Source organism: Telopea speciosissima, chromosome 1, assembly GCF_018873765.1.
Source record: "Telopea speciosissima isolate NSW1024214 ecotype Mountain lineage chromosome 1, Tspe_v1, whole genome shotgun sequence".
In the NCBI taxonomy this organism is placed as follows: domain Eukaryota; kingdom Viridiplantae; phylum Streptophyta; class Magnoliopsida; order Proteales; family Proteaceae; genus Telopea; species Telopea speciosissima.
This window is the reverse complement of record NC_057916.1, coordinates 86,821,294-86,880,901: the sequence shown is the minus strand read 5'-3', so window position 1 is coordinate 86,880,901 and position 59,608 is coordinate 86,821,294. Positions and strand designations below refer to the sequence as shown.

General features: G+C 39.7%; 4 protein-coding genes across 6 annotated transcripts; 3 read left to right on the top strand and 1 right to left on the bottom strand.

The window, feature by feature from the left end:
- The first annotated feature begins 16,697 nt into the window (after window positions 1-16,697).
- LOC122656126 (protein IQ-DOMAIN 21-like) lies at window positions 16,698-23,206 on the top strand. The gene is made up of 4 exons (XM_043850578.1): window positions 16,698-16,790; window positions 19,219-19,533; window positions 19,937-20,356; window positions 22,512-23,206. Exons 1-4 carry the CDS (start codon window positions 16,698-16,700, stop codon window positions 23,133-23,135), a joined length of 1,452 nt encoding a protein of 483 aa, XP_043706513.1. The 3' UTR covers window positions 23,136-23,206.
- Window positions 23,207-24,118: 912 nt separating this feature from the next.
- On the top strand, window positions 24,119-25,282 carry LOC122644814 (uncharacterized protein At3g28850). The gene has a single exon (XM_043838197.1). The coding sequence runs from the start codon at window positions 24,138-24,140 to the stop codon at window positions 25,263-25,265; it is 1,128 nt and encodes a 375-aa protein (XP_043694132.1). The 5' UTR covers window positions 24,119-24,137; the 3' UTR covers window positions 25,266-25,282.
- Window positions 25,283-29,566: 4,284 nt separating this feature from the next.
- LOC122643284 (soluble starch synthase 1, chloroplastic/amyloplastic-like) lies at window positions 29,567-49,413 on the top strand. The gene is made up of 15 exons (XM_043836923.1): window positions 29,567-29,945; window positions 35,431-35,789; window positions 40,291-40,368; window positions 40,469-40,593; window positions 40,994-41,075; window positions 43,402-43,575; window positions 44,262-44,343; window positions 45,196-45,287; window positions 45,381-45,443; window positions 45,531-45,620; window positions 45,911-46,035; window positions 46,130-46,238; window positions 46,333-46,388; window positions 48,356-48,395; window positions 49,175-49,413. The coding sequence occupies exons 1-15, from the start codon at window positions 29,639-29,641 to the stop codon at window positions 49,331-49,333; spliced, it is 1,941 nt and encodes a 646-aa protein (XP_043692858.1). The 5' UTR covers window positions 29,567-29,638; the 3' UTR covers window positions 49,334-49,413.
- A 3,075-nt stretch (window positions 49,414-52,488) lies between these two features.
- Window positions 52,489-54,386, bottom strand: LOC122649046 (B2 protein-like). 3 transcript variants are annotated; one of them, XM_043842401.1, is made up of 6 exons: window positions 54,318-54,386; window positions 53,439-54,141; window positions 53,148-53,248; window positions 52,920-53,003; window positions 52,702-52,812; window positions 52,489-52,582 (listed from the first exon to the last, which is right to left on the bottom strand). In XM_043842401.1, the coding sequence occupies exons 2-6, from the start codon at window positions 54,103-54,105 to the stop codon at window positions 52,541-52,543; spliced, it is 1,005 nt and encodes a 334-aa protein (XP_043698336.1). In that variant the 5' UTR covers window positions 54,106-54,141; window positions 54,318-54,386; the 3' UTR covers window positions 52,489-52,540. The 3 variants fall into 3 exon arrangements, with proteins under 3 accessions (XP_043698336.1, XP_043698335.1, XP_043698337.1); XM_043842400.1 differs by having other exon boundaries at window positions 53,439-54,162; window positions 54,320-54,336; XM_043842402.1 differs by having other exon boundaries at window positions 52,920-53,007; window positions 53,152-53,248; window positions 53,439-54,162; window positions 54,320-54,336.
- Between the last annotated feature and the right edge of the window lie 5,222 nt (window positions 54,387-59,608).

Here is a 59,608-nt window from a genome sequence, read left to right as displayed (position 1 = left end):
GGCAAGAGGTTATTTCATGTGAAGAGGAAAGAAATAAACACATAATGAGATTCGAGGGTTATTACATGTGAAGAGAAAAGAAATAAACACATAATGAGATACGTGTTACTGACTCTTGCCCAGAAGGGTAGAGAACTTTTTGCTTCTCTTATAGATCTTTTCTACAAACTAAAAACCCAAAAACTAATCCCCTCAAGGGTGTCAATTGGTTCAATTTTGATTCGATTCAAGTTATAATATTTACAAATTATTTTGGTTCAAAATATGTACAAATTAATACCTATTTATTTTTTAGAACCTCAATTCATCAATGAATCGGATTGGATCGATTTTATTTGTCTTTTTTGTAATTTTGGTTTCATTTGGTTGATGTATAATCTCGATAATTTGGTTTAACATTAATCAATTTTGTTTGGTTCATAAAAGGACTGAAATATCTCGCAAGGCACAAAAGAGGAGATGGAATAGAATTACAAAAGAAAAGGACCTTTATCCGGTGCTGTAACTGGAGAGCTGCTGTGCGCATCATGTGGCGCAGCAGTGGCCATGTGCACACAATGGGGTCCGCTGTGCACATATGGCCGCTGTTGTACCGTACAATGCGCACAACAGCTCTCCAATTACAGCAGTGGAAAAAAAATTCAAAAGAGAAGTTAAAAGAAAATGGAGGCAGAAGAAACAAAGTGAAAGATGATATTATCAAACAAAATGAAGTTAGAATTTCGACAACCAAAACCAAAACCATTTTTTTTTTTCCGTTTGATTTTATATAATCAATTTCTAGTCGGGTTTTAAACTGACACCCTTCACCCTCCTTGTTTTTATCTTTTCCATCCCATTTGGTCATTTTTATCGCGAGGATTCTTCAATCTCTCTAGATATGATGTTCTTACCATCGTTAACTAGGTCCCTTATGTATAGTTCTTTTTGTATGCACATTGGACCCATCATGGACTCATGGTCAGGATTTTAGGTATTTGTATCACATCGAGTGTATTGGCTGATTTGTATTGGTATTGATCGTGATCAATATTGTTACCAATAATTCCATGCATTTAAACAGTATAAAAATACCTGCACTACCCCATTTTTAGATTATATTATATTTAGGGGGAAAAAAGCCTCTTGATCGTGTGGCCCCCGTGCCCAGACACAAGGGCACATTGAATTACCATCTTATCACCTTTCTTTTATTTTAATTTATAAAGTACGTTTATTTTTTTTTTGATAGATAGATCCCAAGGAGAGTTGAACTCATGACCTCTTATTTATGAGGTGTTGGTCCTTGCATTTATGGAGTAGATTAGTGCGATATGCCCTCTCATAGGGGTTTTTTTTTCTTTATATAAATGATATTATTCCCAGATTTAGATCCTCTATTGTCGAGTTGCCCGGCAGGATGGTACTGTCGAGACACAACAAGGCAAGGAATGACCGCCTTGCCTCTGCCTGAGTGCCTTGCCCGAGCAGGAGTAAGGCAGTCATTCACCGCCTCGCTGTGTCTCGACAGTACCATCTTACCGGGCAGCTCGACGTAGAGGATCCAAATTGACCGTTCCTTGTGCCCCTGTTTAGTAAGGTTTGGGAGATTCTCAGCACATGGGTTGACGTTGATCATCACTATCGCATCGTGGCTCTAGATTTTCCAAAGGTATAGTGAGAAGTGAGAACACGTGTGGGGACCAAACTAGGTCACCTAACAATATCATATTAGGAAAAGTATATCTAGGGTTATTTGATTATGTAGATAGAGTGGGTAAAAAGTTTAGCATAACCTCTGGTTATCTTATCTTCCCGTTAACATCACCATGTGAATCATCTGGGATGGAAGCAATTATTTTCAAATTAATTTTTTTTGTACAAAGCAACAAAGCACAGCTGGTTTGAGGCTAGTATAGTACAGCTTAGCCTCCGAGGTTTCCAGTTTGAGATCTCCTTTTCTTCTAGTTTTGGATTCCCATCATCACCCCCTACAAAAAAAAATGTCTCCAAGCTGTCAGCCTAGGCTATGCAATTTGACATTATTAATATAGCCTATGCGACTGTCAAGGGAGCATGGATAGAAGATTGAAGTCACGCTTGACCTATTTTGATAATTTTATAGATATTCAATGATCAGAATTATCACATCACTCTTTCATACGATAGAATGTATATATTTGTCCATTAATTTTATCCGTAGATTACCAACCACAAAAAATCTCACAGAATCTAAGGTTTACAATTCATTTCAACCAAAAGATACAACTTGAGAAATCTCAATTTTAAGTCAATTTCAGGATTGTAATACTAATTATATTTTCCAAAGTTGGCAAATAATATTTTGGGAGGCACAATAATAGCACTTTGGTTCTTCCTCTGATGTGGTTCACATTGCATGAGATGGCACGCGTGCCATTAGTACCACATTTGAAATGGCACCCACATAGACATTTCAATCTAAAAATAAATTCCTTCTTCAGTAACAATAAAAGTTTTTGTGGTCCGCAATTCATGACAAAACTAATGGTTGAGCTTAGCTGTTTTGCTATGTAAAAAAGTGATGTGGCAATTATTACCATTGGATATATATAAAAAATGGGGTGATGTTCTTTGTTCGGGAGTGCACGGGGGCTCAGGCTGCGCCCAAACACATGGGCGTGATACATCATTTCAGCCATTTAGAGAATGGGGGCGGTCATTTCACCCACCCCCATGTGTTTGGGCACATCAACATTTCCCCATAAAAAATAATCTAAATTTGAATACATGTCAACATTCATCCTTAAATTCAATCATTTATCGTTCTTTATGTTTATGTTTCCCTTATAGTCACCGGAACCCTTTTAGCAGTCATGAATTTTCTCATATTTTGTTTTGCCGCTTGATCAACTTCAATTGGACAGAAATTTGACATGTGAAGACGTTGGGATCTATTTTTCAAAAAAAAAAAATTCAGTTCCACTTGAACTACCACGTTGGATTACCATGACAAAAATCACTCTTTTCTGAGCTAAAGAATGGAAACCCGAATTTTTTCCTCATGCAAATTTACCTTAGGATTGAGGTATTTTTCACCATGGGCATTAATTTGGGGGAGGGGGGGACGAGAATCATAATGAGGGTAGGGGCATTTTCAATCTTTCTTCTTGTATATTGAGGGAGTATTAATGATTGTCAGATCGTGGGTTTTCCTTTACTGTATGTGGTGCTTTCAAAGTATTTTCCAACCCCATCGATGACCCCTTGCTCGGGTGGTTTGTGGTATTACATCGCAAGAGGCAAGTCTTGCATATTTCTTTTATTTTTTTCACCTGAAATGATATTATTGCCGTCCTATGTATGAAACAATACCATCGCACCTTTTCCTATATTACTTGCTTGGAGAACTTTTTCCCTAACAAAATATGTTGTTATGTCACATAATAATATTTAACTTGTAAAATAAAGCATAGTTCTAGGACATAAAACAATATATTTTGTTTGGGTAATGTGTCAAATAATTTGTAACTTTATTTTTTTACTCATTTAGTAAGAAACACATTTTTTTTCTTCTAAAAAGAGTAATAGTGTCATTTCACCGGGTATTAAAAAAATGGGCATGAAAATGACCTTTTTTTTGGTAATGATATATTGAATTGTCACTATCAACTTATCTTTGTAAAGTGTTTATACCTATATTTTAAAGAACTTTTGGGAATAGGATAAAAGGCAATTAAAAGGTGTCAAGTTCTAAATATATTTATAGATGTCATTCAGGTGTTCCCATAGATATATATTATTTGGGAAAAATGAACTTGTCTATGACGTACTGTGCCCCTGCACATGCGCCCTAGCCAATGGTAGGGTCACACAGGCATCGACCAGGGGGACCAAGGGGAGTGCACAATGGTCATTTCGTGTGCCATTGTGTCCACTTTCTCCGAGAGAGAACACTACCCATACTATTATTCACATCCCTCAAGGTGTAACCTTACCTTTTTGCCCTTAAAACTTAAAAATTTATGTATATATTCATCTACGTAACCTTACCTTTTCTAAAAAGAATAGTTTTTTTCTTTTTGGATAGGCTAAATCTTGTTCTTTCATTCATATAGCTAGGTCTAAAAATATAATTGTCTACTCAATTTCCAAATGAACAATGACTTACCCTCATCAGGGGTATTGAAGTCCTCTTATTCTGATTATTTTCTTTAAGATTGTACTTCAACTTTTGCCCAATGAAGCTTAATGATATATCTTACATCTTTCTCCATCATGGGTTTTCACCACAAAAAATAAAAATAAAAATAAAAATAAAGTGACTTTCGACTTTAAAATATACTTAGCTTTAACACTTTTGATCTTTCACCCCCTTTTTCGTTTTGCGCTTTGGACTTTAGATCACAACTTTGTTTTAACTAAAGCCTCAATAAATAAAAGAGAAAAAAGAACTTAAAACTTTGTCCGAAATGTGATTTACATCAGTTCTCACATGAGTCTATCTCTCTCCTCTGTATATGAAAAGACACCTCTGCTTCCTTGTTTTGAGGAAGAGAAAAATAGGCTCATGGGAGTACTGGCATAGGCCACACTCTCAGACAGAAAACTAATTCCCAAATAAAATATAGGGGGAGCATTCTCTCTTGGGAGTGTAGGGGCCAGAGGCGGGGCAGTCAATGAGAGTACACGTTGGCATCTCAGGGGCAGGATTTTCCCCTTTCATGGGGGTGAGGCAATCATTTCACCCCCTATTGTGTCAGGGCGTGGCCTGCCCTCCCCCCCCCCCACCCAAAAAGAACATTTTTCCTAAAAAATTATTAGAAAATTTTTCCATGCTTTCATCCCAAGTATCATTTTTTATTGGGAAAAGAACATTGTCAGGTTGCTTATTGTATGCTTACGCCTCCTTATGTCTATCTCTCTCCTCCCACAATAGAGGGTAGATATGTCATTTCATAAGAGAGAAAAGAGAGATAGACAAAAAGAGGAGCTAACGTATGTAAACGCAGTTGTACAAGAAATTCAATCCATTTTTTTTTTAATAACTTCAACTAGGGAGGATTTGGGAAATGATCCCTTAGTAATATTTCATTTGTTTTGCATTACTCAAATAAAAAAATCTAAGGAGGAAAGCTTTTTTTTTCTTTTTTTTGGTGAGATATCTAAGGAGGAAAGCTGCAATAAGAGAGCTTCTACAGTGAAGCATATGATAATTTACCAAAATTTTTTTCTTTTTTTGAAGCATGATGTAACTTTGCGTGGCCTAATAGATCTGGAATGTCTAGGGGCTTGTGCCCAAACTCTAACAAACTGTTGGGCCTCAGCCTGCTTCCCAGAGGATTAGGGATCCAATAGAATAGTTGTACCCAACTGCGGAGCACATCCCTGATTGAATAATTTAAGTCAGTAATATGATATAGGAAAAGGGGACAGGGTACGCTTGCAGCTCTGTGTCTATCTCTCTTCTCTTCTTCTCTTCACATGAAATGACCTCATTGCCCTTTAATATACGATATTGTTTTGCCGCATGCCATTGGTGCACTCCTCTATGACACTTGCTCAAAGAACCCTCTGCCGCTAATTTCTGTTTTGGAGAGAGTTTTATTTGAGCGAGCATATGGAGAACCCACCAATAGGGGATGGGTTATAATACTGGAAGCAATTTTCTGTCCGGGAGTGTGGCCTATGCCAGTGCACCCATGTTTCTATATCTCTCCTCCTCAAAACAAGGGGGCAGAGGTGTCTTTTCATATGAGGAAGAGAGAGATAGACTCATGGGAGTGCTGGCGTAGGCCACACTCTCGGACAGAGTTATTTTTCCCAAATCTTTAATAGGGGCAGGAGGAGAGAGAGAAGCTGTTAGCAACTCAAAAATAATTTTCCTTTTCAATTTTATCCTTAATTTGGCTAGCTTTTAGTTTGTAGGTTGATGTGTCATAAAATCCCCCAACCAACCAAAAGCTACCACGTAAACGTACTGGAACTGAATACGAGGCCGAGGTCGAGGCCAAGACCGAGCACTGAGGCCGTGATAGGGCATAAAATCACCTCACCAATTAGAAACTGCCACGTGGCCGACCTGAGGTCAGTCCAAGAACCGAACTGAGCTGAGCAGGAAACCGGGCAGACCTGGTCTCCGATAGGTCACCTGACAGAGCCGAGCTCACACAAGGCAGCCATAAACTCCTGACCGAGCATACACAGGACATCCTAGGCCGAGCTGACTGCCAAGACCGACCTAACAGGCCGACCTCCCAGGCCAAGGTGACTGCCAAGATCGACCTACCAGGCAGACCTCCTAGGCCGACCTCCGAGGCCGAGCCCTCCTCCACAGAGGTTACCATAGCGCCCCACCAGGGATCGCAGGGCCACGTCAGCACATCCCGAGAATCACAGGATAAGGATCGAGCCACGATCCCAGCGCAATACGAAATCACACTTTACATGGACTCTTACCTTAATAAGAGCCCGACCCCAAACATAGCTCTCCACTCCGCTCTACGCGAGAGAGCCTTCCAAAAGAAGGACTCCTACCATACTAGGACTCTCCCAACTGCCTCATCTCATCCTCACTCTATAAATACCCGGTATGGAGCACCATTCCTCATCTCACTTTTACTAGCGATTCTGTTGTTGCCGGTGATCTAACTTTAGCATCGAGAGTCTTAGGCCGGAGCCACACCGGCTCTCTTGTGCTCCTCACTTGGTCTTTGCAGGCTCATCCGTGGGCGAACCAAGCATCGAAGATTTTCACACGCAACAGATTTGGCGCCGTCTGTGGGAACGACATCAGCAAGTCATTGTCGTTTCTACCAACCTCAAGAGTAGCAACAATGGTGCACACGAGATCAGGTCAACATGGCTCAACCTCTCGAGGAGATGAGTTGCAACCTAATAGGCAGGCGAGACAATCGCCACCCCCGGAGACGTCGCGGCAAGGGGCGGCAGGAAGACCCCCACGAGGGGGAGGTGCTTCGCGCAATGCCGGTACCACTGTCAATTCCACTCCACCAGTGAACGGGGGCAATGGGGAAAGTGTACTAGACGCGGCGGCGATAGACCAAACTCAGGCCGAGCCGAATGGCTGAACTTGTCGCTGCCACCACTTTTGCCAGAGAGTTTGGATCCTGAAGGGCCGGCGAATAATCGACAGGTTATGGATTTGTAATTGCAGATGCTTCAAACTAACGAGATGTTGCGCACCTTCATGACCTAGATGGCTCAGGGCGGGCTAATGGGTCAACCATCGATCGCGCCCCCGCAGGCACATGCGCATGAAATAGAAGATCCACGATAGCACGGTGATCGACAGAGGGCCGAGCTTAGTCGAGCCGCGTCATCCCATCCCCGAGGCCGAAGAACTCCACCTCCACTACTAAGTGGGAGTAATCGGCGAGATGAGCAAGGACATCGTCGAAGCCCGAGGGCCACAGAGGCCATCGAGCCAGCAAGGTTAGCTACGCAGAGATTGATCTTTTCTGGATGACTTGGTGACGGTGAAGGACTGAGGAGACACCAAGACCGGCGTGAAGAGCCACGAGTGCGACGCTCTACAAGGGAAGAAGAGGATTCTCGCCATAGCCCTTGCCGACGAAGCCCACTTCCCCGAAGAGATGGACAAAGGAGCCCATATGAGTCTGACTACAGAGATGACGGGCACACTAGGAGAAGTGATGTTGGCAGAGCCGACCATAATGGCCGACCTCGTCAACACGAGCGAGAGGATCAGGTTGGCCGACCTCATCAGGATGAGCTGGCCGACCATAACGACAGACTTCAGCAGGAAAAAGCGCAAGACCCCATCCGAGCTGAGGAATAAAATGGCCGAGCTCCAGAGTCTGAAATAGAGAAAAAGCTAAGGGAGCTGACCGAGCAAGTTGAAGGGCTTAAGAAACAAGCAACTCCGGATGCCTACTCACTGGTCGGGCGTCACCCCTATCCGCCTGAGATCATGACAGCACCGCTTCCTATAGGGTTCAAACCACCTCCCTTTGACCGGTATGATGGGACTACCAACCCGACCGACCACATTAACTACTTCAACGCAATGATGACCATGTACGGCGGGACTGAGATTATTTCTTGCCGAGCTTTCCCCTCGTCCCTAAAGGGTACGACAACTTCTTGGTTCTCATGGCTATCGCCGAACTCTATTACAAGCTTTGCCCAACTTTGTTCGAGCCTTCGTCACGTGTTTCCAAAGTAGCATGAAGCATAAGAAGACGACGGTGAACCTCCTCAGCGTGAAACAGAGGTCGAACGAGTCGATCTGGTCGTACGTCTCCCGGTTCAATAAAGAATCCCTGGATGTTAGAGACCTGGATGAGGCCACAGCTCACACCGCAATGAGCAATGGACTTACACATGAAGACCTGATCAAGGACTTGGCTCGAAAGCCGACCAAAAGTATGGCCGAGCTCCTCGACAGGTGTAACGAGTTTGCGAAAATGGAAGACGTTCTCCAAGCACGCAAGGGGAATGAAAACGAGGGAGAGAATAAAAGGTCAACGACTGATGACTGAAGGGATGAAAAGCGGACCAAGACTGATCGCAGAGCTGAGAGCTCAGAGTCCCGAGTACACTCCCTTAAACAAGTCGCGGAAGGAAATTTTGATGCAAATTCAAGACGACGGGTACATACGCCGACCTCGACCGATGCAAGCCAGGTCATCCCGAAACCCCAACAAGTACTGCCTATTCCACAATGACGAAGGCCACGACACCGAGGAGTGCTATCAGCTGAAATGAGAAATCAAAGAGCTGATCAAAGCTGGGCACTTGAAGCGATACATCAAGGGGAGCCGAGAAGAACATGGAAGTCGACGACCCAAAGACCACGATCAAAGGAAGCCCGAGCCGAGGTCTGAGAGCCGGAGGACCGAGCGCGACGAGGACAAGGTCTGACCCGAAAAGAAGGATGATGGATCCGGACAGAGCAATGAGAAAGGAGCTCCCATATACACCATCCTCGGAGGGCCCAGACATGAATCCACCCGAAAAGCCAAGGCGAATGTACGATTCGTCGGAGTCGCGGAGATGCTGAGCAAAAGGCCGAAGGCGACGATCTCCTTCTCTGAGGCCGACCTCCAAGGTATAAGTTTACCTCACGATGATGCTTTGGTGGTACAAGTAGAAATAGTGAGGAGACCCGTTCAACGGGTATTGATCGATACTGGAGCATCCGTGGATCTTATGCCGCTGGACGTGTATCGACAGTTCAGCTTCGGGGATGAGGCGCTCAAACCAGAAGCTACCTCACTCCATGGATTCTCGAGGGCCGCTGCCACGATCAAGGGGTCGATAGACCTCTTGGTCACGTTCGGGCAAGCTCCATACCAAGCGACAATCCAAGTCAAGTTCATGGTGGTACGGTCAGTGGTGGCCTTCAACGCCATACTTGGTCGCCCATCGGTCATCGCCCTCCAAGCTATCATCTCGCCAATACACTTGAAGATGAAATTTCCCACAGAGAACGGCATCAGAGAAATCCAAGGTGATCAAAAGAGAGCTCAAGAGTGCTACGCCACCTTTGTAAAGCAAAACAAAGAAAATGTCCGAGGAATGGCTATGTGCGTTGGGCACCTCCCTGAAGACTAGCGGGATGAGCTCACCAAAAGGCACGAAAGGCCCGTGGAAGACCTCATCCCGTTCTCGCTCAGTGACGAAGACCCAACAAAGACGGTACCGGGGCCTTAGAACTCAGAAAATTTGAAGAAAATTTTTCAGTAATTTTGTTAAGTATTCTGCTCGGCACAGCTCATGACAAGCATTTATGTATTCGGCTTTGGCCTCGACATTCTTGATTCAATGAAATAAAGTCTTTTCTCCACTTGCTTAGCGCACTTGCAACACGTCGGGCGGACCAAGTCGTAAGACCGATCCTCATAGACCTGGCTGACCTCAAAGACCGACACTCAAAGGACGGACGACAACCAAGTCATCGGCAACCAAGTCGTAATACCGGTCCTCATAGACCTGGCCGACCTCAAATACCGACCCTCATAGGTCGGCAACCAAGTCGTAAGACTGGTCCTCATAGACCTGGCCGACCTCTAAGACCGACCCTCATAGGTCGACAACCAAGTCGTAAGACCGGTCCTCATAGACCTGGCCGACCTCAAAGACCGACCCTCATAGATCGGCAATCAGAGCATAAGACCAGTCCACAAAGACTGGCCGACGTCTGAACCAACAAGAGCAAACTCTCCCCATGGCCGAGCTGAACAAAGTCTAAAACTAAGCTATGGCATTACGCTCAGCTATGGAGGCTGCTCGGCCACAACATCAAATGGAACAACATACACAAGGAAAAGAAGGCTAAAATTGCCGAGCTAAAACAGTTAGACAAATTTTGAGAAACAAAATTTTCATTGATTAAAGAGCCGACTGCTCGGCACAGTACATAGAGAGGCAGCTCGGCCCGGTAAATACCAAAAAAAAAAAAAAAAAAAAGAGGAAGAGTTCAGCGTGATTCAACGATCCAAATCAAAAGACGGTTCAAAATCCCAAGCATCATCATTACGCCGAGTACTGTGGCACAGACACCCCAACTGACAGACAGTACAACGTCAAATCACCGAAGGAAAAGAGCTCGGACTTAGCCTCGGAACAGAATCGTTAAGCGGACCGAAAGATGACACTCATCAAGGACTAGCCGAGCCTTGATGAGTGGGGGGGCCTGTGATGTGTCATAAAATCCCCCAACCAACCAAAAGCTACCACGTAAACGTACTGGAACTGAATCCGAGGCCGAGGCCGAGCACTGAAGGTGAGGCCGAGACCGAGCACCAAGGCCGAGACCGAGCACCAAGGCCGAGACAGAGCACTGAAGCCGAGGCCGAGGCCAAGGCCAAGCACTGAGGCCGTGATAGGGCATAAAATCACCTCACCAATTATAAACTGCCACGTGGCCGACCTGAGGTCAGTCCAAGAACAGAACTGAGCTGAGCAGGAAACCGGGCCAACCCGGTCTCCGATAGGTCACCTGACAGAGCCGAGCTCACACAAGTCAGCCGGGGCTGAGGCCGAGCTCACACAAGTCAACCATAAACTCCTGACCGAGCATACACAGGACATCCTAGGCCGAGCTGACTGCCGAGACCGACCTAACAGGCCGACCTCCCAGGCCGAGGTGACTACCAAGACCGACCTACCAGGCCGACCTCCTAGGCCGACCTCCGAGGCCGAGCCCTCCTCCACAGAGGCTACCATAGCGCCCCACCGGGGATCGCGGGGCCACGTCAGCACATCCCGAGAATCACGGGATAAGGATCGAGCCACGATCCCAGCGCAATACGAAATCACACTTTACATGGACTCTTACCTTAATAAGAGTCCGACCCCAAAAATAGCTCTCCACTCCGCTCTACTCGAGAGAGCCTTCCAAAAGACGGACTCCTACCATACTAGGACTCTCCCAACCGCCTCATCTCATCCTCACTCTATAAATACCCAGGTATGGAGCACCATTCCTCATCTCACTTTTACTAGCAGTTACGCTGTTGCACTGGTGATCTAACTTTAGCATCAGAGAGTCCTAGGCCGGAGCCACACTGGCTCTCTTGTGCTCGTCACTTGGTCTCTGCAGACTCATCCGTGGGCGAACCAAGCATCGAAGATTTTCACACACAACACAGGTCATTCAACTGTTGGATTTGCAATGGAAGTTGAGGATGGTCTGCCAATATTGCTCGTGGATGAATATGTAGGTTGTGTTTGGTTTGCATTCTTAGAGTATATTCTGATTTCTGAGTCTGGAATCCTTTTGAAGCGACAAAGTAGAAAATAATCAAGTTTCAGAGTAGGTCCTAGACCTAGAATCTATTTTTGAAAATGCATATAAAACACAACTATAGAATAAAATGGATGGTTACGATCATTAGCATCTCATTGGTATCAAGATGAAGGTTACAAACAAATAGGTGTCAAGTCTTCTAACTCTAATTGAAAGCATAAGAAGTGTAACATAAAGATGGGGAAAATAGACAGAAACCATATAGATCCAATTTTTCCAAGATTCATGGTGAAGAGAGAATCTCCTCATCATGGAGATTTGACCCTTTGATTACAAGGGTACGATCATGTACAATAGTTTTTTTTTTTTGGTTGGATGAAAATGTAATCACACAAACCAGACACCAATCCCAAAAGGTTAACCGACTTTTAGAACCATGGAATGGCAGATATGCACATTACACACCACACTCACACACCCGATGTGGGACTAAACCCACACACCTTTTCTTTTTTTTTTGATGAAAGTGTAATCACCCAAACCACACACCAATCCCAAAAAGTTAACCAACTTTTAGGATTGATGGGAGTTAAAGATGACACTTGTCTCACCAAAAAAAAATAGATGACACTTGAGATCAATCACGAGGTCGCATCACCAGTGGTGAAGGAATTCCTCCTCCCCTGGTGAAGGAAAAACTTAATTCAAACCATCTATTATGATTTAGGGGCACTGTTCTCTGTGCCGCAGCGCAGCTGCGCCCAGGCACATGGGGGTGGGCACAATGACCACCCTGCCCCCCTGCACAAGTTGCCCATGTGCCTGGGCGTAGGCTGCGCTGCGGCAGTGAGAACATTCTCCCTGTGATTTATGACACTAGATGACATATTAGATCAAATAGTAAAAAAAAAAAAATTGTTTCAAATCACTTAAGAACTTTTGACTAAATGGATCCATTGGCTAAAAAAAGTGGGGTTGGCACCCATGGGCAGGAATAGTTTTGGATGTAATTGGTATTTGGGTGAAATGAGATGGCTAAACGTCACCCAACTTAACCCTTCCCTATCACCTACCTACACGTGGGCTATTAAAAAATAGTGAAATTAAAGTAAAAACTTGTAAGACCGATGTAATTGGCGAAGGTATTTCCTTAGTCCTAACACCACCCCTGTTCTTTAGAGTTGACATTCTCTTAAGTAGTTAATTTAAATTAAATTAAATTAATGATACTAGTTAGTGATCTTGGATAGTCATTTAGGTTTTCCCTTTTCAAATCTCATCAAGGTTATTAAACTAGGAATTGGGATCTGGAATCTGGATTGGGTTCGTCAGCCAATTTCGGTTCTGATTTAGCCGGAATTGGTCTAAACCCTAGACACCTGGAATAGATCTGTCATTCTGGATTGACTAGAATTGGGATCAAGCTCCAAATCAGCCAATTAGAATTGAACTACACCATGAAAGGGTGGAAGATAGATTCGTTCAGCAAGAAAGCTCACATTTGTTCGAGGATAGACCATGATTCATTATGTGAGAGGGTGTGAGAAGAAATCCTCATTCTGACATCATGAAGAGAAAGATATACTATATGTCTATATTTAGTACTCTCTTAAAGCCCCCCAACTAAGGGTGTTTTAACAGGTGGTTTCAGTTTTCGGTCTAAGTCCAAGATTGACACCTTTACTATCAACTATATCAGCTGGCACCTTCGATAATCGTAATACTTCTCTTTGGTTCATAATTTGAAACCATGGGTTGGCCGGTGAATTCAGGTTCATACATTTGATGGAGATTCTGTTGAAAAAACAACACCTAGAATGCGATTTTGCAGAAGAAAAAAGTAGAGAAAGAGAAGAACAAGCATACAAGACAATATTTACGTGGTTCACCCCCAAGAAGGAATGCTACATCCACAACCAAGCGATAGAACGATTCCACTACATCTGTGAAGCAAAATACAAACTCTCACTTTCACATGTCTCAAAGAGATAATAACATTATATAAGAAAATCCTAACCAGAAAGTACAAAATTGCCAGTAGAGACCCACCCGGTCTTGTTCGAACCTGAACCAATATATGTCAAAATACATATTAAATCGAAGATCTCGACGAGCTCTACAGGGGACCAGGTACTTTCTGGACTGAGATTCGACTTCATCAATAACAGCTTAAGTTCCATAAGTCGATAAGTTAAACCCATTAGCTTAATTTGCTATGTTCATGAACTTCATCTTGCTGGCAAGTGAATTCAACATTGTATTACTCATTAATTAAGTGAATTCAACATTATATTATTCATTAATTTTATATTTACAAGATAGGGATAGATATTATAAGGTCTTTAATTATATATAAGAAATTAAAGGATGTTAATATCAGAATTGGTTAAGGTTATAATTAGATTAAGACATTAGGTAAACATAGAAAGGTATGGTGTCAAAGGATGTCATATCTCATTATAACAAAGAAGTAGTTGAGATATCTTCATTAAAAAAGATAGATAAGATGATGATGATGGACCACACCATTAATACGAGTCATCATGAATCATACCCCCCCATGCATTAATATTTAGAAGATGAAAATTGCTTACAATTCACATGTTCTTCTTCTTCTTAAATCATTTATGTTTTTTGTTAACTAGTTATTGTTTGTTTTGTTGCTCAAGGAAGAGGCGACTCGGACCTGTCTGATCTCATCTCACCTTTCCTCAAAATTGGAAAAATATAGTAATCAAGAACCTAAGGGGCCCAGCCCATGGTCCATGGTTATTTTCATGGCCAAAGGTTGCCTAATGGGCTTCTATTACTGAAAACGAATCCTAATACGATGCAAAAAAAGAATGGAAATCGTAAACAACAATCAGATAATGAACACAAAGATTTACGTGGTTCGGCATGATTGTCTACGTCCACGGTCAGATGAGATTTGTTTCACTATCAATAAAGAATAGAGTTATAGCTGCTCGTCCTCAGACCTCTCTCAGATTTTGTTACAGAGAAAGAATCCTTGCTACATATTTATAGCGAAACCCTTTACAGAAATTTTACCGAAAAATACCCATATACTCCTTAGAAAATTAAGCGGTGGGCTATATTAACCCTTTATTCTAAGTTGTAACCGGAGGAAAGGGGGAAATGGAAAGAGAAAAGAGATATATAGTTTGTTGGACTCTTGGTTAGAGGGTTTTAGCGGTTGAAGTCCATCAAGGGCATTTAACCGAGCCCATGCCTAAATGGAGGGCTTGGGACTTAACAGAGACTTATTATATAGGTGGACGGACCATTGAAAAGCCCTCTTTATCTTCTTACCATTATAACTTTTTAGCTTTTGTCATATTGTTGCTCCACCACGTGATGGTCCAAATTTGTTGTTCCAAGTCAACAAAATGCTTTTAACGAAGCGGAGGATGAGGCTTTAAACAATGAAAGCTGCTCCTCACCCCATCTCTCTTTTTCTCATATAAGTAAGTAAAGACTGTTTACCCACCAAACAATTTTAAGTAATTAAATCTGAATCTCAAAAATCTATACCATACAGGGTTTAGGAATCGGGTATTGGCCGACACCGACATCGATATCTTACCGATACTGACTGAATCTATGGTACAAAACGAACAAAGGATAAAATGGTAAAAAAATATTATTAAACAGGTGGTCTGTTTTATTTTTTATTTATTTATTTGTTAAAAAAATCACATTCGTATCAGCCAATCCACACCAGTTAGATAAAATCAGTATTAGGTTGGGTCGGCCGATATGCCAATACGATACTGTGATAGCTAACTAAGGCCGATACTCTTATAGTAGTAAAGGACTAAGGATTGAGTAGTAGTAATAGTAAGGGTGTCAAATGGGACGGTTCTTGGTAATTGGGATGGTTCCTTCTTGATTTGGGTCCCAAGTAGGTCAATCCCAGAGCTGTCCCCGTTTACTGAACAGTCCCAAAACTAGGATCCAATACTGTTTAATAATGGGACAATCCGGTTTCAATTTCTTAACGGTTCTAAGCACCCAAAATCTCAAACAATCAAATATTACAAAATTCCTAAGCATACAAATAAATTTCCCAAGCATACAAATAATTGAAGATATTCTTAAACATAAAACAATCAAACATCACTTCTTTTCATTTTTTGGTAATTCAAACATCAATTCTTAAGAATATAAATACATAACTAAACCCAAAATAATTGATAACCCTTAGTGTTTTTTTTATAATTATAATATTACTATTAAGTATTAACTAGTCATGTGCATAAATAAGTAATTTAGGCATTTTAAATAGGTCCTACGGTTTGGTTCTAATCGGTTCCTTATTGGGCTTTTAGTTCTGGATCCATTGGGAAACTCGTCTTAAAATTTTTCTGTCCTACTTAATAATCGGTCCCAAAACTAGATCCTAGAACCATCCCATTTAATTATGGGACGAGACGGTTCAGGGTCTTAGAGGGATTGTTTTGATTTGGAATCCATATTGATGACAGTCTTAAAATAGAGGGAAGGCAAGCAAACAAGGGAAGCGGAAGCGGTGGGAAGTGTTGAAGGGTGGACTTTGTCACATTTGTCACGGCCCACAGGATGGAAGTCAGGCCCAATTGTCGGGTAGTAGACTAGTGGTAGTAGTAGTAGTAATAAGGAGACTATGACAGTATGAGTCGTATGTAGTACAGTATCGTCGTAGCTCCTCGTGACAACGATAAATGCCAACGGTGGCTGCGCGGGTTTGCAGTTACTACCTCCCCCCTTCTCTTCTCTCTCCTTCTCAGTCACTCACTCACAGATATGCTTGCAATGGAGAGAGCTCTGGAATATTCAGATTTTTCTTCCAATTAAGCTGCTTCGTTACATCTACTTTCCTTTCTTAAGATCATTTGTTTTGCTTTTTTCAATTTTAGCTTTAATTTATAATAAATCTTGGATCTCAAGCTGCTGATCAAAACCAGGAATCGTGGCCGATCTGGCGTGTTTGTTTCTTTGTTTCTTTGTTTGTTCGAGAGGAATGGGAAAGAAGAAGGGAAGCTGGTTCACAACGACGGTAAAGAAAGTATTCAAGTCATCATCGTCATCATCTCCTAAAGATTTGGGCAACAAGGTATTATTCATCTTCTCAATTTTTCTTCTTGTTCTGTTTTTCACCGACCAAAAATTGCAGACTTTGCCAAGGATAGTTTTAATTAATTGGGAATTTAAATAAAGAAATGCAATTTAATAAACCCTCTGTGAAAGCAAGGGTAAGGCTGCGTACATTATGATCTTCCCCAGATCAGACCCTATAGTGACGGGAGCCTCATGCATTGAATACGCCATTTTTTTAACCATTTCACAGATCTTGCAGTTTTAAGGCATTGCATGCATGGCGGTTTAGCATTATATGTATGGGCCAGAAACACCATTTTTATTGATTCATGAATGGAAGAATTGAAGGTATAACTCACTGCCCTATCTCAACCAAAACTTGGTTAGGAACTGGGGGATCATGGTTTAAGTAATTCGTATCGATCAGTCTTGGTCAATACCAATACGGATCGGCCCCTATTGGCTCGAATTATATGGTTTTACCTTCATTTTTTGTGATATTTTAGACAGATTTATGTACTCTTGGTCCATACACCGATACGGAATCAGTCATATATCAGTATCGGCCTCTACCATTACCGATACGGTCAACCTATTACCTGAAACATTGTTGGGAACTTGGGATTAGCCAAGTTTTACCTTGGGGGGGACAAACCGGCCGTCCGGTTGATGGTGGTGATGGAATGTTGAACCAGGCCGGGTTAGCCAATCCGCACACCCTTAATAGTTAATAATGTCCATAGTTTAAACACATTTTAAATGTTGTTTCTTTTTGTAGTCACCCCTTTTTCTTTTTGCCATTTTTATGATATGGGAAAAAAGCATCCAAAAATACAGCCAACTACAAAAATTTTAAAACCGTTTGTTTTTTTTTTTTTATCTCAGTGAAAAAAAGGGTAATTTTTTTAAAACTTTTTTAAATTTTTTTTTTTTTTTTCTAAAGAAATAATTAATAAGCTTATAGCCCACACATCAAATATTAATATTTGATTAATAAAACCTGAATTGGTCCCACAATTTATATGTGCATATTGTCAAATTTTTGGTATATTAATTTCCAAATATACACGTTGGAAGCACGTAATGTTCATTTCTCTTTTTCCGTTCTTGAAATGTTTGGACTTTTTTTTATACATCCTATTTGAATTTTGAGCCCTTTTACACAAGCAGTACCGCACCAAACAAAGCTTTTTTTTGCCGTTTCCCTTTTAAATAATTATGATCTTGTTCGATTGGGAATCAATGAGATGAAGGAAACCCATAACGTGGGGAAAAATAAACTCATACAAATTGTGCAATTATGTCAATTAATTATCACACTTTTCACGTGTTTGGAATTAGAATGTTAATATTTAGGACTAAGTTTTCCTTCAAATCAGTTCACCATTGGTGATGTGATCATATGATTAGACTCTGTGTGATCCTTAAATTCTCACTTTAATTGTGCACAATAAAAAATATTCTTTACCATGGTAATTCAAAGAGTTTGATGTCTTTAGATACATCAATTTCCTTTTTACCATGGGTGTGTGTTGAAACTCGGTGACATTAACACTAGAAGCAAACTTATCATATCCTTATCTTGCATTGTGTTCCTTTTGGCACAAAAAGCTCTGTAGTTAGGGGTGTCAATTTGGCCCCATCAACCTGAACCCGCCCTAAACCCGAACAAGGTTTGGGTTGAGCTTTTCAGTCTATAGAACAGGTCTAGCCTCGGATTTGCAGGCCTGAGGCCGGGCTCACCCTATTGACCCTATATATAATATATATAGATAAAGTATACATAACCTGGACTTTGTTTTTTTTTTAATTCATCCACATTAGTCACACTCTTAGGTTCTATGTTTTCTTGATTTATTATAACAAGTTAACACTTTTGTTTTTTAAAAGAATGATTGGTGTTGGTGATGTTTCATCTTCTCCCTGGTGTTGGTGATGTTTCATTTTCTCCTTTTATTAGTGCATGTAGAGACACAAATGGCAAAATACAGGGGCAACCAGGGTCAATGTGGGCCAGCCCGACCAGCCCGACCCTGAAGTGGCAATAATTAGGAACTAATAGGATGAATCTGGGTCAACCCGATCCAACCCAGCCCAATCAGGGTCAATTATGGTTGGACAGGGTTGGGCTGAACCTGATATCCCAGCCCAACTTAGCGCTGGGTTAGATTAAGAGAACTTAGGGTTGGATTGAAGTTTTAAAAAACTCAGCCCATCGACATCTCTATATGTTTTTTTTTTCTTTTAGTAATTCCACACCTGGATATCTAGTATTGTAGACTTGTAGGCACAAACACACAAACTTATATTTACAATTGTTGCAAATAAAAAATGTATAAGAAAAATTATGATTCATATATTTCGTAGTAGATTTTTTTTTGGTAGAAAATATTTCGTCGTAGATGAAGTAATATAACTAAAATATTGTATTGGGGTATAATCAGAATTTGCAGAAACAGAACGTGGTGGTGGAGAAATGTCAGCCTATAGAGACGCCAGATACAGTATCATTTGAGAATTTTCCAATAGAAACTTCTCCTGATGCGACAAATGACGAACGCCCATCACAACATTCTCTAGTGACCATCGAAGATAGAAATCACGCAATTGCTGTAGCTGTTGCTACCGCTGCAGCGGCAGAAGCTGCAGTTGCAGCTGCCCAAGCAGCCGCTAATGTCGTCCGATTGGCAGGTTATGGCCGTCATTCTAAGGAAGAGAAAGCTGCCATCCTCATCCAATCCTTCTATAGAGGCTACCTTGTAAGTAATTCTCTCTCTTTTTTGGTCTATAGTCTCTAATATGTGTTGGGGGTATGATGTTTTGTATTCCGTTGCTTGGTTTCTGGGTTGATTTCGAAAGGTCGTTAAGGACCATATGGGTATTTTGGTAAAATTCTAGTATAGGATTTTGCTATAACTTTGTACTGAGGGTTCTTTCTTTGTAACGCAATCTGAGAGAGGTGTGAGGATGAATGGTTATAATCTTATTCTCCATTGATAGTGAAACAGATCTCATTGCACCATGGACGTAGTTAATCTTGTTAAACCACGTAATCCTTGTGTTCATTGTGTGATTGTTATTTGTAATTTTTCATTCTTTTCTGCATCGTATTAGGTTTAGTTTTTCAACAAATATGCTCATGAAATTGTGGTTTTGGTGTAGGCCCGACGTGCTTTGAGGGCATTGAAGGGACTAGTGAGGCTCCAAGCCTTAATACGGGGTCACAATGTGCGGAAGCAAGCCCGGATGACAATGAAGTGCATGCAAGCCTTGGTACGTGCTCAAGCCAGAGTAAGAGCCAGAAGGATTCAATTGGCTCACGATAAAATGAAGAAGAGGGAGGATCATGAAGAAGGACAATGGCAAGGAGCAACCCAAGGGAATGACGAAGGAGAAGAGCACCAACGGGGCCGATTGAAGAGCCAGAGCCCATATCGACATGTGAACAATAAGTGTGAGATGGAAAGCAGGTGGGACGAAAGGAACCAGAGGTTGGAGACCATGGGCAAGGAGACCTCTCAACACAAACATGAAGCCGCGTTTAGAAGGGAAAGAGCTCTTGCTAATGCCTTCTCTTATCAGGTCCCATCTCCTTAGCTTGATCTCCTCTGCGCTTTGGATTTGGATCTTCTGCGGCCTGGGGTTGAGCTGCCATCGTGTTGCGCTCAACCCACAGGCCGCCACATGGATTTTATATCAATCCAATGCTTGGTAGACGGCTGCTTGGCATTTTTGAATTTAGAACAATAATTTTGAATTTTGAATTGAACTCGTCTACCAACCATTGAATTGATATAAAATCCACATGGTGGCCTGTGAGTTGAGCGCAACATGGTGACAGTTCAACCCTAGGCCGTAGAGGATCCAAATCCCCGTTCTTGTCCTCATTTGTTTCTGTTCTTGCTTACCTATGCTGTTCTGTTGAATAATTTTTTTCTGCAAATCAAGTAGATTCAATCCGAACTCACCATATGTATTGGAAAATTTATTGCAATGCATTCATGCGTTGCAATAAATGTCCCAGTACTCGTGCTGATTTGGGATTGGACCATATACCTGTTGCACAATTTGCAACGAAATTTTGGGAGGTGGGGCAAAATGTCAAACGTCATTATATAGGACGGCATTTGACCAATTTGGCCCAAAATTTGATGGTCCAACCAACAAACCATATAACAAAACACAACTTGATTCAGGCATTACTCAATATTAGGTCACCTATGGTAAATTAAGTCATTCATAGTTAAAATAAACAATTATGGTAAGAATAAACAAATCTCACTAAAAGATTTTAGAGACATTCAAACCTTTTTGAATAAAAAAAAATATTTTTAAAGTTTAAGGGAGGAATAGGGAGAGAAACATTTGGTAAATTAAAATAAATGAGAAAAGAGAAAAAAAAAATTTGAATAAAAAAAAGGGGGGGGGAAAAAAACAAAAAATTTTTTGTTTGGGTCAATCTGACTTCAAATTTTTGTTTTATGAATCCCCCCTGTTTTCTCAGGATTTTGGAGAGGAATCAGGGGAGTGGAAGGGAGAAAAAAGAAAATGAGAATAAAAAATCTAAGGGTTTGACGGAAAAGAGGGCGAGAAGCATCTCCAGGTGTGTCTCCACTCGGGCTGCAATGGGCGGCTCCAGGGGGTACACAAATTTGGTAAATGGTTTGCGCTATTACTTGGGGAAGGAGGGGGAGTGCTTCGTCGTCTCCCTCGCTTGCGTCACAGGACCGTCCTTTTGAGTGGGGGTTCTGAGGTAAAAGGTTTAAAGTTTTGGGTTGAGGAAAAGTAAGGGGGGGGAAAGCCACGCGGACAAACCCTACTATAATCTTACAATTATTAACAAATATGTATAATAATAATAATCACTTCAATTTAGTGTTAAGTTTACATTTATTGCAATAAAAAAATTAAAAAAGAAACATTCGAATAAAAAAACACCTCGTAAAATTGTTTAAAACCAAGACTGTTGAAACCGTTTACTAAACGGTTTGGTTGTGGTTTTACCAACAAAAGCGTATGCCAAACCGAATCAAACCGTTTACAGTGAAACCGAACCTTTTAACACCCTTACCATTAATAATAGCTCTATTTCTTAGAAGACAAGTTGTTTTTTTATTTTTTTATTTTTAATGAGAATCCCACCATTGGGATGTCTTAAATCATAATAACTCCCCATGTATGCCCTTATCCCTGTCCCATAAACCCATCCAAGCCTTGGCACCTATAAGGCTTCGTTTGGTTGCAAGGGAAATTAAAGAGAAGTGAAATTTTCAAACCTAAAAGATAAAACTTTTGTAATCCTTATATCACTAACTCCAAATTAGTCGTACTTGGTTATTAATTTCATTTTACTTTGCATCTAATTTCTTTTGGTTTAAAACTAAAATAAAAATTACATAGCCAAATGTATCAGAACTAAATATGATAAAAATTTAAGTAGTTAATACAATCATATGTGGTAAAGTTACTTTTTTAGGTTTGAAAAATTCCACTTCCCTTCGCTTTAATTTCCCTTGCAACCAAACCAAACGTAGCTTATAAAAATGTTTTTCAACTATTTTGAGTGTTTAAAGGACTGCCAAGTGGGTCCAAGCCCATGATACTGATTTTGGCCCATGGTAACCTTTAAGCTGAATATTAAACTTGGCCCACTAAAAACCATAGTTTCATTTGATCTTCTTTCATGCTTTGATCGCATCTCATCCCGATCACATTGTTTTGTATACATCCTTGAAAGCAGCAACAGCATCAGAATGCTGATATGCTCTACTCCGAGGAGCCTGAGAAACCACAATGGGGATGGAATTGGCTAGAGCGTTGGATGGCATCACAGCCATCGCATGCCCCCCATTTGGCAGCACAGGATGGTTCCTGCGTTCACCTCAATACCAATACAGATGACACATTCGAAAAGACTGTGGAAATGGATATGTCCACCCCTCCTCGTCCAGGTCCACCCAACATGGGGCAATATGAAAGCCCATTTGATTGGGCCCAGTATAGAACCCGGCAGCGTCGCCAAATGGGCTCCGATAACATTCCAAGCTACATGGCTCCGACCCAATCTGCCAAAGCCAAGGTCCAAAGCCAGGATCCAGTTAAGCAACGGGGCCTCTCTGGAACCCAGCGGAATCCATCAACTAAGAGGTGGTCTATTAATGCAACGTCGGGTTGTGATTCGTCGAGTTCGGGTGGAGGAACAATAATGACCTATGGGGCTCCGAGGAGCCCAAGTCCGAAAGCTAATGGATTCCCCACTCAGATACGAAGGCATGGTGGTTATAGTCCGGATTCAAGTGGCGGCGATGACCGTTCACTTGGTTTTGGTTTCGGCCGTAGGTATGAGTTGGGATCATTGTGAGTCAAACAGTATTAGCCAGTTGCATCGTATGATACTCTTAATTATCTTCATCTTCCATAGCTATTCTGCTATTGTGTATTGTACTTCATATATCAGAATACTATATTTATCTTTTGATTTGTTAATTTCCTGGGTGAGTATGTTGTTGAAATATCCACGCATAAGACAAAAAGAATAATCCTACATCGGATATGAAACGGGATGTGGATGGATTAATAGGTACTTGAACACCCTCTCCTTAACGACTAATTTTTAAAAAATGAGACTCAAGTCCCTAATATATGTGTGGGACTCCAAAATTTGAACAGTTGGTGTGTGTGAGATCTATCCATTTTGTGGGAAGCGCCTCTTAACATGGATGTGAATTGTTTCGATTGGGGGATGAAGGTCTTGGTTACAAAAATCAAAGATATATCGTGACATCAAATCACCATGTCATGACAAAAACCATTCAGATATAAATAAGTTGTGAATCCCATAAACGACGAGGAAAATAATTTCTCCTCCATAATTGATAGGTTTACGTGACACTTTGGCCATCAAATTTCTTAAGGTTAGCATTTTTTTGTAAAAAAGTATATGGATAATAAACGAATTTATTATGAATTAAATTCAATTTAAATAACCAATTGAACTGTCTCATGTGGCAAGCGGGTAAATAAATTGGCATTATCACGTATTCCAGCTTTGCTTCCATGTGTCGTTCTCCCCATTCATGCATTCTAATTTGATACCATTTCACTCGACCCTCTAAGGACCACGTGGCCATTCTACCTCCACACATCAACCTAAGGCTTATAACTAAACCTCTTATGTGAATGAATATCATTAAAAATGGAAACAAATAACTCATAAAACACGAAACTGAGGAGGAGGAGGACTGGAGGAGTGAGGACCTCCACAATATTGGATAAGATTTATTAAAAAACGAGTCCATAAGAATCGCTTCAGACTACTACAGCTAGCTAAAGGAAGCTCAGAGTAGGAAGAGAGGGAGTGACTATGGGGTGTGCCTCGTCGAAGCGGATTGAGGCAACTCTCGCCGCCGATGTCTACCGCCCGGCACCGACAAGCTTCGCCGTCTTTGACATCAACGCCATCGAAGAGCCTTGGTTGAAAGCCGATGGTCCACAGCAACAACAGCAGCAGCAGCAGCAGCAGGAGAAACCCACGATTGTACCGGCGCCCATACTTGAGAAGCTTGATGCATTCGATCTGGAATCCAAAGGCCCTCACTCATGGTCCGAAGTCAGCAAAGCTTTAGAAGACCTCAAACCCACCATCGACAACAACCCAGTTGTGGATCCACAGAAACATTCCTCACCTAAACCCTCCGATCTGATCTCCTCAAATTCCAAACCAACGCCACCACGCAAGACCGTCTCCTTCCACACCCTCGAAGAACTGGACTCGAAGCTGACATCGCCCAAGCCAACTCAGCTCAAGAAAGCCGATTCCATGACTCGTCTCAATGATAACAAGAAGCAGCACGAGTTGAAGAAAACGGAGCCCAACGATTCCGCCGGTGGATTTAAGCCAGTGAAAGAGAATATATTCATCTTGAAAGACAGATTGGAGAGGGAAAAAGAAGGCAACAAGAATTCCAACTTGGAACCTCGTCTCCTTACACTTAGAAGGGAACCACTCAGTGAATATGCAGAGAAGTGTCCACCTGGTGGTGCCGATTCGGTGGTACTCTACACCACCACGTTACGTGGGGTGCGCCGCACGTTCGAAGATTGTAACCAAGCTAGGTCGTTATTGGAAGGACATCAAGTGGCCATCGACGAACGAGACGTGTCGTTGCACGGTGAGTTCCTGAACGAGTTGAGGGAATTGTTAGGTGAAGAGGGAAACGTGATTGTGCCGGTGCCGAGGTTGTTTGTGAAGGGGAGATACATAGGAGGAGTAGATGAGATGGTGGAGTTGAACGAGTCGGGTCGACTCGGTCGGATGATGAGATTGGTTGGGATGAATGGGAGTTGGAGAGAGTGTGAAGGGTGTGGGGGTGCAAGGTTTTTGCCATGCTTGGAGTGTGGAGGAAGCTGCAAGGTATTGAAAGGGGATAAGAAGGAGAGGTGCCCTAAATGCAACGAGAATGGATTAGTTATGTGTCCTCTTTGTCATTGATCCCTCTCTCTCTCTCTCTCTATTAAAAAATATTGTATGATTGAAGGACTTCCACCATTACTAGAGCTTGCAGCTTTCTCAATTATCTCTCCTCTGTATATCTCTCTCTGTGTGGTTCATGTTAACATACCATGTAATGGTTAAAATGTGAGTTAAAATTTACTATGATTAAAGGAGAAATGGATCATATATGCCCACTGTAAATTTTGCCACATGGACTGATGATGTGGCTATTCTAACTTTTGTGTAATGTGACAAAGTCTGCTTCTAATGCAATCAAATGCCTTCCATGTATTGAGATGCATCCCCATGTATGTTCATACACACCTGTGGTACTCTTACCATGCACCAGTGCACTCTCCCATAGACCTAGATGATTAATGTTTTTGTATTGCCAAGTGGTAAGAGTGTCAAAACCTAAACCGAACCGATCAAACTAACTTGGCCCAATCAATCCCAATCCAAATCAAACCTAAGCCTTATCAGTTTGGCTTCGATTTCTGGGTTAGAGAACCTTTTGGTTTCAGCTTGGTTCGGGCTAAACCAATGGGCCATCAATAGGCCCGATCAATAGGATTGAATCCGAACCGAACACTGAAAATGACCCATCTTAAAACCCTACCTAATCCCTACGCAAAAACAGTATGTACCCAGTTGCCAAATCGAATTGAAACCGATATCACAAACCAAACCGAACTGAACCAAATCCAACCCAAACGAAAAGCGAAAACCCATCCGAAACCTAAAAGTCCTTATTGTTTAGGTTTCGATTTCCTGAAACAGACTCCGAAACCAAAAAAACTGAACCCGAACCACCCGATTGACACCCTTACTAAGTGGCAAAGTTTGAAAAAGCTACAAATTTGACATGTCAGCCGGGGGTCTAGAGATCAATTCAAAAAAATTGGGCTCTATATAATCTACTACGTGGCAATTGTTGGCATTTTAAAGAACCAGTCTCGAATCACTATAATGTATGTCACATAGAACTATGACTTCATGGCTCAACAGATAAAGCTTATTTGGTTGGCCCATATAATTCTACTACATGACAAGCTGATGTTGAAATTCCTACCGTTGGATAGAACTGAAATATCGTAATATGACAATTTTCAAATTTGATCCGCGTTTTGTATGCATTCTAGGTCAATAATACATTCTAAGAAATCATACCAAACGTTTCGTTAGTCCTCCACCCATGATCTTAAAGACTTTAAACATTTGATCCATTATTTATTTAACGTGTATTTGTCATGTGAACTTCTCAACCTCAATATTTATGGGTCCAAGCACCCCACCCCTGGAGATCCCAACTTTATACCGTCCTATACAACTATAATTTGATTCTGTTCTAAATTAAGGCTATGCTGGTCTTCTGAATGCAAAGATTAAAGAGAATGAACTATACAACTATAATTTTAAAGCGTTTGGTAATCGTATAATGGACTTCTTAAATTTAAGGTTACGTTTGGGTATTTGGAATATGGAATTTTATTTAGTTCCAATATGAAGCTAAAAATGGTGGTTTAACCTGAACCGATTTGAAAATTATAAAAAAAACACCAAAATCGAAAAAACACAAATGAATAGGCTGAACCGTAAATGCAAAACCCTATAAGAACAAAATTAGACCGAATACATGGAAATTGAATATGAACTGGAATTCTTCATTTTGATTTTAGAATTTTTTTTAAAAAAAATCTATTCAGTTTTGGTTTGTTAGGTATTTGATTGATACGCCAAAAGCTCCAGAATTATGGAATGCGTTAAATCAAGCCCTTTAACCTATCCCATACTAGACTGGCCCAATATAGCGCTCATACACTAGATCGAGCCCCATACACTTTCGCAACCATCGTTCTCAGTGGTTCTCACTCTGGCGGTAGGTAGCCCTTGACAGTTTTCACTCTACTCCTATAGCCCTCTCCTAGGTAGTTTTTTCCCTAACTCGAACATGTGATGTGGTGCCTAGCTCTAATACCAAATATTAAGTATTTATCCGATACGCCAAAAGCTTCAAAGCTGATGAAACACGTTAAATCAAGCCATTTAATCTATCTAATACTAGACTGATCCAATCTAACACCCATAAACTAGATTGAACCCCCATCATGCACATAAGAAATTGACAACCTTAGACTCAAAATGGTAATTCATCTTTTCAACACAAAAAATGGACAGCCCAGCTTCAGATAGGCTGGGCTACGGTTAGGATTTCTCAGCCCGAATTGCACGCACGTGAACGGTGACACAGTCACGTGCAGTTGTAAACACTATGAAACGAAAGTAAAGCCGTCGTCTCCGTTCATTAAAAAAAAAATAAATAAAAAGGCACCGTCTTCCCCGTCTTATGTCGGGGAAAATAGTGGATCCGACTCCTCTACTGCCATTATTTGTATTTCCATCTTACTTCCATGGCTTGTCAGCACGCCATCTGTCTTTTTAAGCATCCAACGGCTGTGAATATATGAATTCAAAATTTTTTGAATTTCACCTGAGTCCTGAACCACCATAAACCTCATTCAAAGCAACCCAACCGGTTTGTATCAAACCCAACCCAACCTTTATCACAACCCTAACTTAACATACTCTACATCGTTTTGTTCAAACCCTTCTTCTCAAATGAACATCAAACCGCCGTTGCTGCTCAAAACGATTCCGGTGAGATCGTAGAGTTCTCCTCTTCAATGGTTTTAAATGTAAAATATACAGTCGATATTAAAGAGTTTGTTGGAATGGAAAACCCACACTTGACAAACAGTAGGAACTGGGCACCGCCATTTTTGTCAAACCAGATCTTGGTGAAGATGAACCAGTCACAACAGAACAAATAACTTTAACCAAGGCCGGTAATGAGGGAGGATTCAAAGTTCAAACCCGGTATCCGATTGCTTACCTAACTCTCACAGGTTACTGAAGCTATATTCCAAGAAATCTCTTTGTTTCCCATAGTCTGCTTTCTTTGATCATAAAAAACTCAAACAACTAAAGAAAATTCATTATTTTGATATAATCTACTCGTTTTTCAATTGTTAACTTGGCCGGTATACCCACTTCTTGAAATGATGAATTGATGATGATGAAGAAGGGTTCTCTTAATTTGCTGGTCTTACTATCAGTCTCCATAAGATTAGGGACCACCACTACTCTGTTCTACTCTAATTCTATTCTATTTCTAATAAAAGTTGTGCAAACAGATTATGTAGGATACCAAAACGAAAACGTATTCATCATGCGAAACCAAAGCCAAACATTTTAGATCCAAATAATGGTGTAATAAATTGAATTAACTGATGAATCTGAGATCAAAGACCACAAATAATCCATGAAAGTGTTTATGTATGTATGTATCGGCTACAATATAGTGATATATACATGAAAAAATAAATAAATACATCTCCTCAAAACAAAATTGAGGGAAAAATTAGTTATTCTCTACTGCTTCCAGAGATCTATTCCATCCAAAAACCAAGAAACGGAATACAATCACAGAAGCCAAAAGGGAACACAACATTTCATGATCTAATGCTTGAAGAGAGCGAAGAAAGACAAGGCGTGAGACGAGCTTAGAATAGCAGCGTATATTGGCAATGCAAACACAGCTCCTACCTCACTCGAAGGCGACGGCGTCGGAGACTCCTCAGCGGAAACAATCGCAGCAGCAGAGAAGATGGCGAAGATGCAGAGAACCACGCTAGCCATGGAGGAAGTATTGATGATCTATGCCATTTCTCTCGTGATACATAAACCTCTCATCTGCCTAAGGTTCCAGAGAAGAAGGAAGAAGGGAGCGATGGAGCAGATTTGGGAAGAAGAGGAACGATCTGAAACCTAAAACCCTAGGCAGATGAGAGGTTTGGGTTTAGTTTGAGTGAAATGGATTTGGGTTGATGAGCCAAACCGGTTGGGTGGATTTGTTTTGGGTTCATAGATGGTTCAAACATGTGTTTTTTCAAAATATTTTGAATTTATTCAATATCATCCATTGGATGGTGATCAGGCCAGATGGCACATTGTGAGCTGCTGGAAGTAGGATGGAAGTACAAGGTTTGGCAGTAGAGGAGTCGGATCCTGAAAGTAGTTGTCTGCATCGCCAAGCGATGCTTTAGAAAGCTGTCCTCTTTACACGTGTCTTTGGAATAAACTGCCACGTGCATTCATGCGGCTTCCGCGCCAAGTGTCCCTATGAACTTGAATTATTCCACTTTGCCGGGAAGAGCTCAGTCTGAATCTTCCTTTCAGTCTCCAACCAAAACTACCCATTCCTGGGATCGGCGTTTGCTTTTGGGTTCCATTTTCTAGGTTGTTCATACTTCTTCCTGCCAAAACTTGCGATCCCTTTCGTCCTACTTTTTAGTTCTTCTGAATCTCTCATGGAGGCTCTACAGATCGGTCGTTTTGTCATCTGCAACCGCAAGTCGCCTCTAAATTTGTCGGCGATTTCACGAAAGTCGGGTGTAGTTAGGAAACTATGTTTCGATCCATTGCGGAGTCGCAGAGGTGGTGCTTCTCTGTTGGTTAGCAGATCGATCGCTGATGGAAATGAGGGGGAGTTTCGTAGTTTTCGGGAAGGATACTCCGCCAGAGAAGAACCTTCTCCGGATTTGGATGTCACTCAACTCACTCCGAGGCAAGACGGGAATAGTTCTCTCCTTGGGCTTCACCTGTTTCCTAAGTATGGTAAGTTCACTTTCCGCTTACTCTGTTTATTTAGCTATTGATTTTATGAGTCATATTTACATTGTTGTTAAAAGATATAAATGGAAACCGATTCTTCATTTTGGTTTTTATTTGAAATAGCATTTGAATTGACAAGTTCATTATTTCAAGAATACATCATCGGGGTTGTAGATAAAAGTTAGAACTTAGAAATGAGTTCAATTCCTGAAACCTAGGATGAATACCTTTGGACTAATTGTGTTTACAAAAGAATCCCATCCTTATGTCCCCTTACTTGGTGTTGTTATCTGCCACAGTCATGGTTCATAATTATATGGTAAACAAAATCGTAATGCATTATTGAGTGGTTTCACATAATAATGCAGTTCCGAGGGGTATACAAAATTTTAATCCCCCCAAGTTATTTGGGGGTTACCATCTCTGTTGTTGCATGAAAATTTCAAGTTCATCGATATGATAATTTCCTGGAGAAAGGTTTTCAGAATGAGTCCCATATTTATGGGAATAAAGAAATATAAATGGGAAAAGCGATTTCCAAGCGAGTTGCTCAGCATTCTTTGCTAAGAAGGCCTACTGGTTGAGCTGCATGGAAGGTTGATGTCGACATTTTGACCGTATAGGAGACTCATTGGATTGGCCACATGTCGAATTTCATGACCCAACAGAACAGGTTCACCTTAAGATGCATTTGGCATTGCCTCTTCTGTTTTGAACTGTCAATATGTCTTACCTTATATCCAAACATAACTAAAATGACATTTTTTTTTTCTCCAATGTGGTGTGATACTTTGGGCTGGACCTTATTCTTCGAACTGATTGAAAAATAATAATATAAAGGCAAAAACTTTCTCTACATCAGTGGGCATAAAGGGTATCTTTACACCAGAACCTAAATTTTTGCCACTTGATGGTTTTTAATTTGGTGGCAGACTCCATTTGGGTTGAATCTTGACATGTCAGCAGTAGACCTTCAGGTTTACTTGTCCACAGATTCCAGCCTTATCCAATGTGCCTCGTGGCATTACTTGGGTGCTGGTATAGAGAACCTGCTCCCATATAAGTGATAAATAAAAGGGCGTACCCAGTGCACAAGGCACCCACCACTGTGGGGTCTGGGGAGGGTCATAATGTACGCAGCCTTACCCCTGTTTTCATAGAGAGGCTGTTTCCAGACACAAACCCATGACCACTTGGTAATAAATTAATAATATTATATAAAATAAAGGGAGTGGGTTCCCTCCGATGCCAGAGTACTAATTCTGGTGAATGGAGGGAACCCACTTCGAATAGTACAATTGAGGGATTTAGAGGAGAGAGTGTGTTGTGGGGCCCCCATTTATGTCTCTTGGCATGCCAAGGAATCTGCACACGGACAGTGTGCGGATCCTTTTCCCTAAAATAAAATAGAAAAGTTGTCTTGCCTTGTGACAGATTGCCACCTGCCTATCCAAGATTTTTAGCTGATTCACTAACCTGTATATTGTGCATGAGAATTGAGAATGTTTGAATTCATGACTATTTGAACCTCTGTGTATTTTTTCTTGTTTTGCGAGTAGACAAAATGCTGATGTTATGCTTATTTTAAAAATCTTGATTAATGGAAATAGCATGCTAAATATTGAGTGGCATCCCCAATTGTTCACACTGATTACACTGATCATATTTAAGGAGTTAACAGAACTAATCCCACCCATACATTGCCAGATGAATATGAACCTAACACTTGGTTCAACTTCTGAAGTATGAGTATGGCATGAATTATCCAGATTGGATGTTAATCAGTAACCCAGATGATTTGGCAGTTAATCACTAACCCGGAGGAGGTTAAGCTAGCCAAATAGTAAGATCTTCCATTAACCCAGAGGAGGTTAAGCTGGCCAAGAAGTAAGATCTTCCAATTTAGCTGGTTCTGAGCCATGGGATGCTTACTAGGTGGGGCTATTAATTGGTGGTCCATTCTACCTGGTATGTGGAATTAGCAGAAATGTTTGTGATGTGGATGTTGTACTTATTGTATGTATGTGTTGGAATAATGAATGCCGAATATTTGGCCAAGATCCAGAACATCAGACAGGATGATGAAGCCAATAAAGCAATGCTTGTAGGTCTGCACCTCCGAAAGACACAGAGGACTTCATTCAGTGACTCCTCGATCACCCTCTGAATGATCAGAATAAGGTAAAGCTTCAAGATAAGTTTTGTACTCTATTAATTTCTCAGTCCCTCTAGTTGGGTGGGTGCCTGCCGGTCTTTCGGCCGGTAGCTTGTCTCCTTCGGAGCAGTTGAATAACACTAGCACCCCACACCTAGTAAGCATCCAAGATTGAAGCCTACTTTCATCGCAGCATCTCTAGTGGCCAAACTGAAAAGCCTTTTCAGTTCTTTCACAGTCTTGGTCTTTGAGTTCATTTCCATTCATAACCCCAGAACTTGTAACTGACTTCTGGGGTTAGGTGGTCAGAAGTTCAAAAAGGTTTGACCTTCCGGAGGGCAAGGGAGCTCAAGGAAGGAAGAAGGGACATGGGGCATCGAAAGGGATAAGCTGGGAGATATGATGGGAAGAGGAAAGCAGCTAGGAGGGAGAGTCAGGGGGATAGATGACCTGCCGGGCCAGAATAAGTTAAATAGCATGGATTAATCAAGGGGAATTGATTCTGCCATTCTTGTGGGATTGATTGGAAGGAACGGGGAGGGGAAAGCACTGACAAAAGAGAGCATATGACTTGGTGCTTAACATTCTTATAATCTATTTGCTTTCCTTTATTCCCCAGAGCTATCGGTCGAGTGGCCCCTGAAGTATAAATTCACATAGGCACCTTTTCAGCTGATAAATGGATTACTTTATTGTTTGGAGTACTCCATGTGTATTTGGAATAAGCCTCTAGTTACACACTGTAGTTTTTCAGTCGGTAGGCTTAAAAATGCTATTGCTATAATATAACTATAAGTAGCTATCTAGTGCGCTAGCCTTTTTCCACAGTCTTCTTGTAGCGCACATGATAGATTGGCTAATTCAGAGATTGAACAGTTTCAGTGAATGTTACTGGTGTTGCTAACTTGTCGCTCTGCTGATTCAATGGGCAGTTTTCAGGTTCCAGATTAGTGAGCATCACTTCAAATTCTTGGCATCCTTGAGCCATACAGCTCATGCTGTTCAGGATGTTGCATTAACGGTCTAAGACAGACTGAGATATGGATCTCAACTCTAAGCTATAGAGGGAAGTAAGGTGGTGACATTGGATCGGCTTGAGGTTTCCGATCTAGGGCCAAACTACAAGAAAGAGATGTTTGGAAAGACCTCCCAGGATTGGCCTATTAGATAGAAGAGAGATTCTGTAGATTAATTAAGAAAAACCAGTAAAAGAAGAGTAGGATAATAGGGGATCAGGATCGTCTCCAGGGAGCCCAGTGCCCAGGGGGCATCCAGTGGTTGAGCTGTGCCGCACACATCTCGGCGCACGCCTAGGGATGTGTGCGGCACAGCCCAACGGCTGGATGCACTCTGGGCGTGCTGGGCTCCCTGGAGACGAGCTAAATTCGATAATAGGAGATTGACAGAGTTCAGATAGAGAAGGAATTAGAGTCACAGTCAGATGTGGGACAGGAGTAATCAAAATTTAAAATTAGAAAAATATAAACAGAATACTGATACTGTTGTCGAACTCTGAAGTCTGAATAGTACTCATGAACTATAACTTCAAAGGAATAAGAAGAAGACATGGAAGAGGAAAGAGAAGGAGTTGTTTACCAAGTAGACCTAGGGTTTCATGTCTGGAATCTCCAGCATAATCATATATCATTAAAATAATCATAGGAAGGTGAAACTAGGACTTGGGGCTGTAAACAGCAGGGACATCATGGTAAAAGCAGAAGTTGAAACCTGAATTTTGAAGAAGCCAATCTGAAGTTGTAATGCTAAGGTTGGGGGCAGTTGAAATGGTAACAAGGAATTGATGTAGAAGGGATTTAGGGTGAAACTGTAAATTACCAACACATGCACACCTGGTGTACGTACAATCATATGTGTTGTTAAGAAAAAAAATCCTTCATTTAACAGCTTTAGTTCATTTCCTTCAGAAAATAAATTTTAGATAGAATAAAACTATCTAAATTTACAAAATCTGTTTATTACAATGGAAGAACTGGTATTCCTCTTAAGGTCTGTTTGATAACATTGTTGACTGTGATGGGGAAACTGGCAAACCCTAGACAAGCATGGTGTATAAGAGCCACAAGAATTAACTAGTTATATCACGTATAATGGTGGGTGGAGTCAGCTGGTAACTTAATTATGCATTGTGATATGCATGTGTTATGTGGCATGAAGCGATACACCTCTATTTGAGAGGGCTAGGGTTGTATTGTAGGTGACACTCTCTTTGCAAGTGGGTGATATGCAAGGATGTAACATGAAAATAATCCGGTGGCAAGTATTGCCTACAGAAGCAGTGGAGTGAATACTTAAGTGGGTTAGATCTTAGTAGTTATATATGCCAGCATCGTTTGGGTAGGTAGCATAACTGTGCTGGTTGAGTGAGGATAATGATTGTGGATGATCTATTTGTGGCTGGTGTGTAGCTGTTGGGCCTCCCATCCCCCTTTCTCTCTGTCACATTCTTTTTTTTTTAATTTCCTTTCCTTTTTTCATTCATTTTTCTTTTGCTTTATTTTCTCTTATCATTGTTCTGTCTAATAAAATGCATATTTTCACTTTTCTAAATAATGGGTACATGCACTATACAACGATATCATTCCAAGGGCTGGATCACAATATCTGTTCCTGATTATGAGTTGGAATAGGAGTCAAGATTCAACGCATGTTAACAAATCTATCTCTGAAAGGTGAAAGAACTAGAACTCATGGACTGACCAATGTGGAATATCTTCTGAGCAATATAAATAAGATTCCTATAGAAACGAGGGCTATAATAATAAATAGATAAACAGCAGATTAGCTTTCTGCAGTAAAATGAAACACTTTCCATATGGAAAGATGGATTCATAGTCTATGTAGATGGCATTTATGTCAAATTCAAATAAACAAAGACGAAAAGGTTCGGGCTGCTAGGGCAAATGCCCAAGTTCAAGTCTTGAGGGCAGCCACTCTGGGCAAAAATGCCAAAGGTTAGGACTGACTCCAAACTCACCCCTCCCAGGACCCACATAGGCGGGACCAGCACTGGGTAATGGCCTTTAAACAAAGATGAGAAATTGGCAAGGGCTCAAGTGTCTGATGCTTGTCAAAACAGATACATCAGCCACATAGAAAGGAAAAGTATTTCCTACATGAACCACATGGAAAAATTGTTTTATTCCAAATAGGGTAGCCTTGGCTCTATTGAATGTGTGCATATGCATGACTCTGCTTTCCATAGGGTAGCCTTTGCTCTATTGAATGTGTGCAAATGTATGGCTGTTCTTTCCAAGAGTGGGTCTGATAATATGCCAATACAGTTTGATCATTTACATGACAACTTGAATGCAGATGAAAAGCAAGTTGTGAACTCCAATGCTGACACAGTCAGTGATATAGAAGAAGAAATCAAGGGTATTAATGAGGAGAATCCTCCAACCACAGTTACCCATAACATTGTTTTTGTTACTGCCGAAGCGGCTCCATATTCAAAGACAGGAGGCTTAGGAGATGTTTGTGGTTCTCTGCCTGTTGCACTTGCTGCCCGTGGGCATCGAGTCATGGTAGTTTCACCAAAATATATGCATGGTGATACCTCGGATAAGGTTTTTGGGAGTGCATTAGATCTTGATTGCCACATTAAGATCCCTTGCTTTGGTGGGTTTCAGGAAGTTGCATTCTTCCATGAGTACAGAGCAGGTGTTGATTGGGTAAGTGAATGAGATCTCTTCATGTTCACCATCTGAGGTTCTTATTTTTCTTTTATAATTTAATTTGATGTTTGTATTGATGATGCATTCTTAAATTAGGTCATTTTGTTAGGGAATTAGGGAAAGAATGCAACAGACCTGCTCATTAGTAGTTGTTTAGAAATAAACTTTTCATATTAAGTAATACTTTTAGGAATTGGTTTCCAATATTTCTATATAAGATAACTAATAAATTGATTAGGAATATTTCTCTGCATTTCAATCATAAAAATGTAAGATAATAAAACATATCAGGGAACTATTTAAAAAGAAAATGCCATAAACTATTTGCATCTGAAAAAAAAATATTTAAGATTTGCATAATTTTGGAGCATAGAAGACAAAAATCTATCCCTGAGAGAATAGTGATCATAATCTAAATTTCAAATCTTTGGTACCTACAGCCGTTTAGATAGGCTTCTGTTTTGTGCTTTAGATTGTGCACGTGTTGAGCCTTGTACATTTTTCTCCTTTTTCTTTTATAAATATTTTTCCTTGCCTACAATGAAAGTCTGGATATGAAAATAATATTTTCAGAAAATTTTTTTTGGGTATTTAAGTTTGAATGAAGGGGGAGCATTTTGGTTAGAGACAAGGGACTTTGAGAACCCAAAAAAATCATTTCTATTTGCATGGAAATTAGGGTTTGAGATTTTATTTTATGTCGTTCAGATGTATAAGACGCCTATGGATAACCAACTAAAGTTGGAGCTCAAGAAGAGAAGAATCTAATTATGGTTTAAAGTATAATCATTAAACTTTTGTTCTTTTTAACTAGAACAAAATGGAAGTGTTTTCCTGACATATTTTTATGTTTCTTTCCACATTCAACATTGATGTATAAAGCATTTGAATTGCAATCTTTGATGATAAAGCTCATATGAGAGTTCATATAAGCGGATGTTTTTGCAAGAATCGGATGTCTTCAGTCTTGTACCCCCTTGATGGCTTTTTGGTAGTCAATGCTTATAAAGTGAGGGAATACAAAGTTTCCTAAGACTACTATTAGTTGAGATTTCAAGGATATTTTTGGTATTCACTTCTCCAACAACAATAAAACTTTAAGAAAGAGATGGTAGACTTCTCTAGGGTATTCCTGGCACCTAAATTAAGGTTTCTGTGGGTTATTTTTTTTAGGGGTGAATAAATAAATATATTAAACCCCAAAGAAAAGGGGGGGGGACTTACAAAGCAAAGATTCCTCCAAGAGGCACTAGGCCCCGGACAAACAAAGAGAAAAACAAAAGGATCAAAACATCAACCCTAGGACAACAACGGGCTCGCACTGCATCTTCCAAGGGGCATCAGATTTTCCAATCGGTTGAGCGAAGAAAATAAGGGGCAAACCTAATACGATGACTCTTGCTCCTACGCCAAGCAGAGACTTGTCTTCCCAATGGAGCTTTTCTTTTTGTTTCGACTCTGATGATTCCTCTAGATTATCAATATGTTGAGTTACTTGCTCAGTTTATACTGCAACTCTAGATCTTCCACTTGAGAGTGACAAACTAAGGAGGCTGTGTGCCAATCCAAAATATGGAGGAATGATTTTCCCTGCTCAGACTCCAACCTGGACCCACATGGAATGTGGGTAATTCTTGGCAATTCCTACATGCTAATTAATAAGAAGATTTAAGGACAGAAGAAGAAATGTCTGGCAAGAATCCCGTGCGATGGATGGGGTAAAATATAATTGAAGAAGTTTATTAAGAAATTCAGAAAAAATTCCCTTAAGTTTAATTAATATCAAGTTATACGATAGAAAAAGAGTTATAATACCATGAGTTTTTGAGTTGAACCAAAAAATGAGTAAAAGAGTTTCCTGAGTCAAAACAAAATTTGGTAATAAAAAATGAATAAATATCATAAACTAATTTTGTGTCATTCAGACTATGAGAATAAAAGTCAGTCATCTAGCTTTCAATTAAGACAAATGCTCTACCAATTCCTTAGGCTAAAACCCTAACCCATTGCCTATTGAAAAAAATAATGTATATAGAGTAAATGGCATAAGCAAACATTTATATCATTCGAAATATGCAAAATCAAACTCAGTCAGCTTATTTTTCAATTAAAACAAATGTTCTACCAATTCCTTAGGCTGTAATCTTTACCCATTGCCCACTTGAAAAAAAAGGAAGGTAAATAAATAAATAGTCAAAGCCTCCAAAGAAATTACAGAATACAAAGATAATGTTTTCTCATTATGTTCTAAACCATCTTTGTCAGGTCTGAACAAATTTGAGGAAGTTATCAGGGACTTGTGGAATTTGCAAATTCCAGCAACCCAATCTTTGGATTAGCTTAAGTGGAAATCAAGAAAATAAGGGAGAAAAAAACTCCAAACAATTATAACCAAAGATAAAAAAAAAAAAAGCTAGCAGTTATAAAGTAGTCCTAGATTGGTAGAAGACCAACTAGGAGCCAGTAAACCAGGATCTGTTATGAACAGGTGAATCGGCTAGGTCAAAATAGGGTTTTGGTGAAATTAGGGTTAGGGTTTGCTGTTAGGGTTATGCCAAGTCAAGGTAGGGGAATCTATCAGTGAAGGTCCTGAGATGTTTTGATGGATGGAAGTGTGTAAATTTGAATGGGCAGCAACTTAGGTTTAGGGTTTCGGGTTTTGGAAAAGAGGAAAAGAGGGGGATCTAGGATTTAGGATGGGAATTTGGGGCTAGGGTTTGGATCGATTATTCCTAGTGTAGGGAATGAAATTTGATTCAGGTATGGTATGTTTCTGATGGTTGGATTGGTCTGTGAAGAATTTGGGTAATGGGATGATCTCAAGAAATAGGTGGGATGTTGTGGCTTGAATGGGGTAATGGGAAAATAGCTTGGTTCGAGTATTCCAATTGCACAGGAGAATACTTAATCCAATTATGTGAAGGTGGTGTTAGCTGAATGGTTTGTTAAGAATTTTGGGAGGTGGGATAGTTTCAAGAGATGGGTGGGAAAATTTGGGTTTTGGGGTGGTTTGGAGGATTAGGAGAAGAATGGGTATTGATGGGATGATTCAAATTTACCGTTGTTGCAAGGGCAGCTCAATTGGTTAGAGGATCTTGAATAAATCTTGAATCTTGATCTTGAACTTGAAGGAAGTCTTCAAAGAATTGAAAGAAAGCTTCAAAGAACCACTCGATCTTCACACCCCAAGTTGTCGATTGGATCAAACACCAATCCCACCAACAAACCACCCGGGCTTCCCACCACAAGGTGTCAATCAAATCAAACACCAATCCCACCAGCCTTGATCAAACACAAGATAAAATCTTCAATGGAGAAGAAGAGCAGCAAAAGCTTTTCATTAACGTCAAAATTCGTGTTCAATACTTGCCCCCCTTACAACCTTATAGAAAAGACTCAAAATTAGACTCCTACACTAAACAGGAAAGGCCTAACCCAATTTTCAACTTATTAGGTAACTTAAACTGACTAGGAAACTGAAATAGACTCAAAACAGTCCTAATCCAGCCCCACTAAACACTAAAAAAAAAACTACTAAAATCACTTAAATTGAACCATTGGTTGAACCGGTTCAATTTATGAACTAAAACTCCAAAATAAAACTAAGTACAGAACTAAAACAATTAATCCCGTATGCAACCTAATTTCCTATATTTTAGGCCCATAAAAGTGGCCTATTACATGGAAAACCCATGGAATCAAAGGCCCAACATGTATATAACCCAGCCCTAGACTTATTTCTAATAAAACAAGCTTATTTCGGTGATGAATCTGCATCAAGTTAACTTGACAATATAGAAATTCTAATAAAGTGCTTATTCAGCAATTTAGGCCAGACGTCCAATTGACCCATCCATCACTATGGTGAGTTCAATCTCTACTGGAAAACTTGTTGGCTTGTCCACCAGTTTGGGTGCCATGCTTGGGGTGTGTGTGGTTAAAGGGGAGAGAGATTTATCAAGGATGAAAAACCTCTAATCCCCACAATCAAAATCAAACAGGATGGAGGGGGAGTCACATTGAACTCCTGAAGGCGAGGAGAAGGAAGTAAAGTAAAAACTAAAGCAGCCAATATGTTTGCCTATATAAAACCCTTTGATTTTCTGATATGAAATTCAAGCATTGAGATTCCTAAAGATGGATAGTTTATCCAAAATAGAGGGAATTAGGTGGCATGGGAAAATGAGAGAGCAAGAGATCAGTTGCTTCTAAATATATGTAGTTATAAGTCTGAGCAATCTACAAACTAAATGAAGGGGTTTTCAGGAAATTTCGCAGCATTTTATTACAAACTTATAACTAATACACTCTTACAAGAAATAAAATCTTGCTTCTCCCAAGATTATTTGCTGTGAAGGGGCATGTTCTATTTGTATCTTTTATTTGTCTCATTTATTAACACCTTACAGTTGATGGAGAATCTCTTTTATATTTTTATTGCCACTGTGATAGTACTGTGGCCCAAAAAACACAGAATGTGATCTGTTTTTCTCTTTAGGTATTTGTAGACCATCCTTCTTATCACAGACCTGGAAATCCATATGGTGATAGTCATGGTGCTTTTGGTGATAATCAGGTACTGGTTGTAGTTTTCTGTGGTGATATTAGCTGGGCGCCACTAGTAGCCTCTCCTCTATTTTGTTAATGACAAGAATTGTTATCTTTTGGTTTTACAGTTCCGGTTCACATTGCTTTGCCATGCAGCATGTGAAGCTCCACTAGTAATTCCACTTGGAGGGTTCACCTATGGCGAGAAGTGTTTGTTCCTCGCCAATGATTGGCATGCAAGCCTTGTTCCAGTGTATGTGATCTTCTTTCATTTGGTTTCGGCATTTTCGTTCCCCTATCCTTTCATGGTTTCCTTCCTCTGTAAATGCATAAAGTATGCTCCTTAATGAGGCAGGTGCTCTGTCAAAACACTAGAATCTCAGTGCTATATTATGTTGAGGTCATTTTAGTTATAGGGCATTTTATCTGGTCTTCAATGACATTTTCTCTCTTCTTTCTCAGAGGGTGTAAGCATAGTCTGCTATTTCACTCTTATTTAACTTGTCTTTAGGTTATCACAAGTCAAAAGTGCAGTTTTAATTCCATTCAGATGAAGGTGTTTTTATATGTAGAAGCTCTTCATTTTTGTTTCATTCTTATAGTTCATAACATCGTAGAAGTACTGATCTTCTTGAATATTGTTCGTGGTTCAGCCTTTTGGCAGCCAAGTATCGCCCCCATGGAGTTTATAAGGACGCTCGCAGTGTTCTTGTCATACATAACCTTGCACATCAGGTATACGGTTTTGGCATTGTTGCCCATGTTTTGGATACTGGAAAGTGATAATTTCTTTTATATGTTGACTAGAAGTTCAAGAGTGAGTGTGTTAGCTACTTGACCAGTACGCCAAAAGCTTCAAAGCTGATGGTACACGTTAAATCAAGCCCTTTAACCTACAGGCTGACCCATCTAGCACCCATACACTAGAGTGAGCCCCATTAGGCACATAACAGACCACCACGCTTCCGCAGTCGTTGTCCTCGGCGGTAGGTAGCCCTTTCCAAGCAGCTCCACTCTGCTCCAGGGTTTTTGCCTGGCGGCAGGTAGCCCTTTCTTGATGGCTTTCACTCTACTCTAGGTAGCCCTTTCCGTGACTCGAATCCATGACATGGTGACTGGCTCTGATACCAAATGTTAGGTACTTGACTGATACACCAAAAGCTCCGAAGCTGATGGAAAGCATTAAATCAAGCCCTTTAACCTATCCCATACTAGGCTGACCCAATCTAGCGCCCATACACTAGAGTGGGCCCCATTAGGCACATAACAAAGTGACAGCGATTTCAATACATTTTATGTACTAATATGCATACAGAGGCTGAGACGGGGTTGATAATTATGTTCTGAACAGTGTATGCAAAATAAAGCATAGGTCAGATAGTTTTACCCACCGACCACTTGAATGGATTGATTATCAAGCTAGGTGGCTATGCAGTTTGAGTGGTTTGACTGCAAAGTAGAATTATTGGGTAATGTGCATGGTTACTTCTTGATATGATAAATTTGCTTTGTTGCAACCCCTATTGTGACTAGCATTTGCTGCTGCAGAATAAATCAATTTAAAAATGGGATAACATGCTCGATAAGGCATAAATTCGAGCATCATAAGTGTTTCTTCATAGGAACACCCACGAATCCGATCAATTACTCTTCGTGCTTTGTGAGCAGACATACACGTATGTTGACCTAAAGCGTATACTTCTGTATACATATTATTTTTTATCTTCTTTATAATAAGTTCACCACCCTCAATGAACGACGAAGACCTATATTCACTTTATTAAAATTTTATTAAATTAACAACGAGATCTATTATCATTTCTCGCTGTCCTCGGAAATTTATAGTGGGTGCAAATTCTCCCAATTTATGACCTACCATACGATTTATTATAAAAATAGGCAAATGTTCCTTGCCATTATGAATAGCAATTGTATGGCTGATCATTGTGGGTATAATGGTAGATGTTAAAATTGGTTTTAAGATATTAACCTCTTATTCTATAGTATGGTAGACACATGATTTAATCATCAGCAAATGCTGGTGAGTTGGAATATGTTAAACTTCCTTGCTTAATTGGTTTTAATATATTAACCTTTATTCTACAGTATGAGAGACACATGATTTGACTGGTTGGTTCAATCGTCTAGTATGACAGTGTCACACAGATTCTGATAATATTTGATGAAGTCAATGTTTTTGAGCAAATTAGCAGTTTTGATGGTTAACACAGCTATAGTTTGGACAACTAATAATTTCATCCTGGTCTGGGTTGGTTTTCCAGAACACTGGGTTTGAGAGCTTAGATGAGAAAAATAAATCAGATTTGATAAGAGAAAAAAAAACAAAATTGGCGGTAAATAAGAATAACAATAAGACAAATGATAATGAAGAGTAATTGAATAAAGAGGGTTACCTAGGGTCCCCAGAGGTTTTCATACCTGACCAGTTCCTCCCAGACACAACTTAAAAACACTTCATCAACTAATCTATGTTTTTCGTTTCCCGTCGTACTAGATGAAAAGATTAGACTCACTTAAAAGAAAATATATGATTTGGCATGTGAAAACAGTGGACAATCCTATGACTAAAATCTTTGCTGCTTGAGTTCCACATCAGAAAGTGTTTTTATCACCTAAAAAGAAAATAATTTGCTGCCTGAGTTCCCATCGATTTGGCATGTGAACAAAATAGCCATTTATTTTGGAGAATCCATCATTCCATGAATCTTGTGTAAGTGATCTTTATGTTGTAAACTGACTAGACTACTGGTTGAAGCTGTCTGACTGTGCACTCCTTCTGTTATTGCCATTTTCTTTGTTCTATCCTTCTGGCAGGATGTGATAAATCACATGCTAACAATGACTGGATTGGGTCAATCTGTCATCTGTATTCTGTATGCAGCTTGCTGAAAGCTCGATTGCCATATCTGATGTGATAGTACTTCTCTCATATTATACTTAAGAGATTGAATTTCCATATTTTTTATATTAGTCAGAGATCACTCTCTTGGTCAGATTCATTTGAAATTTTAGTTCTAATTGTAGTCTGATTTTATACAAGGGGGTGGAGCCTGCAGCAACATACAAGAATTTGGAGTTGACACCTGAGTGGTACGGAGCACTGGAGTGGGTGTTCCCCACGTGGGCAAGGACACATGCTCTTGACACAGGGGAAGCCGTTAATGTTTTGAAAGGCGCAATTGTTACAGCTGATCGAATATTGACAGTTAGCCAGGTCATAAGCACTTCATGATGCATCTTCAAGCTTCATTATTCCCTTAGATCCAATAGCAGATAGTGTGGTCAACTGTAAGAATGACCTACTAGTGAAGTATCAGTACTTGTGGGACATGCGAGGTCACGCCAACCTTTTGATGGGTAAACCTGGGAGATCTCCAAACCCAGAGAAAACGAGTGTTTTATTCTGCTCATTGGGTCCATCAGCCCTTTTTTTGGGAAGTGTTTTGGAGAGGGAGGAGAGTGGGAAGTATCAGGCTGGCAGCTGGGATTAGACCTTTAGCCAAAATATTTGAACATGAATCCTGGAAACTCATTACTAAGCCCTAATCAAGTAGCTGAGATGAAGGTTATTTGAGTTGAGTTAGCGTATAAAGATAAGACATCACCATCCATAAGAAAATGTTTTGGCCTAGTAGTCTTTTGGGGTGGACCAGTTATACTGGGAATGGGTTACAGATGCCTCTGCATTTGTGCCACATGGATACTGTGCTTTTCGTAGACTGGCCATATTTCTATCAGATAACCCAGCTCAACTAAGCCTTTTCCCAACTAATTGGGGTTGGCTACACAGATTCTGTGAAACTGTTCTGCCATTCAACTCTATTTAAGGCCATATTTCTACTAGGAGGGGACTGGTACTTCTTATGTCTGTTTAGTTGTTAACTTCTACCTTTTGTGCAGGGTTATTCTTGGGAAATTACTACTGTTGAAGGTGGACATGGTCTAAATGAGATCCTAAGCAATCGGAAGAGTGTCTTGAATGGTAAAGGTTTTGAACTGTATGATAAAGCGGTCCTCTTTTAGTAAATGAACTTCTTGTTGCACAACTTCAAGATCTATCAACCTAGTACTCTTAATCATAGAAACGGATAATAATATCACATTAGCAACACATTTTATCAGGGAAGGCTGTAGCACAATATCACTGCCTTAAAGTTTGATTTGGAACACTTTAAAACTCAACCGCTCATTGTTTTTAAATAATGTAATCTGGAACCAACTCCACACCCTCCCCTCCCCCTCCCCCCCACCCCCCCAAAAAAAAAGAAGTTAAGCTGTTTGTCTTTTCAAAAAATTTGGCATAGTCAAACAGACATTGTTAACTTGTCAAGGATCAATAGTTTACAAGGAAAAATACATCTTTGACATCTTTGACCCAGAAAAAACCTTCTCTGCAGCACTTCAATTGTACCTTTCTTGTAAGGAGATGGAACAAATGAGCTTCTGTTCTAGGCCTTTGATCCACATGTTTAAGACTATACGTTCAGTTATAATACATATTATACTAAAGCCAAATGACAGCTGGAACACAGGGACATTCTGCAAGTCCTTGCATAACATCCGTTGCACCACACCTCTGCCTTATCATTATTAATTGTAATTGGTTTGACTTTTGAGATGCTCTTGATTAACAGCATTACACACTGGGTTCATTGCAAAGAGCCACTTAACCTAGTGTTATAAGAACCTAAAGAGGTGCCCATGACTATGTTAGATGTGCTACAGGTGCTTTTGCTTCCAAAATTTTGACACCAAAAAGTGATAAAGAAGATCAAACGCTTTTGATCTTCAGTTTTTTTATTTTTTAATCAATTTTTTTTTGCATTACAACCAGGAATTGTTAATGGCGTTGATATTGCTGAGTGGAACCCAGCTTCAGATGAACATATTCCTTTCCATTACTCTGTTGATGACCTCTCTGGAAAGGTTGCTCAGACCCTAAAATCTATTTATGTTTTAGTCATCTAAGCATCAGTCTAAAGGTGTTGGTATTGTGCACTAAGTGGTTTCGAAATGTAGGTTCAATGTAAGACTGCTCTGCAGGAGGAATTAGGTCTTGCTGTCCGACCTGATTGTCCAATGGTAAGATGTGAATCCTTAACCATGCATTGCTGAAATTGGGACAAACACTTTCTATTTTTATAATTGAACTGGAGGTGGAATTCATAGATTGGATTCATTGGGAGACTGGACTTCCAAAAAGGTGTTGATCTTATTCTCTCAGCAATTCCAGAGCTTATGCAAGATGACATCCAGTTTGTAAGTCGGTCTTCTTTTATTCTCTTGTTTAATGTTCTTAAAATATTCTGGTTACCAAATCCTATCTTATTTTGAGAATATGCCCTTATGAACTATCGCCTTTTGTTTTAATGGTTAACAAACATATAAACTCCTACTCCTGAAGAACCTCAATATATACAATAAAAAATCGTTTGCCACAAAGATTCAGGTTTTCTACTTTCTAGTTGTCTCCAAAATAGTCAACCAGTTGCTTATACTTTATCCTTTAACTGGGAGATTACTAACTCATGCCATCTTATCCATTTCAGATTATGCTTGGGTCAGGGGACCCACAGTATGAGAATTGGATCAGAGCAACGGAATCTACATATAAAGACAAGTTCCGGGGTTGGGTTGGTTTTAATATTCCTGTATCTCATAGAATAACTGCAGGGTATAGAAGTGAACATCTGAAATATTTTTGTAGCTATTACAATACTTCTTTACTTACTAATAATGACAATGTTTTAATACTTGAAAATGTGCAGCTGCGACATATTATTGATGCCATCAAGATTTGAGCCATGTGGACTGAATCAGTTATATGCTATGAAATATGGAACTGTTCCTGTTGTGCATTGCACTGGAGGGCTTAAAGTGAGTTAACTTTCAAGGAACTACATTTCCCAAATCATTTGTATTGGCCAAATACAAATGAGACATCTCTTTGTTTTTCTCTTTCTTGTTGCAGGATACGGTGGAGAATTTCAATCCTTATGCTGAAGAAGGCAACAGTCTGGGTACTGGGTATGTAGTCTGTTCTAAAACTCTTGGATTCGACATATTCTCTTCCATAAAGTGGTAGTTACTAGAAATTCAGAATTTGGTATCATTCAACACTTATAACTCAGACTATATGGTTACCTCTTTCTGCACTTCTTAAGTTACCTATGCTTTACACCAGGGTTTTGGAAATGTCTGCAGTTTCTGCTTTCTTTATTGTACATCTGGACAAGCTACTATTTATATTCAGTTTAAAGAAAACACAACCAACTATTATAAAGAAAGATAGGAATGTCCTTGGTGGGCTCCACGCTCTAGAATGGAATCAAGAAGATAACAGAGGCAGGGACCACACGTAGGACCAGGATCTGATTGAAGGATTTGAAGAAAACTGAGAAACTAAATAGACTCCAAAGATTTAATGCAGTTTTTAAAAAAAAATGGTTTTTCTGTTTTTACTAAACACTGCCCAATGATTGTATTCATGAGGGAATAATTTACTGATTTTAGAAATTAGAAAGGGGAAGAAGAGACGGTAAAACAGGGGTTCTAAAAGATGTCTGAACTTAGTAAACACTAATTAAGCTGGACTGTAACTTCAGCAATAGAATTGCTTGGGTCTACTTATGATTTCCAGGCCAGAAAATAATATCTTAATAAGGCTAGAGGAGGTATGGTAGGCTGGTTGCTTGTAATTCATATATGTTGATAAGGATAAAAAATATTAGACTATTGTCAGGATTCAAGAGAGATTAGCAACATAAACACCAAATCTAAGAAGAGTCCAAACTAATATGAATAAGATATGGTCAAATGATGCAGGTTGGAAATTGACAGAAAAACAGGGTATCTGCTTGGTTTGGAATCAGATAAGCCAAGAAGTAAAGAGGAAGAAGTACGAGAAGAAGGGAAGAAGGAGAACAGAAGAAAATAGAATGGAGAAGAACAGCAGGTTCACACCTGTGATGAATAGCTCATACCTGAGTTGGGCAGGGACATGCACCACAGCCACTAAACAAACAATTGATCCAATCCTTTCAACTCAAGTATGTTCAATGGGTTACAATTTTGTATAAAGAAGAAAAAAAAAGGACTCCTAATCATATTCTAAAACAGAAGTTAAAACCTACTTGAACTCTATTCCTATCCTGCTGATATACAAAAACAAGAATTTAATAATAACAAAGATGAAATTACAAAAATAACTCCAAACAAATAAATAAATTCCTAAATACCCTGTTGGACCGAAATCCATGTTTTGACCCGATTCTCCTTGGCCTAGGTTTTCAGAGTGGTTTATAACGGTCCAATCATGATAGTGCTACTGCTTCAGCCCTCAAGTAATATCCCAACTTAAACTAGTAGTTAGGTATTGCAGAAACATAAAAATTTTAAACTGGATGTCTCAAGGGGTAAGTAATTCTCAATTGGATGCTATATATATGCGGTCGGTAGCTGCTTAGTCTCATCCGAGAGTCCAATCTCTTTGTACTGCTTTGGGCCATCAAATTTGTGACTTAATTCATGATCCACTAGTTTATTGATCTGAGATGGACGTTTGCTAAGGTGCTTTGGTGGATGGATAGATGGCAAAACTTACACTAGTTGTAATGTCCAAACTATCTGAGACATTCATAAAAGAAAAGCACACATCAGTTTTTATCAGTCCAAAAGGAACTGCCCCCCCCCAAAAAAAAAAAAAAAACTTTCTCCTTGTTTATCTGTTCCACTTTTTCTTTATTTTCATATTGTATTGTGTAGTTTGTATTGGCAAATTTCTTGGAAGTTGACATGTAAGTAATGCACATGGTATCATTCTTCTAGAAATTTTCATGGGTGTTTTCCCTGATGCTCAAATTTTATGATATTGACGATATGTGTTACAAGGTTTTCTATATTTTAAAAACTTTCTCTACTTCTATATAAAACACTGAGTTGGAGCAGTTGAGATATCAACTTATTCATAACCATTGTCTTAAATGCTTTGACAGGTGGACCTTTTCTCCACTATCAAAGGAGAGTATGTTGGTGGTAAGTTCGAATCTTGTTTTTCTTACTGAAAGAAGGTTCTAATCTTTTTTACTACTAAAAGTTTGCTTTGGAGATTCTTCGTGTGAGCCGCAAACTTCTTGTTTTATCTTACATTCAAACCAATATTTTAGAGCATAGATTTGCACCATGATGAAATTTGGCGAATCCTAACCCTCTTTGTGGTTTGAACCAAGGATGCCCCAGAATTTTCCTTGGGAGGGAGTGGTGAGAAAAAAAACCAAGGGTGCTTCACATTGGGGTAGAACTCCACTGTAACCTAGGACAAGGGAAAAACATGACTAATATTCGTGAATTCCTCTGGGTAGAAACAATTGAAGGAGAAGGTAAAGAAATCTGTGATCATATGATGCATCACTTCTGTTCTAGTGTTTTGTCCTGGTATTTACTATGCCATGTTCATGACATACATTTTTTTTAACACAACCAATACCATCTTTAAAAATAAATTTAGTGGTTGAGTTGGCCAAAAGATTTTTGGTCGCAGAATTGTTGATTTATTTTATTGGTGTCCCTTACCTTGTTGAGTCAACTAAAAGATCTTAATATTTGACCCCATTGAAATGGTTTTGGAGTGTAATGTAGTTGTATCAATATGAATCTATCAGGACCATTCAGTGAAAATTTTCATATTGGAAGGGTAACTACACAAAATGACCTTACTGATTGCATTTTCTGAAGTTTATTGACCATCCCATGTACTCATTTCTCCGTGGGGTTTAAAACGAGAGTTTTTAACAGTAACAAATGATGATTGACAGACTCTGAGAGTTGCCATTGGGACATATGAGGAACACAAGTCTTCTTGGAAGGGATTAGTGAAGCGAGGCATGGAGAAAAACTACACGTGGGACAAAGCCGCTGCTCAGTATGAGCAAGTCATTGAATGGGCTTTCTTTGATCCACCTTACATTCAATAAGGTTAGAAACGCCTTGGATATTTTTAATGTGCCTGCATCCATTTTTTTAAAAATCAATTTGTTAATAGTAATTTTGATTAGACAGAGTTAACATTCTTAGTTTATCTTCTTTATCTGCTAAATTGTTAATTATTATTTTTGTTCTTCTGGGCAGAATGGTATTAATTATTATTTCCATTGTATTTGATTGACAATATTAGTTTTACTGGATAAATAGAAAATATCTTCTTACGTTTCCATCCTTCCTTGGGTGGATACATCAGTTTCATTAAATGTTGACTTTACAATGCTCACCAAAATATATGGCGTGCAATATGTTTTTCTTGTTGGAGTGTCACTATAGAAGAGAAAAAGGAAAACAAAAATAACATAGTAATTGTTTACCTAAATGTAATACAAGAGGGCATTATTGCCGTTGATATAAATTATGAATCAAGATCCGGATCCGGATTCTTCATGGCCTATTTTGATCTGATCTGGGATTGGAATCGGCCACAGAACCGGTGGAGATCGGCAAAAACATCTTAAACCCTAGTTTTGTAAAGGGATTGGTCCGATCTGGGTTGTCCAGAATCAACGGATCTGATCCGATTTTAGAAACCGTGGTCAATACTTTACAGAACAGTGGTACTGTGTAATTGAGATTGGAACAAAAGCTTGGAGCATGGTTTCATACTATGGAACAAAGGAACACATTTGTTGGGAATGGAATACCTCTTAGTAGGGTTGAGAGGCCGGGGCGTGCTCTCACATAAATTATTGTCGTGGATGAAACAGTGAGTGCAGTCAACGAATCTGAGAGAGAGAGAGGTGATTTGGTTCCCCAATCTCACTTTCAACCCCAACAGCTACCATGAAAATGACAGTGCTACTGGGCGGTGTTCAGTGGGTTGGGTGGCCAACACGGCAACACGTCTGTGTTCTTCACAAATATCCCTCCACTATATATATATATATATATATATATATATATATATATATCATGGATTTTAGTCCACGGTACAGGTGATATTAATCAAAATACAGATATCGAATATGGATCGGATTCATACAAAGTGGAATTAGGATTCCAATCCATTCGAATTGTTGTATCCGTGGGTGGCACTTTTGCTCTCAATCATTTATTGCTTTGAAAAGGGGGCTTACAACCCTCACATTCACTGTACCTTAAAGAGAAGCAATAATTTAGAGAGTATCAATCCTTCCTTCTCATCCTCTTAAACTCAAATTTAATGTTTGTCATCTAATTCTTGCTCCTTCTCTGCTCTTTTATTTTTTTTCCCCTCCTAGACACTATTTATCTTTTTTCCTTGGTATAAGAAGAGAGAAATCAATTTAACCGACCACACTATCTACAATATCATATCATTTCTCAGACAAAGGGAAAAAAAAACCCACCATTTTGCCGATATTGTATCAGTGTATCGGAGATCAATATGGATCGGACAAAAAGTTGTTCAATTTTGGTTTGGAATTACTACCGATAAGGCGATACCGCCTGACATTCTCTCTCGTCTGCCTCCTATTGAGGAATTGTGTCCAAGTTCTCCATTGGCAGGCTCCCACCAACCTAAACTGGGCCGCCAAGGACGGGACCTTCTCTCTCCTTTATATATAATAAAATGGCCTTACTGTCCTCTCCTAGGTATGATATGAAATTGTTTTATTCTCATAAGCTCTTTGTGGGCTTAAACTGCTTGTTCAGATATCTATATCTTAAGTAAAATTAAGACTAAGGCCTGATTTGTTATGATTTATATTTCAATTTTGGATTGATTTCTTGAAATAGTTTTTTGATCAAAAAATTGAAATTGTTTTGGTTGTATCAATATGAAATATTTCAAGAATAAAAAAAATCCATTTGATAATTTAAATTCTACGAATAGATTCTCTATATTTCTTTGGGAAGGATGGTGATGGCGGGAGTGGGGTAGTGGTGATGGTGATGGTGACGGTGACGGTGGTGGCAAGGTAGTGGTGACATGGAAGTAGTGGGGGTGGGGGTGGGGGTGGTGGCGATGGCAATGGTGGTGGCAACGGCAGTGGTGGCAGTGGTGGTGATGGCAAAGTAGTGGTGTTGGTGGTGGTAGTGGTAACAAGGTAGTAATGGTGGTGGTGGTGGCGGTGGCGATGGTGGGAGTGGGGTGGTGATGATGAGACCATTAGGAGAAGAAGGGTGGGTGTTTTATTTTTAACATAAAATTACTACTTTACCCATGAAATTAACCATGTGTTCATTCAAGAGCAAGAGTGCTAAATCAAAAGAAATAGAAATTCTGAAACATCTCTTCAGCTATTTCAGAATTTCTATTTCATTTGATTTCTATTTTACTGAAATAAGGTGCAAAAATCAAACGAAACAATTTTTTAAATAGAAATCATACCAAATCAGGCCTAAAATCCTTGTATTCAACAATCCATGATGGGATTACACAATCCTCAACCGACTGCATGAATACTCTTGTTAATATTATGTTTAACTAAACTTTCTTTTTTTCACCCTAAAAAAAAAAAAAAATTCCATGACGTAATGAGTCGGATGGTTGCTAGTGCATTCACACAACTCACGATGATCTAAGGGCTTGCAATCTAATTCATACAGTACACCTTTAATCCATTTATGCATGTAGTCAGTTGTGCTTGTTGGTGCTAGGAGAGCTATGTACAAGCAAGCACGCCCACCTCAAGAACTAAAGTCAGGAAAGGGGCAACTTTGCCTCTCTGAAAGCTTCAATACATCGAGGGACTCCATGGCTAGTAGATATACAAACACTAAACATGCTACTCGAACCGAACGGAACAACTGATAAACCCACAGAAACATCTGTAGACAAACCATATATGCAATCACGAATGAAGAAGAAGAAGAGCAATTTATATAGTCTTTGTATTATATTTTATTTACTTATGACAAAATAGGGGAAACAAATACAAACACTCTGTCTAGAGTTTCAGTATCAAACAACAATACAAACGTCATATTTTCCTCTTTGTTTTTTCAAGGGAGAGGCTATTCTTCTCCTTTCTTCGCTTTTACTTGTATAAAATCTCTGCTCTGCAATCCCAAGTTATTAGTATTCAAAGATTCCCTTCTCCTCTCTCTCTCTCTCTCTCTCTCTCTCTCTCTCATACTCTTTTTCTTCATTTTTTTAAAAATATATTTTAAGTAATCTCCATAGGTAAGAAAGCTGTCTGTTGGCCTCGTCGTTAAGGGTTGCTCTCTGCAAAAATATCCAAGAGTGCGAGTGCCTGGTACAAACGAACAACAATTTCATGTAACCAATAATTAGATTGGTATCAAGGGAATATATATATATAATATATATATAATGGGCAATTTTCATTGAGAAAATGAGATATGTGCATACCTCAGGAATGTTGAGTTCTAAGCGGAACTTGGGGCCGTCATAGTGGTGAAGGATAGGTCTGAAAGCGTCTTCCTCTAATGGTTCACAATTCTTTTTTGCAACAACTCGTACCTGTCAACCCCCCAAAACAAGTTTGGATTATCAGATGCAAGAAAGAAGAATTGGGTTTCTTGTTATCAGATGCAAGAGAGAAGAATTGGATGGAAGTAAATGAATACCTGAGCTGGGAAACGAGATTCACCAGGACACTTCTTGTCCTCCCAAGCCGTTGGATCGATATTAGTTCCCCCAAAACTAGCAGCCTGACCAACAGTTAAGGAACGGATAGATGTTAAAGAAAGCAGAGGAAGCACAAAAATGAAAAATGAAACCAGAGTCATAGATATAAAAATCAGATTTCTTTTTTTTTTTTTTTGGGGGGGGGGGGGGGTGGGAAGAACACCAACCGAGAAAATTCCATGGAGTTGGTGGGTAGAGTAGTTGTACAGGAAAAGGGGCAATCCAGGAGTGATAGCTCTCACAGAATCTCGGTACCGCGGAGGAAGACCTGAGAAAATATATTCAGAGACAGTTTTAGATCAAGAAAATCAATAGTTCCGATTGATTTCAATGAAATTCCTTGGAACAACTTTTAGAGAGGCCTTTAATTCTTCTCTAATTGAATCCTCTGCAAACTAAACTCAAACTTTCACAGAGAGTGGAAACAGGGAAAAAATAAGAAAGAAAGAAGGCATTACCAAAGAGGAGCCTTTGAAGATTCTCCTGCATGGTCTCGTTGTTGCAGACAAAGATATAACCACCAATAGTCTCGTCACGAGGGAGAGCCTCTGATGCTGGAAGCGTCTTAAATCTCTTGTCAGCACTGTTCTTGCTGCTACTACTATTATTGTTGTTGTTGTTACTCTTTTTTCCGCCTTTGTTACCCTCGTGATCTTCATCCTTGTTGCCCTTCCCCTTGTTGCTGCTGTTATTGTTGGGGTTGATGTTGAACTTGCTATTGTTACTGTTGTTCTTGCCGTCTAGGATGGGTTGTTTTGGATAGATACCCTTATCGAAGATTCCATTAACACCAACGTTCTTCGGAACTCCTCCTCCACCAAGAACTCCATCGAGACCATTCCCGATCTTCCAACCGTTGTTGAACCCATTGAAGTTCGATCCTCTTCCGGTCTTCCAGTCATCGTTGAAACCATTTAAATTCGATCCATTCGGTTTAAGATTGTTGTTGATGGAAGAAACCCGATCACCTCCTACCCTGATATCAAAATTCTTCCTTTCTTCAGGCCTCTTGGTCGTGAACGAGTTTCCCCATATGCTATCGTTGATCGACAAATTAGCCAAGTTGGTCGATTGCAACCGGAGCTGATCGCTGAACTGCCAAAACGACTGCTGACTGTTCTCCATCTTTCTGCAACTATTACGGGTTGGTTACTCTGTTTCTGTAAAAGTAATCTCTAGATTGATAGAACAACAACTACAGAGATTGAAGGTATAAGAGAGAAGAAAGGTAAAAATCAAGCAAGCAAAAAAAAGATTTAAGTAATTCCTTGTGTTTAACTTGGTGGAGCAGTTCTATATAGAAAGAAAGTATGAGGAAGAGAGAGACCAGAAGAAATCTCTCTCAGGCTCAAGGGCATAGATGGAGAAGGAAATTTCGAGGAAGAAAAGGAAATGAAGATACAGAGAGAGAGGGAGAGATAGCGTGTTGGTGCTGATTTGGAAAATTAAAAAACGAGAATTTTAAGGTCAAGCAAAGTTAGTGGAGATGGGGCCCATGTTACAAGTGACGGCATAACCGCGTCTTATAAGGAAAAATATCACCTCAATTTATCTTTTCGTCAATTTCCTCAATTCCCTCTAATAGAGGGAGGTGGATCCCATCTGAATTGTATTTGCACAGGGATTAAGATGATCATTTCCAACCCCTACAAGATGAATTGAGGAAATTGAGAGACAGGCAAATTAAGGGGATAAAGATCCATCATATAATCCTATCTATCTAGAAGATATTTGACAGAGATAATAACGCTGGCTTTGTTGCTGCTTCCTCTGCTTCTCTAGAAGTTAGTCTTCACGTTTTGCTTATAAGTAATGCCAGTATCCCACGACCCACCGGGCTACCACGGCCACCCATCAGGTAGGCTCAAACCCGAGCCCATATAAGATTATTGAAGAGAAAAGGGATTTACAAAATACAAATATTGGGTTAAGAACAATTCGTTGGTCGTTCGATGGGTGTGTATTTTGAATTCTGATGGTGGGTGGGGTTGGTTCGGGTCGGATCTCAGGGGTCTGGGATTAGATTTTATTGATTTACAGCGTTACTGGGGAAGAAAGAGACTGGGGACGGGTCTCAGAGTCCCCACTGTCTTCGTTTGCTTACCTGCTAAGGAAAGGGAGAAGAAGGGATTATTTGGTTTGATTTAATTTTTTAATTTAATATGGCTAAAGCCTAAATAAATGGCTCCCTCCCCCTGGACCGATGAATAAGTTGGCAAGACATTTTTGACCAACCATCAAATCTCAGAACTGTTTTTGTCTCATTTTACTCGAGATGGGCCGTGAAGGTGACTTCTCTCCCCCTCCCCATATTCTCTGTGTGCCCTCCTTACCCTACTTTTCTCTCTCTCTCTCTCTCTCTCACTGCATCCCTCCCTAAGTTACCTCTTTGCATCTTTCTCCTTATGCATCTCAAACCCGCATCTTTCTAAGGGTGTCAAACGGTGCGATTCGATTTAATGTACATTTAAAAAGATAGAAATTAAAATCGCACTTAAAATTATAATCGTTTTATATGCAATACGATTTTATTGATTTTTATTCGGTTTTCATTATCCGATTTACATGTGGCTTGTAATATCGATTTCACCTTTATACCTTTTAATTTTTATTTTCATGTCCTTATTATGTGAGAAAAATTATATTGTTTCATACACATTTAACTCTAGGCAAAGTTCACTTAGACATGCTAGTTGCAAGGATAATTGTAAGTGATTACTCAAGGCTGCAAAGTACCACAAGGAAAACCAACCTAAGGAAATCACCAATCCATACCTCACTCAATTCATTAACAAAGTCCACTAAGACATGCTCGTACTAAAACCTTCTGTCCCTTCATGAATTTGGCACTCGAATAAAATACAAAAAAAACTTTTTAGAGTGTTTAACCCCATTCTTAAACAAATAAGAAGATTCCTAATCTTAGTTTTCTACTCGGTTAATCAATGGTTTTTCGGTTTTGAACCGAACCGAACTAGTAATAGAACCTATGAAATCAGAACCGCATTGTATAAAAACAATGCGGTTTGATTCGATCGCACCGATCGTTTCCGATTTTGACAATCGGTTTCAGTTCCATTTTGACACCCTTTTAATCAGATTATTATCCTCTCCAATTCCTAAAGTGTAGCAATGCGGCAGTGCTAGGTGGAGATGTCAACACCTAGCAACTATCGCATCCAACCGTCCAAACTCATTGATATGGACCATTGGATGCGATAGTTGCCAGGTATAGACATCTCCACCTAGCCCTGCCGCATTGCCACACTTTAAGGAATTGGAGAAGATAATTTTCTCCTTTTAACCACTCTTTTTTTGTGGCTTTTCTTTTTTTTTTTGGTTTTCTTTGTGTGGTTACAGTAACAACCAGGAATCAATGAATATATGGAAATTCAATGAACGGTTTAGATTCCTTACATTTAATGTCCTACCAACACTCATCCCTAATTTTAGTTTTAATTTAATCGGTAGATGGTAGCACAACACACGTGTTGCCAAACTTAGCAAATCTTCCCAGTTTTGTTAATAAAATCTGGTTAGCAAAATATATCCCACATTTTCAATCTATAAAATTTAAATTCAATCCAAGTTCCTATACATGAAAAAATTAAAAAATAAGAGCCAAAATTATAGACCATCCAAAATATACATGAAATGAATATAAGTTTGACAAATGATTGAATTTTAGACATAATTTGACATGTAGTAAATTAATGGGAGACCTTATCTATCCATACGGTTAGAAACAGGCAAATGGCCACATGAAGATTTTGCGTTAATTTAAGGGGAAAGATATCGTTGCGCCAGCACACATACAGTGGCCAATGATGGGAACACACATGCAAGCATCATCCTAGGCGGGATTTCTGCTTTTTCATGGGGCAATGCGATACTTTTTATGTGCTTCTATGTTTAGGCGCAGGAGCCACACAGGCCGCGTGACCAGGTAGTCAGCGCTCTTTTCCCCTTAATTTAATTAGGAGAAAACTTCTTTGTTGGGGAGTGTACCACACGGCCACACCCAGAGATAGAGGTGGTGAAATGATTGACATATCCCCATGAAAGGCAAAAATTCCACCCCCCATAATGTCAACACGCACACTCTCATTGGTCTCAACACATGCATAGAGGCCATACTCCTCCACAAAGAAGACCACACCCCTGGTCATTTCTAGGGATCAAGGGGGTACAACAGTCATTTTCATATGCCCCTATGTCAAGTCGCAAACGCGAGATAGTGTTCTCTTTCCCTTAATATAATTAGTAGCTTACAATAAAGGGTGTGTGTGTTTGTTACAAACAGTTTTGGTAACCAGACTTTTTCACCCATATAATGGTGACTTGGGTCTCATAGAATAGAAAGTCTAATTATGTGATTTCACATCATTAGAGAGATCTGTATGGAGATGTAAGGATTGCCGGCGGGGTGAGGGAGAGGGAGGAGGAGCTGGAATCGACAACATTGCCTCCGGCTGGTCCGTCGGTTCTGGGAGCTTCCCGATAATCGACTAGCATACAAACAGGGATACCCCTTCTCTACCTTACATTGTGCTAATAGACCTGACGCCTCCCTCCCCCTCTCTCTCTCTCTCTCTCTCTCTCTCTCTCTCTCGCTCGTTTTTTTCTCACATCACTGGATTCAATGGTGCAATCCAGAACCACTCATCCAATGGCATCAACAGTACCAAACAAAACTATCTATCATTGAAAAGGGAGGAGCCTGGCTCTCATAACCTTATCCATTTTTTTTTTTTTTTTTGTGTTGATTTAATCTCTCTCTCTCTCTCTCTCTCTCTCTCTCTCTCTCTCAAGGTCAAGTCCAAGCGTTTCAGGTTAATCACTTCAAGGGACTGGTGAGGGGGGATTGGATTCGGTTCGGATTCGGCTTGGATTGTGTTATATCCACATCTATATTCGATTAGCTTTCGGACAGATTCAGATAGTGCTAAATGGATATGAACACGGATACAGATCAAATATTTTATCCATTTACATGTAAATATAGCTTTTTGGATGGCTATAGCCTAACCTTTATCCGCATCTGTTTAGCTTTCGGACGGATTCGGGTAGTGCTAAACGGATACGGAAACAAATTTTGACTATTCATTTACTTCCTTACTTCGAACGCAGCTCACTTTAATGCTACAGTGCTTCGTGAGACAGAGAATAAGGATTGAAATTACAAACAAATCCCTCGTTTTAAAAAATTATTAAATAAAATGGGGTGGGCAAATAAATCCAGTTACAACATGTTATTGTAATAGGGTGGTTACGAACAGCTTTACCCTACCAAGATCGTTTGAGAATGGAGACCGTGGCATTTTTGAGTTGGTGGCAGTTAGAATTAGACTAACTAGTTTGTGGACTGGACTCGTGGGCCTTTAATTAAAATCCTTAATCTTTTGGATGTTTTGGCTCCTTTTTTTTCACCTTATTATTCACACACGTGTCCATCCCTCTAGGTTCAACACGTGTGTTTGACGCCAAGAGTGAAATGGTCCTGTAAAGAACTATCCAATTCCGATTTTTTTGTTTTTTCAAAAAAAAATTAAAAGAAAAAGAAAAAGTCAGAGTGGAATGAGTCTCTTGCTTGGGTTGGGTGGCTGAAGGAGACTGTCTGAGTTGGTGGCCCACCCACGAAAGGAGCTCCAGCAGGGAGGCTGCCAATCTGCCATTGGTCTCGGCCCACCAAAACCCAATACTATTAATAAATTTATAACTTGAACGGGCCCCCACTGGTCTCGGCCCACTAAAAGTCTAAAATCTAATAATACCTACTTCAAATTTTAACTTGCACGTGGTAAGTGCTCCAAAGGTAAAGGAATCATGGTTGAAATAGAGTGGAATCAGTCCGAATTGGCCAACCCTGATCCTGATTAATATCAATTATTTTAATTTTTTTTAAATCGATCATAAATTCTGTTTGATATTAATTATTTTTTATCATTTTTATTCTTCTTTTAATTACCAAATAGTAGAAAATCAATGAAACTTTTCTTTTGTGAAAAATTTTACTTCTTTTTTTTTTTTTTTATTCCATTTTTTAGGGTTCTTGTTTGATTCTAGGTCCATTCCATTCTTATTCAAATCGGACTCAATAGAGATTGCTTTTTTTTTATTTTTTTGGGTAAGCTAATTCAAATTAGAATCATTGGAGACGAATATTATATTCAATACCAGTTTTTTACACCTTCAACATAGCTTATCATTTTTATGAAACATTATTAGAACTCGAGAACCTCACGTGCATAAATCACCTTCATCCATAAAGAAGGAAGAATTCTTTCACCACTGGCATCGGGATCGACAATGACATGGTCACATATTTACTGGAACTCCAACCCTAAAAAATTGGAGGTGCTTTTAGAGATAAACTTCAAAGATACAGGTTTTATGTATTTGACAAATTTAGAGCAACTAAGAGTTAAATTGTTAGCTCTCCTCAAGAGAGGGGATTTTCTTAAATTGACACCCGTGAAGGTGGGTGTCAAATAATTTGTAGTCTTACTTTTTTGCCTTTATAATATTACATACATTTTTTCAAATGAATGTAAATATTGTCATTTTCTCATGTGTGCTTGAAATATGTGCATGACAATGACACTTTTCGATAAGATATATCATTTTC

Excerpts from the sequence above, each read along its gene's own strand:
- LOC122643284 (XM_043836923.1), top strand. The coding sequence starts at position 29,639 with ATGGAGGCTCTACAGATCGGTCGTTTTGTCATCTGCAACCGCAAGTCG. Across the intron at positions 46,239-46,332 it reads ATTGCACTGGAGGGCTTAAA|GATACGGTGGAGAATTTCAA; the intron begins GTGAGTTAACTT and ends TTCTTGTTGCAG. Across the intron at positions 46,389-48,355 it reads GGCAACAGTCTGGGTACTGG|GTGGACCTTTTCTCCACTAT; the intron begins GTATGTAGTCTG and ends ATGCTTTGACAG.
- LOC122649046 (XM_043842401.1), bottom strand. The coding sequence starts at position 54,105 with ATGGAGAACAGTCAGCAGTCGTTTTGGCAGTTCAGCGATCAGCTCCGG. Across the intron at positions 53,249-53,438 it reads TCTTCAAAGGCTCCTCTTTG|GTCTTCCTCCGCGGTACCGA; the intron begins GTAATGCCTTCT and ends ATATTTTCTCAG. Across the intron at positions 52,813-52,919 it reads AATCTCGTTTCCCAGCTCAG|GTACGAGTTGTTGCAAAAAA; the intron begins GTATTCATTTAC and ends GGGGGTTGACAG.
- LOC122656126 (XM_043850578.1), top strand. The coding sequence starts at position 16,698 with ATGGGAAAGAAGAAGGGAAGCTGGTTCACAACGACGGTAAAGAAAGTA. Across the intron at positions 16,791-19,218 it reads CTAAAGATTTGGGCAACAAG|AATTTGCAGAAACAGAACGT; the intron begins GTATTATTCATC and ends GGGTATAATCAG. Across the intron at positions 20,357-22,511 it reads CTAATGCCTTCTCTTATCAG|CAGCAACAGCATCAGAATGC; the intron begins GTCCCATCTCCT and ends CATCCTTGAAAG.
- LOC122644814 (XM_043838197.1), top strand. The coding sequence starts at position 24,138 with ATGGGGTGTGCCTCGTCGAAGCGGATTGAGGCAACTCTCGCCGCCGAT.